The following is a 59,633-nucleotide window of genomic DNA, read 5'->3' on the forward strand; positions in this document are numbered from 1 at the left end:
AAAGAACCCAGAGAGGCTAGATGGTTCCAATGCATTAGCTACAGGAACAGAAAGTCTCTTGTGTGTATCCCACAGATGAAATTCTGGGAGAGCATTTTTGATGATCTAGACTAGAGAATATAAATAACAGGATAAGACAGATCTGAGACAGCAAGAAATTCTGTTTGGTCCCTTGGGATGGAGGTTGGGGCCCTTTCAGAGCAGAGCTTGGGTGTTGTTAATTTCCTGAGTGTAATGCTGTGACATGAATCAAGCCTACTTTTGTTGGAAGAAAAAAGTATAAAAATAATAATGTAGGAGAGAGCTGAATGGGGATTCCAGGACGGTACAGGTGGTCCTTGACTTACAACCATTCATTCAGTGAAAAACGTGAGCCATGACCACTTTTCACACTTAACAACCGTTGCAGCATCCCCATGGTCACGTGATTAAAATTCAGATGCTTAGCCACTGGCTCGTATTTATGACGGTTGCAGTGTTCCAGGGTCATGTGACCACTTTTTCTGACCTTGGGAGAAGCAAATTCATTGAGGAAGCCGGATTCACTTAATCATCGTGTTACTAATTTAACCAATGCAGTGATCCACTAAACAACTGTGGCAAGAAAGGTCATAAACTGGGGCAAAAATTCACTTGGCTGTCTTGCTTAGCGATGGAAATTTGTGCTCAGCCGTGGCCATAAGTCGAGAACTACCTGTGCTGACAGAAGAGGATATTTGTAGCTCAGGATTAATATGTGGGATCCTTAGTGCTATCTGAGCTTGGGTTTTTTTTTTTGCAGACATTTCATTTTCAATATAGGTATTCTCTGTTATTTTGCATTGACCGCATCAGAAACAGTGGGAGGACGGGTTGCTGATTAGTAGGGCTCCCTCAGTGCATTCCTGAATTGTCGGCACCAATCTGCATTGGCCTCTCTGTGAGCTACCTGGGACGATTCATACGTCAAACAAGACAGCTAGGACAGGTATTGAGAAATAACTTATTCCCGTTAGCTACTGGGATCTTACTAGGTCGGTCTATCTTGGTTTGACCCACTTGTGAGGGCAGAGCCATGTCAGCTTGTGTAAGGGCAGGATTACACCAGTGCATGAAACATTCATTCATGGATATTCAAGATTTGGAAAACAGTCTTCTGAGCATCTGTAGGAATGATAGTCCTTCTCTGGCCTTTATAGTATATTTGGACGTGTCCAACAGAAGGCAGTAAGGGACACAGTGGCTCAGTGGGTTAGGACGCTGAGCTTGTCGATCAGAAGGTCAGCAGTTTGGCGGGTCGAATCCCGAGTGCCACGTAAAAGAGTCAGCGCCTGTTACGTGTCCCAGCTTCTGCCAACCTAGCAGTTCAAAAGCACGTAAAAATGCAAGTAGAAAAGTAGGGACCACTACGGGGGGAAGGTAACAGCGTTCCGTGCGCCTTTGGCGTCTAGTCATGCCGGCCACATGACCAGGAGACGTCCTCGGACAAGCGCTGGCTCTTTGGCTTTGAAACGGAGATGAGCACCGGCCCCTAGAGTTGGAAACGACTAGCATGACTAGCACGCAGGTGTGGGGGAACCTTTACCTTTACTTTTAAGAGAAGGCAGGAGAGGGGGTTGGGTTGAGATTGGCAGCTTGATCCCAGTCATCTTGTCTCCTGTTCCTTCAATAAGTTAGGAAGGAAAGTTTTTCAATCCAGCTTTCCTCCCCTTCCCTTCCTGAATTCCAGAGGTGTTGGACTTTGGTCCCCCTAATCCCTAACTAGCCCTGGCCACTAACTAGGCTTTTGGGAGTTAGTGTCCATCACACCTGGAGAGTAATCTTTGTGTGTGAGAGGGGTGAGGGCTTCTGTGTCTCTTCAGTATCTCTGAATTGTTTTGTCTTGTTCCTGGGTAATCTCATCCAGGCTTGGTTTGGTTGGTAGACCCACAAAAGTAAAGATTTTGGAGGCGTGGGTGGGTGTGGATAACGGGGGAGTGGGGGGGTGTCAAGCTACTCTGAACGGGGCCTGCCTCCACCCAGGTGCAACACAAGCGCTTTCAGCTCTTTCGTGATGCAGCCGCTACCAGCCCTAGAAAAGGGAGGTGGCTGATTTACACAAGGACTGGGGAACGTGTGAGAAAGAAGAAATAAATTTTATGTGCTAAAAAAGGAGGAGGAGGAGGAGGAGGAGGAGGAGGAAAGCGAATTCTCCCCAGACGCTTCGTTTCTACAGGGCAGCCCCAGCGCGAATGAACCGGAGGGAGGACCTGGCCAATATCGGTGCCTCCGGGAGGGGCGAGGGGGTGGGGTGGAGACCCGAGGCGCGATAGAGAAAGCATCTATATAATGCAGCGTTTCCCAACCTTAGGAACTTGAAGATGCGTGGACTTCAACTCCCAGAATTCCCCAGCCAGCATAGCTGGCTGGGGAATTCTGGGAGTTGAAGTCCACGCATCTTCAAGTTCCTAAGGTTGGGAAACGCTGATATAATGAACGCTTGGGGAGGGAAAGTGCTCTGAGAGCAGCGAGTGGAGGGGGGGGGGAGATACAGAATTGCCGGCTGCGCAGACAGAAGCCCCTTTGTGCAGCCCCTTCCAGCTGCTTCGCCGGGTGTCCCTTTTTGTTTTGATATACACCTAATCCATAGATTTAATTTTAATTTTAATTTATTGAGATTTCTATATTTCTATCAATATAATTTCTATATTGATACTTTGCAACACCCCCTCCCCCTTCACACACACACACACACACACACACACACACACCCCGCCGGAGAGCGATTGCGTTAAGAAAAATCTGATGTTGCGGGGTGGGGAAGGGAAGGAACGATCTGCTCCCCCCTCTCCCCGCCACCTTCCCGGCCGCGCCGCCTTCCTCGCGGCCTCGGCTGGCAGCCGCTTTTGTTGCAAGCGACCGATCGATTCCCCGCTACTCCGCCGCCGCCTCCTCCGCCGCTCTTTCTCCAAAGGCTGAGCCCGCCCCCGCCCGCCAGCCAGCCAGCCAGCGAGGAGCGAGGAGAGGAGCGAACCTCGGAGGGACGAGTGCGCCATCCCACGCCGCCTCGCCTCGCCCGGCTGCCTCGCTCGAGGGCCGACTGGAGACCGGGAAGGAGGAGGACGGACCAGCATCCGAGAGGCCGAGCCGGAGCGGCTCGGGCGGTTGTGTGGTGGGAGTCGGGCGGCTGGGCTGCGCCCTCCCCTATTGTCTCCGCTCGGCTCGGGACTGGCTCGGGCGGCCGTCGGTGCGGCACGGCGGGCTCCCGGCGCCATGGTGGTGAGTGGAGGCTCGGCTGGGCGGGAGAGGGCTCGCCTGTCCGTCCGTCCGACTGGCTGTCTGGGGTGGGGGGGTGGGATGGCGGGGGTGGGCAAGCCCCGCTCTGCGACTGCCGCGACCTGCACCTGTTACCATCGAAACCCAGAAGGGGCGCCCCGCGCCACCCAACCCCGCCGCCGCCGCCGCGTTCCCGCGACTCCCCTCTGGCGCGTGGTTGCATAAGCGGCCAGAGATGAAAGTCTCTGCGAACCTCAACCACAGACCCTCCTTCCTCCTCCTCCGCCCCCCCACCTCAGGTCAGGAGTCCGGGGAGGGGGGAAAGCACATTTCGAGGGGACCCCCCCCGTCCCCGAATCGCCCCTTTCCCCCAATGCTTTTCCTTTCCCCAGCTCCAGAGGACCGGGCATAAGGGAAGTCTTTGAAATCCTAAGATCTGGGCAGTGGACAGTTTGGATGTCCTCAATAGACCCCCCCACACACAAGGCCCAAATGGCTCTGCCCGGGAAACATTTTTTTTATTAAAAAAAATGTTCCTCCGGGGACATCTCTTTAAGCCCTCCCTTCCCTGGCTATCATCAATATTAGATTAGATCTGCATAAATATTAAGAGATCCCATCCACATTCCTCCCCCCCCCCTCTTCCCAACCTTTCTCCACTTTATATAACCTCAGTTCTTGGGAAGCCTTAAGTTCCCAGGCCTGGTCATCTGAATTTGCACCCTAAGAAGCAAGAAAGGCAGAAGGAGGCCATTGAGAGGGAAAAAATGGGAATTTCGCTGATGTAGAGTGGAATATTATCCTATTTTCTGGCAGGAGATTTCGTTTCAGTTGTCATCTTCAGTGCCACTAGACAAAGTTTCCTGACGTTTGGGAGTTGATAGGAATATCTAATATAAAAGGCAGTTCCTTCAGTCTACCTGAAGCTAATCAGGTTCAAAGGCCACGTTTTTGTTGTATCCCACTCTGCTGCATCACCTCCCATCATCCACAGCTGAGCGGTAATGGTTTATGAGAGCTGGAATCTAATACTTAAAGAAATCCGATATAATGCTGGCTCACGTATCATATTCAGTGCTATTTTACTTTAATTATGGTTGTTGAGTAAACCTCAGTATCTTCACACATGGGCTAAAGGCATAAGCCATGATTTGCAAACATCAGTAGCTGGATGTATGTAACCTACATTAAACCAGTCCTATAATGGTTTAGGGCCAGGGTAGGCAACCTTGGCTCTTTTATGACTTGTGGACTTCAATTCCCAGAATTGCTGGCTCAGGAATTCTGGGAGTTGAAGTCCAAGAGTCATAAAAGAGCCAAGGTTGCCTACCCCTGGTTTAGGGTAATAGATGAATCTATTCATATGTATACCTCAGCTGAGTGGACAGGAATAATGTGTTTTTTTTTTAAATCTGTCCAAAACGAAAGTAAAACATGGCTTAAGATGGGCTTGGTCTCACAAGCTGTCCTCCTGCTATTCAACTAATTGAACAGGTTTTGCAGGTTTTTTGAAACAGATCCAAAAATCTGTAAAGCTGCTTCCCCCCCCCCATCAGCGATGATTCGTGTATACCATAAGGAAGGGTCATTTTGTTGATTTTTTTTTCAGAATTGGCCACCTTTGTAACTACCTAGCTTTATTCTTTTGAGCAGAAGAATATTCTCAGCTATCCGTATGATTGTCCCTATGTTTTCCCAGTGCAGACCTCCCCTTGCCCTTCTCTCTTCCTATCACCTTAAAAACAATGTTCCCCCCATTGCATAAATGTGAACCCACATTAAAGAGTAAATCAGTCATGTTTCGTATTTACTCTAAAGCAGGAACAACATCCTCTATATACCTATGTATATGCACAGAGAAAATGCAAATGTTGTCAAATGAACAAACAAACATCCTAGCTTGATATCTAGGTCAATGTTTCTCAATCTTGGCAACTTGAAGATGGGTGGACTTCAACTCCCAGAATTCCATAGCTGGCTGGGGAATTCTGGATGTTTAAATGTACACATCTTCAAGGTGTTGAGTGTTTGTGTGGTGTTGAGAAACACTGATCTAGGCACAGAAGACCATGGCAATGAGGTTCAATGATAACTGGGATGAATCCTAGGACAGCCCTACCATTGGCTAGATCAGTGGTGGCGAACTTGAGCCTCGGTTTTTTTTTGCAGACGTTTCATTACCAAACTAGGTAACATCATCAGTGCAACCTTAGTAACTTTCTACTCTTCACTCCTTGTAGCTTATTGCTTTGGTTAGTTTATCATTGATCTGTACTGCATGTAGTGGGGTAGGTACTTATTTTCAGCATAATGGATGCTTTGGTTTGTGGTATTCTTTGGGTTGTGCCAAATAAGTCTAATAATTCTGCTATCTTTTGGACTGTGAGCTTTTTGTTAAGTGTTGTGAATGTTAATGACAGCACAAGTGGGATCTGCAATAAAATGTTGGTGGTCAGTATACTAGCCACGTAGCCAATTAACTATGCCCTTTTCGTTGTGTCATTATTTCCTATTCATTGGTTTTCTATCCCATTGTAGGAAACATTATTCTTTGGTTACCAAGCATGAAGCTTCAACTGGATTGAATTGATCTCTCTCTCTCTCTCTCTCTCTCTCTCTCTCTCTCTCTCTCTCTCTCTCTCTCTTTCTCCCCCCTCTCCCTCTTCTCTCTCTATAATTGTTACCATTCTCCAACTTGATGTTAAGCTCTAATATACTGGAGTATTTTTATTTTGCTTTCATAAAGGTTGGTCCTTTGGGAATTAACTAGAAACGGGCAACGGTACAGATTTCCAGATATGAGGACTGCTTAGCCACTCATTTTACTGATTGACTTAGATGGAGAACTGGAGAACTTTAGTTTACCTGCCAAAATAGGTTGTAAATAAATGCAGAGTTTGGAAAAGAATGGAGCCCTAAGTCGTTTAAATTTCAAAGACATTTTGAGCGTAAAGTGAGTTTTTGCAAAGACTTTATGAAATGCTTTTTAAAAAAAAAATACTTCTGTTATGGAGAATATTCAGAACGTGATGTATTTTGACAATCCCATGTGGTTCTTCTACATACAATAAATACTTACAGTGTCAGCTATATGTTTCACATGTCACATGTCAACACTGACAGTCCTCTACAACTTTCCAGATAATAATTTTATAGCCAGCTCCAGCTAAGAGTTGACTTACCTCAATCTGCTTTCTGGTTGATGGAAGAAACCGGGTGTTGAAGTTAGGTAGAAAACAGTTTTTAGCTTGTCACAGTCTATAATGAAAAGCTCCATATGGGTTTGAGATATTGCTTTAGAAAACTGATGATGGAGCAAGATTAGATATTAAATGCAGAACAAGTCAGAGAGCTACTTTCTGTGAAAATGCACAGAGTAGGGGGAAAAACAATTTTAGGTGGAAGAGATTGTTTCCTTTTTTTGAACATTGATAGTGGCCTTGCTTATTTTTTTTATATTTTTTTTATTATTTTAATCCCATTTATATCCCGCCCTTCTCCGAAGACTCAGGGCGGCTTACAATCTAAAGCACAAATCAATGTGCTTAGCAATAGCCTTCATTCTATGTATATGCCTGCTTATTAGGGCTTTTGCCCCCCCCCCCAAGCGTTATTATTACAAAGTCAGCTTATTGCCCCCAACAATCTGGGTCCTTATCAGGTTGGGACATAATCTTATGGGTAGCAGCAAATAAAGGGAAGTCACCACATGGTACGCAACAGTGGCATTTAAGAGGCAGTTCCTTTTTCGGTATCAGCACCAGATTTCCAAATAGTAGACAACATTTGTTGTAATGCCTGAGGAAATTAGCTTATTGTTAGGGTTTTCTTGTAGTAACATGGCTTGCAAAGAATTGTCAAAGAAACTCAAAGAGTTTTGATTAATGGTATTTATTAGCACAAAGGCTGAGAATATAACTCAAGAATTCCAGCAAGAATTCTATTTTCAGCTGAGAAATCTATATACTGATAGTCATTGACTTACAACACTTCATTTCGTGACCGTTCAAACTTACAACGGCACTGGAAAAAAGCGACTTATGACCATTTTTAACACGATCTTTGAAGCGTTCCCATAATCATGTGATCGAAATTCAGATGCTTGGCAACTGGTTCATACTTGCTGTGTCCCAAGGTCATGTGATCACCTTTTGCAACCTTTTGACAAGCAAAATCAATGGGGAAGCCTGATTCACTTAACAACTGTGGCAATTAAGGTCATAAAACAGGGAAAAGTCACTTAAATGTCTCACTTAATGACAGAAAATTTGGGCTCAGTTGAGGTCGTAAGATTGTGGTTCTTATTCTCCATTTTGTGATGTATAAGGGTTGAGTCTTTAGGAAAAATGGTGAAAGGCACCGTGCTGCTTTTCTACATTTACTAGACATTTTAACAATTCGCAAACAAACCTTTATTCGTATGATCCAATGTAGACTTTTAAGTGCAAATCAGGATTTTGTAAATGATTCATTTACAATCTCGGTGATTCATTTAAAATCCTTAGAATTGAATTGGCTTAATATATTGACCTCAGTGGGTTAGGGCGCTGAGCTTGTCGATCAGAAGGTCGGCAGTTTGGTGGGTCGAATCCCGAGTGCCGCGTAGCAGAGTGAGCGCCTGTTACTCGTCCCAGCTTCTGCCAACCTAGCAGTTCGAAAGCACGTAAAAAATGCAAGTAGAAAAATAGGGACCACTACGGTGGGAAGGTAACAGCGTTCCGTGCGCCTTTGGCATCTAGTCATGCCGGCCACATGACCACGGAGTCATCCTTGGACAAGCGCTGGCTCTTCGGCTTTGAAACGGAGATGAGCACCGGCCCCTAGAGTTGGAAACGACTAGCACGCATGTGCGGGGGAACCTTTACCTTTACCTTAATATATTGATTTGACTAACCTTACAGAGATTTGGGCTCAACTGCTCATTATTTGTAGCACTTACTGGGTGATCTTGGCCAGACAGCATATCTCAGCATATTTCCATCCTCTCTATATTTGTTTATTTTCTGTTTATTATCTTCTAAACATGTGTGACCAAGATAGTAACATTCTTCCCTTCTGTTTTCAGCAGCTCCTATGGAAACGTGGTTACTATTTAAAAATCTCAAATTTTATAGCTCACTCTTCAGTCCCAGTAGATTCTTAGCATGGTTTACGAGGCAATTAAATTAGTGTAAACAATTTTTAAAAATTATCATGAAGAAGTAATTTATCTAACGGAGCAATCCAATTTTTACCTGTTGCTCCAAAGATGTCAAACAGCATCAGGTGGATTTGAGGATAGAATTTCAGACCTGGGGTGCCATCTGGCTATTTCCTTCAAACAACCTTAAACACAATAGAATCATGCATCATATTAAATTATAATGTGAATTTTGTGGTTCTAACTTAAGGTATATACTTAACATGTAGTGTGACTTATAAACAATGTGGTCTGTAAACCAATTGCAGTTGTTCAATAAACCATGTATAGCAGGGGTCTTCAAACTTGGCCCTTTTCTGACTTGTGGACTTCAACTCCCAGAATTCCTGAGCCAGCATGCCTGGCTGAGGAATTCTGGGAGTTGAAGTCCACAAGTCAGAAAAGGGCCAAGTTTGAAGAGCCCTGATGTATAGCAACAGCCTTCCCTCTTTTTTTCTCTGGGGTGGGGGGCAGAGGGACTTTTGCCTGCTTGATTGGAAACTGGGATGACCTGGAGAAGTTTGACGCTTCTTTTCTCATCAGGTTCCATTCTCTTCGTCAACCAACATGGCACGGTAGATGCCTCTGCCTAGACCAGGGGTAGGCAACCTCGGCTCTTTTATGACTCATGGACCTCTGGCTCAGGAATTCTGGGAGTTGAAGTCCATGAGTCATAAAAGAGCCGAGGTTGCCTACCCCTGGCCTAAACATTGAAGGCCAAATTGGAGGATGGTTTTTGTTCTCTGACCACGCTCCCAGGAAAGGAAATTTAGAGGGTGAAGGAGAAAAATCATTTGATCACATTGCAGGTTGTTTTCATAGCAATAACCTTGAACAGCTTAATTAACACTGACCCACTGAAAATTTCAAAACCACTTTGAATCAGAAACACTACATCATCCAATAGGTCTCCTGGATCATAACCATGGCCTCCAGGTTGGCGGATATTTTGTCCCACTTTTAGAGAAGGTGCCCACCAAAAAACAATTCCTTTGCTCCCTCTTCATTCAGGTTGTTCTCTCTAATAGAAGTAAATGTGCAGTTCCATAGGATAGATAGTAAGTCTTCCTCTCTTCTAATCCTGGCCTTTTAGAGCTGTCTACTTCAACTTGATCCCATCAGGTGTTTTGAGCCATAATTTGTATGTATCACCTGCCCAAATTTGGCATGATGTGAGCTGTAACTCAACATGTCTTCGGGATGCTCAATAACAAAAGACAGGTTTAGGGTTTGAAGATCAAAACCAGCTCCTGGGGCATTAGTCTGTTGACTGTACAGACTTGAAGATCACATAAATTTTGAGTCTCTGCTTAAAAAACTAAAAGGTTTAGGAGCCAGATGGCGGCCTCAAAAAGCATATTCTTTTTCTTCAGAAATGCATAGTAAATACAACACAGGAGATGACGTCAGCACACCTCAACTAACAGCCTGGAAGGAGGAGCTGGGGAATGGCAATACCAATACACATATGTGGTTTTGCAACATACGATTTTGAGAGAAAAAAGAAGTGTTGGTTTGAAGTTTGCGCCGTGATCTGTCGATTTCCGGCTATATTGTGGTTTACATTAACAACAGTATAGTTTTTCTATCGTAAAAGGAATTGCTGTCCTCTGCTTTGATCACACTTTAAACGGAGGGCTTTCTTCAGTTGTTAGCGTTTCAGCTGTTCATCAAATTCCGCAAAGTGGGATGAGAAACTTGGAGACAAGCTCTATAACAGGGCTGTCAAACTCGCAAAATCACTTGACGTGTCGTGACATATCACGACTTTTCCCCCATCGCCGGAGCTGGGGTGGGCGCAGTTTCGGCATGACACCCCTGCTCTATAAGGAAGAATTGAAGGGACTGGATAGAGTTAAGCATCAATTTGATAGATTATTTTCAGCCGTATGTAGAGTTATCATAATTTGTTATTTTTGGTTCTACTCCCAAGATGCGCCTGGTTTCAAGAAAAGGGTGTTTTGATTTAAGATGTAGAACACTTTATTGATTATACAGTGTATTTGATTGAAGAGCAAAATATTTTACAGCAGTGTTTCTCAACCTTAGCAACTTTAAGTTATGTGGATTTCAAATCCCAGAATTCCCCCAGCCAGCATGGAATTCTGGGAGTTGAAGTCTACATATCTTAATGGTTGCCAAGGTTGAGAAACACTGTTTTACAATGTAGTAGACTAAGAGAATAACAGAATAACATTTGGAAGGAACTTTGGAGGTCTTCTAGTCCAACCCCTGCTTAAGCAGGAATCCCTAGAATATTTCAGACAAATGGCTGTCCAATCTCTTCTTAAAAATCTCCAGTGTTGGAGTACCCACAACCTCTAGAAGCAAGACTCACCACAAGAATCTCAAAACAGGAACTGGAGAAGTTGGATTTTAAAGGACTAGATCTCCTATAGAACTAGATCGCCTTTCAACTCTTATGGCTCTCTTCAAGGCAAATTGTGAGCTCACCCATAGCACATTGGAATCCAAATGATACTATTGTACTACTCTTGCTGGTTTCACTTCAATTTATACTTTATTGAAGGAAACCTACAGTATACAGTATATCTTCTCTTATGTTATGTAGAAGTAAGCAAGCAAATCAGCTACTATAATTATTAAATTATTGAACCTTTCCTGGGAAGTCCCAGCATTAGAAATCACCCTTGGGTTGCAAAGCTCAGTGGAATATTTTGAGCCACCCTCTTTCCTTCAAATGTGGGATACCCACATTTTTGTACCATTGAGCTCCTTGGAGGATGGCTGAGATGACAGTGAGGATAACAATTTTAGGACTTAGCTTGCAAGGAATGTATATCCCATTAGTTAAAGATACATTCTTTTCTATCGGAACCACTTGAACGCTGTACTATACAGCGTAAACATTTTTGCTGTGATGCATTTACTTTTTAAGGTATTAAAAATAACTTTTTCTTGTTTGGAGCAGTTTATGACCAGAAATATCTAGAATTATTAATACCTTTTCCTTCGTCTTCCCTGAAGCAGTTTTTTAACATTAAAAAAATCCCAGCAAGACTTTGTCTGCTTGCTTTTAATGCAAGACGAGATTGGATTATTACATTTTTGGAGGCTGTTGGGAAGAGAGACATGTCAGATAAATGTATTTCTTCCTGTGCAGCCACTCAAGACTTTCTGGAACATATTTGAGGAGTGGAGAGGGTGAAAAGGGGGGAAGGGAAGAAAGGGAAATTCTGTTGCATAAGCGGAAGTCTACTCACACCACATCTGATAACAATCCCTGGGATTATCTTCTTGAGCCCCCATGAAATTTCTCTGACAGCTATTTCTTCCCTTGTGTGGAAACAGAGCACAAGAGTTAAGCAAAGGCAGTGACCCCCGGAAAACGTTTATGAACCACGCAGCATGTGATAAGTTAAATTTGTGCATACTTTGCTTGTTTTAACCATGCAGGCTCGGAGCACAGACAGCATTGATGCAACAGGCGAGGGACAAGTGCGCACTTTGGGCAACGCCACCAGTAACCTCAAGGGAAAACCAATCAAGAGGTAACTTTTAGAGAGAGGAAGTGCAAACACTCTCACTCCAAAGATAATCTGCAGTTATTTTCTCATTCTGTTCTTAATGGATTTGCTGCAGTAGGAAGAAAAATAGAAGCAGTAGTGAAATATAGAAGGGCCCTAAATGAAAGGTGCAAGGTCGCTGATACTTGGTGCAAGACACCAGTACGTCAAGGTGGCTGCATAATAAACTCAGGTCTGAAAGCATCTGGATGATGAAGAATGCTTCTGAAGGCATTCGGCATTCCCCAACTTGGGGTCTTCTAGATAGGACTTCTTTTGGAATTCCTAGCCAGCGTGCTAGGACCTCTGGGTCTTGAAGCCTCCATCTTTAGGGTCCAGGTTGCAGAAGACTGTTCCACATCAAGCCATGGAATTTCAATGGAGATAAATGCAAAGCAATTAAGGAGGGAGAGGCTCAAGAGTTCACAGTAAGGTTGGGCTTCGAGGGATTGCTTTTCATGTTCTCCATAAGATAGAGATGGAGAAGTTATGTTTTCCAAAAGTCCTAACCGGCATGGCCAATTTCACAGTTTCCTCACCTTGGACACAGATCATATAATGCTTCGGCTTCCTGGTGAGACTGAAGTTTGGAATTTTCAATTGGCTTGATTCATTTCTAATATCTTTTGCTTACTCCACAGGCTTTCTATCACACGAGGCCATTTCCCCAAGCTGACTGAATGTGCCCATTTCCACTATGAGGCCGTGGACTTTGGACACATCCAGGTGTGTCAATGCATTTCCCCCCCCTTCCTTTTCCAAGGGTAAGGAACATGAACATTCCTTAGAGCAGGGCTTTTCAACCTTTTCACCCATTGTACCATTTTTAGGATATGGCAGCATCCGAGTACCACCAGTCGCCTAGCAAGGTGTCAAAAAAGCAAAAAAATGATGAAGTACAGGTAGTCCTCAACTTACAACAGTTCGCTTAGTGACTGTTCGAAGTTACAATGGCACTGAAAAAAGTGCCTCCCAAGCCACAGCTGAGCAAGACACCTGCCTGCCCGCCCGGCAGCGCCCTTCCTCCTGTCCGAGGTTTTCATTGTTGTGAGCATTTCGGTTGAGGATTGGCAGCGAGGCTGGGGTGGGGGATATTTGTTTTTTATTCCCCCTGTCTGCTGGGTGGTTGCAGCAGGTTTTGGTCACTTCACATGACCCTGGGACACTGTAACCGTCATAAATATAAATCAGTTGCCAAGCATCTGAATGTAAATCACAAGATCCTGGAGATGCTGCAACATTCCAGCTGATCGGTGCTTCTTCTTGGCTCAGAAGCTCCAAGCTCCAGCTGGAGCCTGGCGCTGATCCTGGCACTTCCACTGAGCCCTGACAGCCCTGCAGCTCCAGCCGTCTCTCTCTCAGGCTTGTGCGGTGCTGCCACCGGTTCAGCTCATTCCCCTCCCCCGCTACCACTTTTCTAGGATGGTCGTGTACCACCTGCCAGATGCCAATGTATCACAGGTGGTACCTGTACCACTGGTTGAAAAGCCCTGCCTTAGAGCAGGGGTAGGCAACCTTGGCTCTTTTATGACTCATGGACTTTAACTCCCAGAATTCCTAGGCCAGCATGGCTCAGCTTGGAAACCTCCCCCTTCCCTTCCCCCCCCCCCAGCATGGCTGGCTCAGGAATTCTGGGAGTTGAAGTCCACGAGTCATAAAAGAGCCAAGGTTGCTTACCCCTGCCTTAGAACCTGGATGTTTTTGAAAAGCCGGGCATTTTGCAGGTAGGTGTAATGATGTTAAAACTGAAATATCCTGTAACTGCTTCTTCTTTCAGCTTCAGTTTGCCCCTGATCAAAATGAAAACCTCAACAATTTGGAGGAAGGAAGCCTTTTATTCCCTGTTCAGGTTACCTGTCAGGTGAGAGACGACAACAGTTGGCAAAACCTGTTGAGTTGGTTTCTTTGAATTGCACTTTCTTCTCATTTGGAGCAAGGTTTTCGGCTGATTAGTTGCTGCTAATCCAAGAAGGAATGATTACAGACATAATTAGCTATTGTGCGTTTTACCGAAACTCTGCTATAGATATAAGGCCTGGTCCAGTGTAAGGCTATTTTATAGATTTGTGAAATTACCATGCCACTGTTTCTGTAGAAGATCAAAGCTGTGTACACACTGATCCTCCCTCTTATTTTCTTTAACCATTTTTTAAAATCCCATTTATATCCCGCCCTTCTCCGAAGACTCAGGGCGGCTTACAATCTAAAGCACAAATCAATGTGCTTAGCAAGCCTTCATTCTATGTATATGCCTGCTTATTAGGGCTTTCGCCCCCCCCCCCCCCAAGCGGCATTATTACAAAGCTTATTGCCCCCAACTATCTGGGTCCTCATTTTACCTACCTCGGAAGGATGGAAGGCTGAGTCAACCTTGAGCCTGGTGGGACTCGAACCTGCACTAATTGCAGGCAGCTGGTGTTACTTAAGGAGGCATTAGCCCACTGCTCCACCAAGGCTCATTTGTTCATCATAACCTATCTACGAGATATGTTGGGCTGAGAGGAGAATAACTAACTCAAAAGGCAACTGGGCTTTGTGTTTCCTTGAAGACGCTTCGCTTCTCATCCAAGAAGCTTCTTCAGTTCTGCTGACAGTCAGAACGGCTTGGATGAGAAGGGAACATCTTCAAGGAAAAGCAGAATCCAGTTGTCTTTTGAAAAAGCACCTTTGGGACAACCATGATTTGGATGACTGAGAATCTCCATAGACAATTGATTAACTCAAAGTTTCCACAGCTGGAGGTAGACTCAAACCTGGGTCTCACAATCTGTAATCACCTACCACACACAGTTCTCATAAGAGCTAAATACATTTATACATGCTGAGTTTGACATACAAATAGGCATAGTGTTGACAGGCTTCAGCCTCACTGATGAAGCCACTTACAATATTTCCTTACTTTGGTCCAGGGGAAAAGCTGGCAGGTACATCGCAGCTATGAGGAATTCCGCACTTTGGATGCTCACCTGCATTGCTGTATCTTTGACCGGCGTTTCTCTCAGCTTCCTGAATTGCCACCCCTCAGCCATGTGCAAGCTCATCCTGAGGTGACTGTCTGGGAGCCATTTTGCAGTTTGTGTGTATAAGAGAACACTTTCTGTGGCCAGCTAATACTTCCCAATCATTGGGTTGACCTTTAAGTTCAGCAAAGATGAAGATTGCTCAAGATCTTCAGGTCTGTTGCTTGTATAATGAACAATGGAAGAATAATCAGTATGGTCTCCTATTACACTAAAGCCTCAACCTGTTGTGTCAAAATTTTGGAGGGAAGAACCTCACCTGGAATACTGGAATGGGTTGTAGCTTAGAAGTTGCATGAATTGCAGCTAGAAGATTCTTAATATTGTCATTTGAAAGCCATCTACAAGATTCTAGAACATTGTTTCTCAACTTCAGGAATATTAAGATGTATGGATTTCAATTCCGAGAATCCCTTGCACTGCATGCTGTCTAAGGAATTCTGGGAACTGAAGTCCTCACTTCCTAAAGTTGCTGACCTTGAGAAAGACTGCTCTGGAAAATAATTGCTATTCAGAGTAGACATTACTGGATAAGATGAACTGCTGTGACGAATTTTTCCAAATGGGGAAATTTCCCAAACTCACTCTCAAGCTGTTGTTGGTTCTTCTTGGGACGTGAATTTGGAAAAGACTACAGCTATTTATTCATATTGTTTATTTCACTCCCTACAGCTGCTGGTGCCCATGCTTTCACAGTATCTTGAGAAGCTTTCTGCTATTGTGGATAGCAATATCAATTGCAGCCCAGTTCTCACCTGGATGGAGGTGAGAATCCAGGGGATGTTTTGTTGAGTGGAGGCCAACAAATTAAAGATGGGGTGGGTGGGGAGGAAGAGATAGAAAACATGGCAACTTATTTATTTTATTAAATTTAAAGGGCTACCCAATTCTCTAGCAACTTTGGTAGTAACATCATCTAAGTCGGATTCTCAGACTTGGCCCTTTTATGACTTGTGGACTTCAACTCCCAGAATTCCTCAGCGTGCCTGGCTGAGGAATTCCCGGAATTGAAGTCCACAAGTCATAAAAGGGCCAAGTTTGAAGACTCCTGATCTAAGTAACTGATGCCAGAGTTCCCCGAAGAGATTGTGCTTGTGGGTAGATAGAAATGCCAAGAATAAAAAACTTATTTTTTTCCTGCTTTATCATAACTCTCATTTCCACTTCTCAGCGGTAGGCTGCCAATATTTGACAGAATAATTTTGAGTAATCACAACCTCCCCTCCCCAAAGATGCTGAAGCCCTTCTGTGATTTGCAACTTTTTCACCCTTAAAGCATATCTAATGGCTGATCATCATCTTTGTTCAATTCATGAAGAAATTTGTCTAAACTATGTCTATTCTTCTCTCTGCTGTAAATCGCTGTCATGTAAAGGCGGGACACCGCAATTGCTGTAAATGCCAGTCAGTTGCCCAATGCCCAAAATGTGATTAAGTGACCATGAAGGGGACCTGGCTATTGTCACTTCTAATTTGGGATATAAGTGTCTTCATTGAGATCCATCATAATTTTGAACAGTCAGCTAAGCAACCGCTAGTTAAACGAGGCCTACCAGATGGCACAGTCTTCACTTATACCAGGGGTGTCAAACTGCCGGCCCACGGGCCAGATGCATCACAAAGAAACCGCGCCCACCCCATTGCCGGCAATGGGGAAAAAGTTCCGATACATCGCGCAACGTCACATAACATCGTGAGTTTGACATGTCTGACTTATACTGTGGGAATAATGTAAGAAGTTTTTCAATGCATCTGTTGAGCACTAGATTGTAGAAAATGTGTATGAAAAGCATTGTGGGAAAACTAAATGAGGGCATCATTGCCACCCTGTAGGTGGGCAATAGTTTCAGGAGTCGCATAGATCCCCCCCACCCAGTTGAGCTGAACTCTTGTCTTAAAAAGCAAAATTGTCCAACTAGAAAATGGATGACAACCTGTACTTACTGTACAACCCAATTTTAGACTACTGAAATCCAAAGGATGTTACAAAGCTGAATCCCATTAAGTTGCTTTCTTCCGGTTGTTTCATTTCAGATTGATAATCACGGCAACCGACTCTTGGTAAACGAAGAAGCTTCTATCAATGTCCCTGCCATTGCAGCTGCTCACGTGGTTAAACGTTACACTGCACAGGCCTCTGATGAGCTCTCTTTTGAGGTGAGGTCTGCCACCAGCACACATTACTCCCAACAGCCGATCTTTGTAGGCTCATGGCTCTCTAAGCTTGTTAGGCAAACTACAGTTCCTTCTCTATTCCTAGATCAAAAGGTATTTGGAAATCCATTTTCTGTTCTTTAGTAAAAAGAAAGCAATGCTCCAGTGCAGCGTTTCACAACCTTAGCAATTTTAAGATACGTGGACTTCAACTCCCAGGAATTCACAGCTAGCTTAGCTTAACTTAGATGGCTGGGGAATTCTGGGAGTTGAAGTCCACATATCTTAAAATTGCTAAGGCTGAGAAACACTGCTTTAGTGCATTGCTTTTCAAAAGATATACAGGTAATCCTCAATTTAAGATTGTAATTAAGCCCGGAATTATGGTCATAAGTTGTTGCAGTCATTAAGCGGATCACCACATAACCAAATCTGATTTTATGACATTTTTTGTGGTGATTGTTAATTGAATGCCATGGTTGTTAAGTGAATCTATCTTAGTCGATGGGTCTTTTTGCCAGAAACTAGAAATAAATACCAGAAATGGGCAAAAAATGCCAAGAAAGTGACTGCGGAAACAGCAAGTAGCCATAAAGGCGAGGCAGTTGCCAAGTGCCTGAAATGCAATCACATGACCACAGTTAGCGTGTGGTTGTCGTAACTTCAAAATCAAGCCTGTGAGTAGTTTTTGCCAGGCCCTTTGTAACTTCACATGGTCTCTAAGTGACCAGTTGTAAATCAAGGTTTACTTTTAGACGATTTTCCTTATTTGATGTGTTGGCAATAAACTAGAATCCATAGACACAGTGTTGAATCTTTCTGCATGAATATAATCCTTTTAAAAAAAATCTCTTTCTTCTAGGTTGGAGACATCATTTCTGTGATTGATATGCCCCCCAAAGAGGACAGGAGCTGGTGGCGTGGGAAGCACGGTTTCCAGGTTGGATTTGATATTACAAAGCGGCTGTGTAAATGAAGCTGGGATGTTTAACCAACATCGTGCATTTGACATACACTTGGGTTGAATGAATGAACCTTTATTGTCAAAGTACAACCATGTATACATTGAGATTGGCTGAGTCTCCCTTCGTGCCCCCACCCCTAACTCACAGTGACAACAAACCCTCCATCTTATTACACCATGTGAACTAATTGCATAACACACCAGCCTCGCAAGTCAATTATGCATAAAGTTTATAAAAATTATTTCCCGTTCAAAAGCCTAACAGCCCACGGATAAAAGCTGTTTTTCAGCCTGTTGGTACGGCTGGCTATACTCCTATATCTCCTACCGGATGGTAGGAGAGTAAAGAGATACCGACTAGGGTGTGAGTCATCCCTGAGAATCTTCCTCACTCTTCCAAGGCAGCGGACTCTGGCGAGGTCATCCAGTGGTGTCAGGGAACAGCCCACAATGTCTTGTGCTGTGCTCACTACCCTCTGTAATACTTTCCTATCCGCAGTTTAAATGGTGGTTCCCAACGTGGCTAACCTCCAGGTGTATGGATTCCTGAATTCTGCAGCCAGCATTGGTTGGATTGGAAAACAGTGGACAAGAACTGTCAAGATTCACATTTTATCTGAAAAATGGTCCAGGACAAGGGAAATGACAGATAATCAGCAGGATTCTGAACCCTTTCTCCTACCCATCATTTTCCCTTGGACTTTCCTCCTGCTTGCTGTTATAAGAATTTCTTTGGAAGGATGGAATTAGTGGGATCATTTGATCACTGCTGTCTAAAATATTTCAGCAGAAATGAAACTGATTTTTTTAAAAGCACAAAAAGCTTCCTTTCCAGTTTTAGCACTTGTGCTATTTTCCCTGTCTTTTAATTAATGCTAAACCTGTTTTAGTCTCCAGTCTCTTAGTTAATGCGGAACATGTTTTAGTCTCCTTTAAAAAGAGTTATTAAATTAATTGTGCAGTGGTATTGAAAAAAGTGTGGGCCAGTGCGTAATCAATACACGTTTAAAATAGGATCTGGCTGGATTTGTTGCTGTGGAAATTCTCTGTTTTCCGTATTCACAAAAAACGAGTATAAATAGGGACAGGGTGAGTTATTCCCAAATAGGTAATCCTCAACTTATGACCACAGTTGGGACTGGAACTTCCATTGCTAAGGGATGCTGTTATTAAGGGAGTCATGCCCAATTTTACAACCTTTTTTGCCCTGGTTGATAAGTGAATCACTGTGTGATTTGTTAAGCAAATCCAGTTTCTCCCATTGACTTTGTTTGTCAAAAACCTCGTGGGAAGGTCATAAATGGCAATCATGTGACCTTTGACACTGCGACCACTATAAATACACGCCAGTTGCCAAGCACCTGAGTTGTGATTGTGTGGTCATAAGTGTCAGACCTGATTGTAAGCCACACTTTTCAGTCAAATCAAATAGCTTTGTTGCGGTCGTAATTTTCTAGTGCTATTGTAACTTTGAGCAGTCATTAAATGGATGGTTGTAAGCTGAGAACTTCCTGTAATGGTGGGACTTCGTACCTAGAGGGATTTTGTATTTTTTTCCCCAGGTGGGTTTCTTCCCCAGCGAATGTGTGGAGCTCTTCTCAGAACGTCCTAGCCCTGGAGTCAAATCAGGTTGGTGTCTCCTGTGGTCTGCAGATTCCGCCTCAAGCGAAGGGAATGAACTAATTGACCTACAATCCCTTATCATCCTCCTGCCTATTAAACTGTAGTTGGCCCTTGATAAAACAAATAACCACATGGAGAACACTGCATAAACAGGAGCCTTTGTGGAAAAGTTCCCTCTTCTGGGTTTTCAGTGATCTAGTCTGAGGTGGTGGAAAGATCTGGAGAACATAGGACCCTGGAATTCAAAAGTCAGTTAAGTGGTCATTTAGGTCATGGAGGCCTTACCCTCTGATTAGTGCAAATATACAACTAAAGCATCACTGATAAATGTCTACCCTGCTGCTGCTTGAAATTGTCCAGCAAATGGAAGGCTCTTCCCTTCAGAGGTCATGAATTTCATGATCAAGCTTCGTATAGCACAGGAAGTTTTTCATTATATCCAGTCAGAGTGTTATGAACGTGAGGATATCTGTCCATCCTACTAGGTTAGATGGGTTGGTCGTACTCCAGGTTCCCTCCCTTAAATGTTGTCACCTGAGGAGGTCTCAGAGGCTCATCTTCTTGGGGGTCACCCCAGCCCTTTGGACCAGCTTCTCACCAAGAGATTCCTTTGAGTCTTCTGGAATGGTCACAAAGACCTGGCTCTTGCCCCCAAGTGTTGGGCTATAATGGGGTTTGACCTGGGAGGTTGTTGGGTCTGGTATATGGGGAAAGGGTGGTTTCATTTTTTAAAAACATATTTTATTGATTTTTTAACATAAACACTTAGTATTCGGGCTTATATTTACAAAGTAATCACTAACAATCAATTTTTATACTCCAAAGTCCACATAATAGCTTTGTTTGATTTCCTCTTCTTCCAATAATATTCTCTTCGTCAACCTTGAATTAATACAATTCTTATTAATTCAATAGGTAACAATTTAAATATATTTTTTTTCTAAAATTTCTAGGATGGTTTCGTTTTTTTAATCTTCATTTTTATTGGTTGCTGTGAGCTGCCTACAATCATTATATGAGGTAGATCATATAAAATCTGCCAATCAATCAATTAATCAATTTCTCCTAATAAAAGTCCATTTTTTTCTGTTTTTTTGCACTCTGGGATAAGAGCAAACCAAATATGGCCTTCTTTTGGTATGCTACGTGATGACCTTTATCTTATCCCCTTCTTAAGGCTAAAGGTAAAGGTAAAGGTTCCCCCGCACATGCGTGCTAGTCGTTTCCGACTCTAGGGGCCGGTGCTCATCTCCGTTTCAAAGCCGAAGAGCCAGCGCTTGTCTGAGGATGTCTCCACGGTCAAGTGGCCGGCATGACTAGATGCCAAAGGCGCACGGAACGCTGTTACCTTCCCACCGTAGTGGTCCCTATTTTTCTACTTGCATTTTTATGTGCTTTCAAACTGCTAGGTTGGCAGAAGCTGGGATGATTAACAGGCGCTCACTCTGTTATGTGGCACTCGGGATTCGACCCGCCAAACTGCCAACCTTCTGATCGACAGGCTCAGTGTCCTAACCCACTGAGCCACCATGTCCCTTCTTAAGGCTAAATATATTTAATTCCCTTGGCTTGCTTTTGTAGCATTTGTAATATTTCATCTCCATTTCCCTGATGATCTTCCTTACTCTTCTCAACCTTTTCCATTTGGTTTGACTTGAAATGGTCTGGGAGGCGTGTTTCTCAAATTGAAAATGTGTGGACGTCAACTCCCAGAATTCCCCAGACAGCATCTTCATGTCACCAAGGCTGAGAAACACACTAGTCTGGAGACCTATTCAAAAAAAATTATTTACGTATTATTTCCTTGGGCCTGAATATTTCTGGGAGCTTCCGGCCCAGAGTGGGACTCAATAATATTAGGTGAGGCACTACTTGTGTGCGAAGAAAATTGACCTTAGCATTGTGCATCTTTCTTATCCTCTTCCCCACCATCCTGGTGAAATAATAATAATAATAATAATAATAATAATAATAATAATAATAATAATAATAATAATAATAATTATTATTATTATTATTATTATTATTATTATTATTATTATTATTATTATTATTATTTGGAAGGGATCTTGGAGGTCATCTGGTCCAACCCCCTGCTCAGGCAGGAAACCCTATACCATTTCAGACAAATGGCTGTCCAGTCTCTTCTTAAAAACTTCCAGTGTTGGAGCATTCACCACTTCTAGAGGCAGGTTGTTCCACTGGTTAATTGTTCTAACAGTCAGGAAGTTTCTCCTTAGTTCTAGGTTGCTTCTCTCCTTGATTGGTTTCCATCCATTGCTTCTTGTCCTGCCTTTGGGTGCTTCGGAGAATAGCTTGACTCCCTCTTCTTTTGGGCAGCCCCTGAGATATTGGAAGACTGCTATCATGTCCCCCCTCGTCCTTCTCTTCATTAAACTAAAATGTGGATTTCTTCCTTTCTTTGAGTTTTTGCAACTTTCTTTGTGTCTCCCTGTGTAGATGCAGAGGGGACAAGCTGCGTCCTCCCCAGAACTCATGGCCTCCTGTCTCCAACCTCAGGTGAATTACAACCTAAATGAAATAGGAGGAGATGGAAGCTAATTGTCAGCTGGGAGGAAAGCTGACTGAAAAGTTTGTCTCCCTGCTTCTAAGCTCAATACCACCGTCTTCTCTGTTTTTTGTCCTCTTCCAGTGTCTAAGAAACATGGCAAGCTCATTGGGTTTCTTCGTACATTCATGAAGTCCAGGCCCAGCAAACAGCGCCTGAAGCAGCGGGGAATCCTCAGGGAGAGGGTGTTTGGCTGTGATTTAGGAGAACACCTCAAAAACTCAGGCAGTGATGGTAAGTTAGCTCTTCTGTAGTACAGGAAGAGTGACTGGTCTGCTATGAAATGTTATTTTTCATTGCCTTCTTCCAAGGAGCTTTGGCTTCCCGGCCTCACCCCACCCCACCCTCATTCATAATGACAAAATTATGGCAGTGTTCACCCTACATGCTTAACTAGGATGATTACAAATCTAGAGGCTGTATTCACACCCCATGCTTGGTTAGTTTTAACCTTGGTTAATATTATTTTGTGGCTTAGCATGCTGCATGAATCCAGTCTGTTGGAGTTAATTAATGGCTTACATGTTGTGAAAATCCAGGGACTCAATCATTAAGACAGGGTATGTATGTGTGTATCTTCCTCTTCCTCCTCCTCCTCTCCTCCTCTTCTTCCTCCTCCTCTTATCAAAAGCATCACCATCATCCTGAGTTAATCCACTGCCGGATGAAACCCTCTTCATGGAGTTAGAAGTATGTGGGAGTATGATTAAACATTTTGAAAGGTACACATATGTTCATGCGCATACACCTTCTCTCCCTCTCAACCCCCTGCCATATTCCTGAATGATGTAATGTCAGCAGGAAATAGTAGTTCTCTGTTGTCTGTTTTTCCCCCCCAAAGAATTATGAAGACAACGTATATGATTTTTTTTTGTAATGTCAGTCCCCCAGGTATTACGCTCTTGTTCTGATTTCATTGAAAAGCATGGCATCGTGGATGGTATATATCGTGTCTCCGGTGTCTCCTCTAACATCCAGCGTTTGCGGTGAGTGTAGACCATGCTAGGGGCAATAGAGAGAGCAAGGAACAACTAACAATACCTAGGCCAGGGGTAGGCAACCTTGGCTCTTTTATGACTCGTGGACTTCAACTCCCAGAATTCCTCAGCCAGCATGGCTGAGTTTGGAAACCTCTCCCTTTCCCCTCAGCATGGCTGGCTCAGGAATTCTGGGAGCTGAAGTCCACGAGTCATAAAAGAGCCAAGGTTGCCTACCCCTGACCTAGGTGGTGGGCAGATTTGTCTATGTGTATGCCTCATACCTGTCTCCTTTTCTATGTAGTAAAGTCCCACCCATGTTTTGTGGCGTAGAGAAATTAAATGTGAATGGGTGTCTCACCACATACAGTACATCAGAGTTGAACAGCCTGAGGTCTTCTTTGTGGCTCCTTTCCAACCAGAATGTCTGAAACTTGCTCTTTTGAGGCAGAGTCCAAGAAAAACGGAGCATGCATTCTCAGATAAGAGTCACTGTCCTTTTCTTCCAAAACTCAAAAAAAAACTATTTTTTTTTTTAGTCTTGTGGTAAAGGTATTGACCTAGGAACCTGGAGACTGTGACTTCTAGTTCCACGTTAGCCTTGAAAGCTGGCAGGGTGATTTGAGCCAATCACCAGGAGACTGTGATATTTAGTCCTGCCTTAGACATGAAATCTGGCTGGGTGACTCTGGGCCAGTCACTTTCTTTCTCAGCCGAAATCATCTCACAGGGTTGTTGATATGGGGCAAATAGGAGGAGGAAGGAATATTAAATATATTCGCCGCCTTGAGTTATTTATACAGAATAATAAAAGCAAGATAAAAATCAGGTTAAATAAAACCTAGAAAAAACCTAATAGCATAGACCAGGATCCCACCTGCTTTACATCATAGATCTGCCTACTGTTGTCTTTCTATCAAAATAGTTTCTCCATTGGAGCCCTCAATGAATGTGACAATGGACCCAGGCAACCTGTTCTGCTCCCTGACAAATCCTCTCTGTGTCCCTAGGCATGAATTTGATAGCGAGCGGGTCCCTGAGCTCTCCAAAGACGTGTACTTGCAAGACATCCATTCGGTTAGCTCTCTCTGCAAGCTGTATTTCCGGGAGTTGCCGAACCCTCTGCTCACCTATCAGCTCTACAACAAATTTGCGGTAGGTTTTTAAAAAGCAACGTTAAGAGAAGATTCCCTTTCTTGTAGCTCCCACTTCCAGGGAGCTGTACCTTAGTAGCTCACTCTTCTGTATGTCCAGTTGAGAGGAAGCTGCTTCCTCGTTGCACAGATTTACGAGCCTTTCACTGAGGGTTTAGAACGGGGGTCTTCAAGCTTGGCCCTTTTATGACTTGTGGACTTCAACTCCCAGAATTCCTCAGCCAGGCACGCTGGCTGGTGAATTCTGGGAGTTGAAGTCCACAAGTCATAAAAGGGCCAAGTTTGAAGACCCCTGGTTTAGAACATCTCCTTATTTATTCTATTTCCTTCCTTCCTTCCTTCCTTCCTTCCTTCCTTCCTTCCTTCCTTCCTTCCTTCCTTCCTCCCTCCCTCCCTCCCTCCCTCCCTCCCTCCCTCCCTCCTATATTTTTCTGAAAGAGTTGGTAACGATAGACGCCTTTCCTAAAAACTGCCCAAGTGATAAGAAGAAATGCAAGATGGGTACAGGTGAACTCTCCTTAGGAGTTGTAATATCATCTCGGTGCCACAAACGGAAAAGATACATTCATTTATCCATAAGGGAACTCGGCATCAGGATGCAAATTGAATTGGTCAACAGTGTCTTAATATTAATCCACATTTAACGTTAATAATAAGTCTCCCCTACTCATGTGACTTTGGTTACCTATCTTAGGGAGCCAGTCATTTCTGCACCTCTTCTAGTGACTCCGGTGTACACCTGCTGGAGATGCAAATGATGAAGATAGCGTTGGCACCACACACTCACTTCTGAGCTGCACACCCTCTTAGGCAGAAGAGTGGGATTGGTAGAACAAAGAGAGGGAGGGAGGAGGTGGAAAAGCAGGAGTACAATTACATTGCTGTCCCACGGCTGTGCTGCCCACGTAATAAGCGGCAATTTCTCCTGCTTTATTATTCTTTTGTATTACCTGCTCTTTGTGTGGTGCTATTTTAAGCTGAGTTAACTCCAACTGCCCTCCCCCTTTCTTTTCCTCCTTCCCCCCATTCCTTTCCATTCTCTTCATACTGTTTTTCTTTTACTTTGGCGGTATTTCTTATTCGTTAACAGGCCATCCTGCAAAACCCAGAAGCTCAATTTGTTGCTCAGGGATAGTCCTTTGACCAGCTGCCTCTTCTCTTGATGTTTCAGACCCTTTTCTGAACTTCCACTTGAATTGAAACAAAGCAAAAGTTGTTCCCTTTCGTGGCTCCATGAAACATAGCAGCCAGAATTTATAGGCGGGAAGAACCTTAGTCGGACTCCTTGTGAGTCAGGCTCAATTCCTTCTGAGTCCATGGACATATTCATATTACAGACAGGAATACAGAATAAGAGACCTTGGAGGTCTTCTAGTCCAGGGGCTCCCAATCCCAATTACTGGGCCACGGCCTGCTCAAAACCGGGTCGTGAGAGAGATGGGCAAGCACGTACGGACATAAAGCTCCACTCACACGAGCAGAGGGCGCTTTTGCTCCTGTGTGAAACTCCATTCGTGTGAATGGAGCTTCGCGCACAAGCACACCCTCCAATCAACCCCCCTTCCCACTGCATCAGGCCAGGCCGCCAAGCTACTATGGTTGGGGACCACCATTCTAGTCCAAACCCCTGCACAGGCAGGAGACCCTATACCAGGTGTCTTCAAACTTGGCCCTTTTATGACTTCTTGACTTCAACTCCCAGAATTCCTCAGCCAGGCACGCTGGCTGAGGAATTCTGGGAGTTGAAGTCCACAAGTCGTAAAAGGGCCAAGTTTGAAGACACCTGGTCTAGGGACTAAGGCACCAGGCTAGGAAACCGGGAGACTGTGAGTTCTAGTCCCACTTTAGGCATGAAAGCTGACTGGGTGACTTTGGGCCAGTCACTCTCTCTCAACCCAATTCACCTCACAGGGTTGTTGTTGTGGGGTAAATAGGAGGAGGAAGAAGTATTATGTGTATTCACCGCTTTTGAGTTATTCATAAAAGTAGTAAAGGTAGAATAAAAATGAATAGACACTACTGCTGTGGGACTCTTCTGATGTTATTTCCAGCCATTTATCTGCACTCTGGTCACTCTATTAAAAGAAATAGATTATATTATATTCTATAATATCAGTACTGTACTAACCATTGCCTCTTGACTCAGTCCCCTGGGTTGCACTTCAGTAGGAGATTCGGGGTAAAGATGAACATGTCAGAACTTCAGATGAACTGTGCTGCCCCATGGGGTCTTGATACAAAAGTCAGAAGAATGCACAACATGGCAGATGTGCCCAATCCTCCTGCTCTTCTTTCGTTAGCCTTAAATGTGCTGCTCATTTCTGAGGCGGCTTGTATCCTCCCTAGAGAACCTGAATTCGACGAAAGACAGTATAAAAAGGGCAGAAATAAAAAGAACCTGTGAGTGACAGTATGAAAATGCCAGAAATAAAAAGACTCCATAAATACGCTGACAGTGACATGTTTTCCTTCCGTTCTCTTTTTGTTTCTCCTCCCCTCCCATCATAGGAGGCTGTCTCGGTTGCTGGGAACGAAGAGCGCTTAGTGAGGGTACATGATGTGATCCAGCAATTACCCCCACCGCACTACCGGTAGGCATAGTTGGGGACATGGATAAATGCCAAGAGAAGGATGTGCAATGATGGGGGGGGGGAGATTGGATGGGGAGAAGCCTCTGGAGGGGTAGAATGCTCAGTGGGTCGAAGCAGACTCTCCCTGTGTTGTGATTCCTAGCCAGTCCGTGGATCCGCCAGCTGAGTCCGAGGTCTCAGAGGAGGAGGAGGGGCCTGGAAGTGACATCAGAGTCAGAGGGAGGCTCTGAGGAGCTCCAAGACGTACAGTCTGATGAGGAGTCTGGCCCCTCTACTCATGCTCAGGCTGAGACACAGCTGTGCTGGGAGTCTGAGGGGGGATAGTGATGACTCACAGCTGGGTGATATCCAGGATGCTCATAAACGCCCCGCAAGCAGAGAGAGCAGGACAGAGGAATGCAATGGGGCGGCTCTGGAGGCAAAGGAGCAGGCATTAGGAAAGCCACGCCTTGGCTGCATAATAAAAGGGGAGGCGTGGGAGGTGCTGGTTGCTAAAGGCAACCGTTCGGGTTAAGAATCAAGTTGCGATGAACTGTGTTTGTTTTCCTCACGTCTGTGAGTAATAAAAAGGGGTTTGCGTTTGTCCTGTGGTTTCTGCCTGCTTGATTTGAAGAGGGGTTTCCTCCTTGTGAACTTAACAAGGAGCTCAAGTAGGCTGGGAGAGAACACCCTGTAGCAGTTTCTGCTCTATCCCAACAGGACTCTGGAATTCCTGCTACGGCATCTGGCAAGCATGGCTATGCACAGTCAAAACACCAGCATGCACATCCGCAACTTAGCCATCGTTTGGGCACCCAACCTGCTGCGGTGAGAGGCCCACATCAATGGCCCTGCCCTGGCGCTCCCTCTGCGACTCTTCCTTTTGCACCATCTGCCTCTGCACCGCTCTCCAAATATTTTTTGAGTTGCCAGCCAATCTTCTCTCGGCTAGCCTTTACCATCAGTGCTAATAGGGGAACATGTAGCTCAACCTTTCTGTTGGGAGAGAAGGAGCCACCAGTCTCGAAGGTCCCTTGGGTGTCTCTGCTTTGTTCCCACCACCTGGTGGCACCTTGGCCTGAAGGGATGGCGGTGGGGCTTGATCCCCATTGCGATTTTGCCAGCAGCCATTTTGGAAAAGACCTTTTAGCAGGCTTCAAAGCAACTTCTACCCTGTCCTGCATCAGGACAGCTGAAAATTAGCTGGGGTGGGGGGTGGGTTCCTGCCATTTTTAGAATGTAATTTGATTTAGAATAGGGTGGCTTAAAAAAAACACAAACCCAGCATTTCCCCCTCCCCCCCAAACATTTCTGAAAAAATGTTTCAGGAAACCTTGGTTCTGCTAATTTCTGTAACGTGGTCCTAGCCACATTATTATCGTTGCTGCTTCTCCTGTAACAACTACCACCCTCCCCAAAAGTGGTCTGTTCTAACAAATCTGAAATGCTGCTTTTTAACTCATCTGCCTGCCTTATTCTGCCCTACTTTTTTTCCCCATAATGCCCCTTCATCCTCATTTTCTCATAATCCCTCATGGTGCACTGCTCTGCCTGCACCCATGAAGGACTTCAATCATGATGCTTTTTGGATTTGGGCTGCCCTTCCTGCTATGTTGTGTCCCCTTTATGCCATAAAGCTGGCTTCCTGGGCCTTGACCATCATGCTCTTCCTATCTGGGTCTTTCTGTTGTCAGATGGGGCTAATCATTCCTTCCCCTTTTCATGCCAGGTCAATGGCTCTGGAATCAGTTGCACAGTGTGGCGCCGGTGCCTTTCAAGAAGTCCGAGTTCAGTCCCTGGTGGTTGAATTTCTCCTCACCAATGTTCAGGTTCTCTTCAGTGACACCTTCACCTCCATTGGCAAAGACAGCACAGGTACCTCAACAAATGGCTAATGCTTTCAGGGTGGCTTAGAACTTAGCAACCCCATAGCGCAGGGCTCTTCAAACTTGCCAACTTTAAGACTTGTGGACTTTAGCTCCCAGAATTCCCCAGCCAGCATGCTCCTTAGCCAGGGCTGGCTGAGGAATTCTGGGAGTTGAAGTCCACAAGTCTTAAAGTTGCCAAGTTTGAAGACCCCTGCCATAGTGCAATGTTTCTCAATCTTGGCAACTGTGGACTTCAATTTCCAGAGTTCCCCAGCCAGCATGCTCAATATTGCTAAGGCTGAGAAACACTCTTCCAGAGCTTTGTGAATGGCTTTCAAATGTTCCTCAGCTTAAACCTTTCAAATGACAATACTAAGGATGTTCTGGTTGCAATTCATGCAACTTCTAAGCTGCAGCCTAAGATTAAATAAGTGCATCTGATCCAGTGTTGAGTTATGTGCTAGTCTTGATCCTTCTCTTAGGAACCCAGGAAGATTGTAATTTAAATCAGCAAATGCATACTTATTTCTGTGGGTTTCACTTTTGTGCTTTTAAATTCACCAAACATTTAAAAGTGCTTGCCAAATTGTTCAGATTTTGAGGGATTCCTTGGTGCTCTCTGAGCTTGCTTGTTTTCTTGCAGACATTTCATTACCCTATCTAGGTAACATCATCAGTGCTAGAAGAGAGTGTGGGTTATTGAGAGGAGGAGGAGGAGGAGGAGGAGGAGGAGGAGGAGGAGGAGGAGGAGGAGGAGGAGGAGGAGGAGGAGGAGGAGGAGAGGACTGTGGGATCCTTGTTGCTCTCTGAGCTTGCTTGTTTTCTTGCAGACGTTTCATTACCCAACTAGGTAACATCCACAATGCTAGTCCTGACTAGTCCAGACTAGCCCCGATGATGTTACCTAGTTTGGGTAATGAAACATCTGCAAGAAAACAACCAAACTCTACAAAGAGCACCAAAGACCCCTCCTGTCAACCCTGAGTTACAAATATTCTCCTTTATTAGTGTTCAGATTTTTTCAAAAGGCAGGGAAGGATGTGTTAGCGATGGCACTTGAACCAACCAATCATTTTCAGATGGTTTTTCCATTATCCCAATTAAAACATGGTACAGGCAGGCTCCTAAGTATAACCATAGTAGACCCCCAAATTCCTGTTGTTCAGCGAGACATTTGTAAAGTGAGTTTGGCCCCATTTTGCAATCTTTCTTGCCACAGTTGTTAACGGAATCACTGCAGTTGTTAAGTTAGTAGGTTTAGGTTTTAGGTTTTATTAAATTTTTATACCGCCCTTCTCCCGAGGGACTCAGGGCGGTGAACAGGGCATATCATAAAACTACAAAAGTACAAAAGTTAAAAAAAGAATTAAATTATTGCCCAAAGTAAAAACAATAAAAATATATATAAAAATATTAAAACCCTAAGTAACTCCCCATCAGGCCAGGCCAGCCTGTTCAAACAAATGGGTCTTTAACCCGCGCCGGAAGGAGCAGAGATCCGGTGCCATCCGGAGCTCAACCGGCAGTTGATTCCACAGAGCCGGGGCGCCCACAGAGAAGGCCCTGCCCCTGGGGGCCACCAGTCGACATTCTCTGACTGGAGGCACCCTGAGGAGGCCCTCTCTGTGGGAACACACAGGGCGGAGGGGAGTCGACGCCGGCAGCAGGTGGTCCCCGAGGTATTCCGGACCCATGCCATGTAGCACGTTTGTTAAGTGAATCTGGCTTCTCCATTGAAGATCTCAAAAGTGGATCACATGACCCTGGGTCACTGCGACCATCATAAATAGGAACCAGTTGCCAAGCATCTGAATTTGGATCACATGATCATCGGGATGCCACAAAGGCTGTAACTCTGAAAAATGGTCCTAAGTCACTTTTTTCAGGGCCGTGGTAACTTTGATCACTAAATGAAACTGTTGTAAGTTGAGGACTTCCTATACCAAATTGCAGAGCTGAGGAATTCCTGCCTCTGAAATAAAATAAATAAGCATCGCTTGAGGGCTCTTGTGGGGCTTCCGCCCAGCTTGACGTTGCACCATGATTTTTGTATCACTATACTATTCCCTGTTTCCTCTAACAGGTCGTTGCTTCCTTTCTCGACCCAAATCCCAGTTGGTCAGCTGCCCTTCCACCCGCTTGTTATCTCTTGAAGAAGCCCAAGCACGCACCCAGGCCCTCTGCAAGATCACCAAGCTGGAAGCCAGACGTGGATCTCTAGATCCACAGGAGGATGGGAAGCTGTCTGCTGTTTTGGGATCACCTAATACTAGGTAAGTGTTTCATCCATGGACTGAGGGACTGAGCTCTAGATCAACGGTGGGGGAACTAGGACCCCTTTATGACTTGTGGACTTCAACTCCCACAATTCCTGAGCCAGCTGTGCTGGCTCAGGAATTGTGGGAGTTGAAGTCCACAAGTCATAAAGGGGCCCTAGTTCCCCACCCCTGCTCTAGATACTAGGAGCTGAAGAAGATTTTAAAGTTTAATATACAATTGAAACCAGAGATGTTTCTTTGGGGACTAATGAATAGGCAGCTAGAAGAAAAATGGAACTTTGTTCTTATATATATGACAACTGTACTGAGTTGATTGTATCCTCAAAAGTGGAGAAGTTTGACTCAATCGAGGAACGGTTGGTGAAGATGATGGAGCTTGCAGAGTTGGTTCAATTGACTTCTTTGATTAGAGAAAGAACAATATCTACATTTATGGCTGACTGGAAACCCTTTATAGACTTTTTTGCATGAAACAGAAAAAAATGCACTTATGATTTGTGGTTTTGATTATTAGGAAAAAAATGGATAGCAAAATGAGTTAAGAATAAAAAATAATTTTATAATCAGAATTTACTGTGTATTTGCTACAAAGAAAATGGGAAGCTTCTTTTTTCTATTTTTTAATCTTTTCTTTCTCTTTTACTTTCTTTATTTTCCTCAGGTCTGTATTATTGTTAGTTTTTAACATTTGTTTGCAACTTTTAATAAAATTTGTAGTAAAAATAGAAATTAGCTGCTGGGAACTAATTACAGTTAATTGTTTATGAATACTTGCTGCTGAAAGAATATGGTGGTTTAAGGAAACAGTTCTCATGTTTTCATGAAAGTCCGTTATCAGATTGTTATATGCAATGAATTTGTAATATAGATAGTCCTCGATTTACAACAGTAATAATAATAATAATAATAATAATAATAATAACAATAATAATAATAACAATAATAATAGTAGTAGTAGTAATACTAATACTAATAGTAATAGTAATAATAAAAGTTGGAAGGGACCTTGGAGGTCATCTAGTCCAACCCCCTGCTCAGGCAGGAAACCCTATACCATTTCAGACAAAAGACTCTTCTTAAAAACTTCTGGAGCATTCACAGCTTCTGGAGGCAGGTTGTTCCACTGGTTAATTGTTCTCACTGTCAGGAAATTCCTCCTTAGTTCTAGGTTGCTTCTCTCCTTGGTTAGTTTCCATCCGTTGCTTCTTGTTCTGCCTTCGGGTGCTTTGGAGAAGAGCTTGACTCCCTCTTCTTTGTGGCAGGCCCTGAGATACTGGAACGCTGCTATCATGTCCCCCCTTGTCCTTCTCTTCATTAATCTAGACATACCCAATTCCAACAACCGTGGTCTATACATAAAACTCACTTCACAAATATCTCACTTAGCAACAGAAATGTGTAGCTCAGTTGTGGCCGTAGGTCGAGGACTTTACCTAAACTTGTTAGGTGGGGATCCCTTTCTTCCTCCCTCACTGAGAACCAAGGTGAAAAATTCCGGCCCCTTCTGAGAATTAACAGTCAACTTCAGTTGTCTGATCTGGAGCAGGACTCAGCTGCTTCGTTGTTGGTGCTCTCACTTTGTAGGCAAAAGGCAGAAAACAATGGGAAGCTGCGGAAAATATCAGGGCCTAGTTGGAAGGCTTTCTTCGCCATCGGCAAGGCCCCCGTCCCCTTCCGCAAAAAATCACATCGATTGGGAGAGATTTTTGGTCTTGGAGAATCTTTACCAGGTAAGGAAGCTGGTTTACACACCATTTTTTAAATTACTCCTAACATCACAAGCACAGACATATTTTCAAGAGTCTCATGAGCCGGAGCACATATGGGAAATTGTGGCCTACTAAGTGTGACTGAACTACGACTTCCAGCATCCCTGTCAATGGCTAATGGTAAGGAATGCTGGGAGTTGTATTTAAGCAACAGGGGGAAGACTATGGCTTTTTGCCCTTTGGTTAAACATTTGCAAGTAGTCCTCAACTTACAACCATTTGCTTGGTGACTGTTCGAAGTTACAGCGGCACTAAAAAAGGGACTTATGACCGTTTTTCACACTTAGGACCGTTGTAGCATCCCGACGGTCACGTGATCAAAATTCAGACACTTGGCCACTGACTCATATTTGTGATGATTACAGGGTCCTGGGATTGTGTGATCCCCTTTTGCTACCTTCTGACAAGCAAAGTCAATGGAGAAGCCAGATTCATTTAGTTTATAGTTAGTTTATAGTTTATTTGATTTATATACCGCCCTTCTCCTTGGTAGGGACTCAGGGCGGTTCACAGGGCATATATCAAAAAGAGAATACAAAAATTAAAAAAGGAATTAAACCCATGCCCAATAAAACAGTGGTACAAATTAAAAACAATTAAAAACCCATAATCCCCCATCAGGCCAGACCAGCTAATTCGAACAGGTGGGTCTTCAGGCCCCGACGGAAAGTTCGGAGGTCTGGTGCCATCCGGAGCTCCACCGGCAGTTGATTCCATAATGCCGGAGCCCCCACAGAGAAGGCCCTCCCCCTGGGGGCCACCAGTCGACATTCCCTGACTGGCGGCACCCTGAGGAGGCCCTCTCTGTGGGAACGCACAGGGCGGAGGGGAGTCGATGCCGGCAGCAGGTGGTCCCCGAGGTATCCCGGACCCATGCCATGAAGGGCCTTAAAGGTCGTAACCAACACCTTGAACCTCACCCGAAAGACAACTGGTAACCAATGCAGCTCGCGGAGCAAAGGTGTAACATGGGAGTACCGGGAAACTCCCAAGACAACTCTCGCGGCCGCATTCTGTACCAGCTGGAGCCTCCGAGTGGTCTTCAAGGGAAGCCCCATGTAGAGAGCATTACAGTAGTCAAGGCGAGAGGTCACGAGCGCATGAGTGACCGTACACAGGGCATCCCGGTTCAGATAGGGCCGCAACTGGCGCACCAGGCGAACCTGGGCGAAAGCCCCCCTAGTCACGGCCACTATATGCTCTTCCAAAGTAAGCCGTGAATCTAGGAGGACTCCCAAGTTGCGAGCCCTATCCACGGGGGGTAAGAGCTCACCCCCCATAGAAAGAGGTGGAACATTTAACAACCGTGCTACTAATTTAACTGCTGTGATCCACTTAACAAATCTGGCAAGAAAGGTCGTAAAATGGGGCAAAACTCACTTAACAACTGTCTCGCTTAGCAGTAGAAATTTTGGGCTCAATTGTGGTCGTAAGTTGAGGATTACCTGTACTTTACTTTTTTGGGGGTGTAAGGACCCAGAACTACTCATACTCAGTGCTAGGATTTCACAATAAGATAGACTAATCGAGGCTAAAATGGGATTGGCTTGTTTGTGGCTCAGTGTGCTGTGAAAATGTGTTCACTTTTTTTTAATCTCGGAGTGTGGAATTGACCACCACACTCAGCTCTAAGAAGATTTATCTGTTTGGATATGGCATATTGTAGGAAAACAGCATTTCTGGTTTTTTAACCTGTGGGCTTCACGCGTTGTGTCAATTTGCTCATTATGACGGAGTTATGATATGAGCAGAATGTGATGGAACCAATCAATCAATCAGAATAGATCTGGAAGGGACCTTGGAGGTCTTCTAGTCCCAGCCTCCTGCTCAAGCAGGAGTTATCATTTCAGACAAGTGGTTGTCCAGTTTCTTCTTAAAACCAGTTAAGCAGTATATACCGTTATCTTTTTTTTTTTGAAATATCAATTGGGCAATATTTTTGTTCCATGGATTCAAAGTCAAGGAGAGATTTATGACCTTTTTTTAGAGGGATAATGATAGTTTGTCCCTCTCTTTCTGTAGGGAGCCGTGGTGAGACGGTCACTTTGCGATCTGCCAAAAGTGAGGAATCTCTAACGTCTCAGGCTAGTCTAACAGGTAAATGACCCCTTTGTCTGGTGAAGCCCCATGATTCTGCTCTATTAAAATGGATTGGATGAACTCAAGGTGACCCTCCAAAGCCATTTCTTCAAAGCACTGCCTCCCAAGTGCAGCGATTTCCAGACCAGCAGGGCTTCAGTTCCTAGCAAGGTCATTGCTGGCAATTCCAGGAGTTGATGTCCAGTTAGCCGAAACTTGCCAAGGTTGAGGAAGCCGCTTTAGGACGACTGCAGCTTTTCTGAATCATGAGCTGGTTTCATCCCTTAATATCGACCCGTTTGACATTTTCTCATTGCTCTTAATTCCTGGATTTGGCATTAAACCAGATGTGTAAGAAGCCAGTGTCGTGGAAAGACTCAATAATAATAATAATAATAAAAAAAAACAACCAAGAGGCAGCCACACAAAGCAATAATTCTTACTTTAAGATTCAGAGGTTTATATCGGCAATAATTTGGAACACACTCATAAACATCACTTACGTTAAAAACCCATTGCAATGAGCTCCAATGACATAGAAGTTCCAATAAGGACAGCTATAGGCCAGTGGCAAATCTTATCAGGTCCAGTCTCAATCTTTTATACCCTTTCTCATTCTAAGACCGTAGGCAGATGGTCAGCAATCTTACACTTTCTGCTGACTTTCTGCTGACCTTTTGCTGAACATAACTTTCCACGTACTCGTGTACATTGGAACCTGCACCCATCAGCTACTTTCAGTTCCCCATTTCTTACTCTTCCAGTCCTTATGTTCTAAATATATTTGAAACAAGCCATCTTAGGAAAATCATATTAAGTAAAGTACAGTTGTAAATTGCAAAGTTAAACATAGCACAGACTTTGCTTCAATACGTTTTCCATGAAGCCTGATTTAATTCACCTGGGCCTAAACCTTGCATAGAAGAACAATAGTCAATATTTTCGTCTTCCACACCAGCCATTAGGAGCATTCTGCCTACGAGTGTCCCAGAATGACCTTCACCTGCTGTCAAAAATCAGGGGCTGATCATTTTCAGATTTGAATGGCAGCTGCTTTCCAGGTTTTGGGGAAGGCTTTTTCATCCCAGGGGTAGGCAACCTTGGCTCTTTTATGACTCATGGACTTCAACTCCCAGAATTCCTGAGCCAGCCATGCTGAGGGGAAAGGGAGAGGTTTCCAAACAGCCATGCTGGCTCAGGAACTCTGGGAGTTGAAGTCCACGAGTCATAAAAGAGCCAAGGTTGCCTACCCCTGTACTAGACATTAAACTTAAGATCCCCTGAATGTGAAGGGTGTTCTTTATCACTGAGTTATAACTCATGCAGTGGGGATACAGGTAGCACCATCTTTTTCTGAAACTCCCGTAGGATGCATGCAGTTAGACAAGAATCTGCTAAGCACTGACTGCCTTCCACCAAGATCTGGGTCCACGCAAGCAACCTGTTCTTCAGAGACAGACATACTCTTCACAGTGTTGATTCTTGGACATGTAGCTTGTTGAATAAATGGACTGGAGAGCTTTGATCCATGTCGCTTCTTTCTTTTTGGGTCTTGGCCCTAGGTCTCCCCAAATTGCCTTCCCTGAGACGTCCACATTCCAGCAGCGATGCTTTCCCTACCCTCAAACAATGCCACTCGTGTTCTTCTCTGGGTTCTTCCATATCTGGCCATGGTGAAGTCTTGGCCACTGGGGCAGATGATGTGGCCTCCCGTCGGCGTTCCTCTTGGCTGGAAGGTGATTCGGAGCTGGATTCAGAGTTGGAATTAAGTCCTCCTGGACTTCGTGGCCTGGACTTTGACCCACTAACTTACCAGTGTAGCCCTCCTGTGCAACAACCATCCTTCTCAGATGACTCCAGCTCAGCCAGTCCTGTTGCAGCTCTCTCGCCCTGCTCACATCCCAGCGTCAGCAAAGATGCATCAGAAACATCTGTCTCTTTGCCTGACAATGTGCTGGAAATGTTTGCTAGTGGGGAGTCCAGAGACCTGAGCTCCCCTCCTCATATGATCTCCATGCTCCTGAGTACGGCAGGTGGACAACTCAGCAACACTTGTGAACGTGAAGTCCGTGGCAAGATTACGCAAGCCCAAGATCGCTTGTCTCCACCCAGTAAGTACCGGTACTTTTTTGTCACTCTTCATGATTATTACCACCATTGTTACACACACCGAGTGGATAAATTAAAACATAGCTTCCGCCTATAGGCAGACTGCAGTTCCCCAAATGTTTGTTTCTTGAACCCAGAGTTCCAGGAATGACACTGCTAAAATGTCCTACAAATTTTCTATGAAAAAATAAACAACTTTTGGAATGAACACACTTTTCCCCCGTCATCAATACTTTCCCAAATTCTAGACCTGCTATTTTTGGGATGCCTTGTAGGGCTAGGGCAGGGGTAGGCAACCTCGGCTCTTTTTTGACTCATGGACTTCAACTCCCAGAATTCCTGAGTCAGCAGAGCCGAGATTGCCTACCCCTGGGCCAGGGGGTGGGTGGGCGAGTAGCTATGTGGCCTGAAGAGTTTGCTGAATTGCGATACCCAGCAATCTGTGCTGAGGGATTCTGGGGATGTAACATCTGGAGGGTCATAATTTTCCTAACTCTGATGACGGTCCCAGCATTCCAGCCTAGATTTAATGATACTTTATTAAGTAATACAAAAACTTTATTATTACTTTATTAAGTAATAAAAAACTGTATTATTACTTTATTAAGTAATAAAAAAGTGGGACATCTGGAGAGCCATCGTTTCCCTAACTCTGATAAAGCTCTCAGCATTCCAGTCTAGATTAACGATATTTATTAAGTAATAAAAATTTAAGCTTGCACTGAGTTCTCCTTCCTGCAAAGTTGGTGTTCACGCTTCCTAACACAAGGGGGCGTGGTGGCTCAGCAGTTAGAGATGCTGAGCTCGTCAGCTAGAAAGCTGGCAGCCTGGTTCGAGACCTGAGCCCCACGTGAGGGGGTGAGTTCTCCTCCTTGCCTCAGCTCCTGCCCGCCTGGCGGTTGGAAAGCGAGTAGATCAATAGGGTACCACTTTGGGGGGAAAGTAACAGCGTTCCATGTGCCTTGGCATATAGTCCTGCTGGCCACATGACCACGGAAGGGTCTTCGGACAATGCTGGATCTCTCGGCTAGGAAACAGAGATGAGCACTGCCCCAAGAGTAGGAGAAAACTGGATAGGGAAAACCTTTATTTTTTCCCCTAATGCAATCCTTATGCTGCCCTCTTTCTTTTCCTAATTCAGGTCCGAAGTCTGAAGCCGCTCCTGTGTCTCCCGGTGCATTGTCCCTGCTGCGGCATATCCCGCCAGCTCCTCCGCCCAAGAACCCGGCTCGCCTGATGGCGCTGGCGCTCGCTGAGAGCGCGCACCAGGTGGCCTTGCAGCAAAAGCGACAGGCCAGCCTTAAGCAGAGGGAATCCCGGACGCATTTCCGACGCTCTCTGTCGCTGGAGTGCAAGGCAGGGGAGCTGACCAGTGGCGCACAAGCCCTCTACTCCATGGTGCGCCCGAGCCCCAAGGCACCCGGCCTCTCCCCGCTCCAGGCGCAGCAGGCCAGGGGCAGGAGCATCGGCAGCCAAAGCCGCAACCTAAAGGGAGGCAGCCAGGTGAGGGATCGGCTCAGGAAGGGCTGGCACAGAGCTGGGATAATTTTGCCATTAAGGCAGGGTGCAGATTTTGTAGTATTTCTAGAAGGGCTTCCCCCCCCCATTATACTTCGCTGCCTTTTCCCCACTGCGTTGCGATCTGGGCCAAAAGATAAAAAGAGTATGATGTGGCCCCAACTTGTCCTGAGCTTCCTCGCTCTTGAGAGGAAGTCCGTGCTGGGTTTTCTGGCAAATCCGACGGAGATTTTAGCTACAGAAAACAAGGTGGTCGGGTGGGACGGAGCAGGCAGTAGAGCAGGAAGGAGGTGAAGGAAGGGATGAGGATGGGAGGTGTTTGCCTGCTTAAAATGCCTTCCTGCTGCTTAACTCAGTTTGCCTTGTTTCTCTGCAGGTGCCTCTCAGCCCGTCTTCTCCCTTGGGTAGCTCGAATTCCTTTTCCCCTTACAGGAGGGTCCTGGCTGAGCTAGACCAGAGAGACCCCCAGGCACTTTCCTTCTCAGATCCCTACCACCTGTCCTCCCTGTCTCCTGCCTATGGTTTGCATCCCCCTCCGCCTCCCCTGTCAGTCCCCTATCCAGCCTTCCGCCAGCCTCCAGAGGCCTTTCCTTCGTCCAGCCCCTCGGCTGCCCCGCCCAAGCCTCCACCCCCTCCCCATTTTCCCATCATGACCAGTCACCTGCCCCTCAAAACGAGGTCCTCCACTTTTCAGCCCTGCCTCACGGACCATCCTCTGCGGCATCACAGCCACTTCCCAGCCTCCCCTCAAGCGGGGGTCAGCGGGAGCGCCTCTGCGCAGCTGGAGCATGAAAACCTCTATTACGAGATCGTGGGGGAGCCTCCTGCATATCCTGGCCTGGCCCGCCCATGGCCCTCTTGTCCGCCCCCGGAGTATCTGGCCACTTTCAACGCCTCCTACGGGATCTTTGAGCGGCCCTGGCGCCAGGGCCGTCTCCCTCCGGCTGCCTCCTCTCTGCAACCCATCCACAAGAATTCCCAGCTGCAAATCCAGTCCATGCCTCCAGCGGCCACCCGCCAGGAGCCCATCTACGTCAACGTGCCCTTCCCCGAACGCTCTTCGGTCAGCCCCGTGCCGTCCCCTCCCCTCGAAGCAGCACATCCCCGAAGTCATTCCGACCCGGGAGCTCCTCAGGCTTTGTCCCAGCCCAGCAGACCCCCCCTGCCTCAGAAGCAGAAGCTGGCTTGGGGCTATGCGCCCACAGGGCAACACCGCCAACTGATGGACGTCTTGCCTTGCAGTCGTGCTGTGTGGCAGTTCTACCGCCCGCCCTCCGCCTGTTGGGGTCATCCCTCTTACAGTCCAGAGCCCATTATCACTTACGACGCGCCCACCCCCCGCTTCGGGAGCCAGGCCTCGGCACCCTTGCAGAAGCTGGATGAATCTTCCCCGCAGTACGGCAATGTGGAAAGGAGAGAGGGATCCCCCTCCGGGTGTTACCTGGGACCCAGCTGGACAGTGTACGCTGAGGGCCAGACGCACAGCTACTGCTGAGAGACAAGAGGTGACCAGATGCACAGTTTGGATCCTCGGGGCTGGGCTCCGGGTATCCGCTCCCCTCTTCCTTGCCAGTATTCGTGGAATTACACGTTACGGATTGCTGTGGAAAAAAAAAAAAGATTTTGGAAGGATCTACTACCCGGTTAGGTTATACTCAGAGGTCCCGTCTTTGGCTCCCTTGCTGGGCATTGTGCCTGCCTCATTTGGAGGACCTCTTTATGGTTTGGAGAGCACACGGATCTTTCCAGGCAGTTCCTATCCTTGCAGGAGGTTTCTCTCCCCCTCCAAAAAATCAGCATGACATCACAGAGGAACAATTGAGGGCATCATTTCAGCCTTTGGGGTACCATAACACCTCTGCCAGTTCCATTGTGTGTCCATCTTCCTGTTTTGGTTATGTCCCATGTTGCTTTGTTCCACCTTACCCTCTTTCCAACCGTGGACATCTATCCTCGGAGGAGAGCCTTTGCTTCCAATGGGATGACTGCAGCTGATTCCTTCTGGATTACATCATCTCGACCGCTTTGGCAATGGGAATCACAATAGGGTGCCTGGAATCCACTAGGGCTGCCTACAGTGCTCATGCCATGCGCTGAACTGACACAGAGAGGCGCTGTTGGTCAGGATTTGTTCACCACTGCAGAAGATGGCAGGCTTCGGAGAGGAGAGAGTGGGCGTTAACAGCTACCCCCCCCAGCCCGTGCTCCTCTTCCAGTATTCAAACCAAAATAGTTCTGACTTGTAACAAGCAACCTTTTAACCCAATTAAAATATTAACCACCTTCCCCTGCTGGTTTTCCCAGAGATTAAGCCAATTCCTGGAAGAAAGCCATCCCCTGGTCTGTGACAGATGTCAAAGGAAATGTAAGATGCCACCACGCAAGGCAGACGGGCACGCTTGCTACCTCTTTTTCCAAGAGCGCACGCTTTGTGTGTTTGCAACTAGGCAGAGGGGCATGTGGAGAAAAACTAAGGGGAGCATGTTTGGTCTTGTGCATTTCTGTATTTATTTAGGATTTTGGAACGTGTGTGTGTGTGTGCGTGTTTTACAAAAGGACGGGGGAGGGGGGATGCATACAGTACGTGCCTAGCATGGGAGGGCTTGGCGTGATTTAAGCTGCAGGCTCAATGTGTGCTTGAGAGCAGGATTCATGTCTGTTCGATATGTACATTCATGTCTGGAGTTGGTGCGTGTATGAATGTGTGTGTCTGTGAAAATGGTTGTGCATGCTCCACAGACAGTATTTTAGATATATGGGGTAGGAAGAAGGGACAGGCATTTATGCCTTCTTCCTCTTGAGCAGCCATTGGGGACCAGATTGAGATTTAAGGCAGGGTTTCTCAACCTTAAGAGACTTTAAGACCCATGGACTTAAACTGCCAGAATTCCCCAGCCAGAATATACTGGCTGGGGAATTCTGGGAGTTGAAGTCCACACATCTTAAAGTCTCCAAGACTGAGAAGCATTGGTCTGGGGAAAGAAGAAAGTCTTCCCCCCCCTCCCTCTGTACCCCAAGCATCCCCTCACCAAAGCACTTTTCAAGTGCCCTCTATGCTCCTTTTCAAATGATTATATTGTCAGAATATAAGAGAGGGGGGAGGGGGGGAGAAGAAAACAAAATAAGAAACGACGCTAATGCCTCGCCTGCATCACGGAGAAGAATATATATTTTTCCTGAATGCAGTCCAAACTTGAATTTAAGCACTTTGGGATCCTATTGCTTTCAGAGAGAGCCAAGCACAAATTTGAAGCCTCTTTCCCCTGAAATCCACAGCCTGCTCCTGGGCACGCTTGCTTGGAAGTCAGCCCCCACAAAGGAATGCAAGACTGATGCCTGGATTTGTGCACAACTGGACTACAGCCTTAATTGCATTATTTTGAAGCCTCCCGTGGAATCTTTTTTGGGTGGGTGGGGGCTGAATTCCTCAAGAGTTTGGGATCTGGGATCTTGGCCACCCCAGCTGGCTGGCACTCTTGTGTGGCAAGATCTAGAGGTTCTCACTACAGACTTTGCCCACTTAACAGGAACTTTATTCATCTCTACATCCTCAGAAGGATATCTTAATTCAGTCTGAAATCTTCAACTCCTCTGATAAACAGGCGTAGGATGTCTTGACCTGAGCTAAAAGAGTTTTAGATCTGGGATTCATTCCCTCGTAATATTGATTAGTTCCACATCTGGGTTTAACAGAAAAATTGCACTAACCTCACCATTTTTTGTAACAACAACAACAACAACAACAGCAACAAAATAATACCACCATGGTAAAAACTTCCAAGTTGTCCCACATTCTTCACAACCTATCTTCCTTGTTTTTCCAGGAACCGAAAACATTGGAAGCTTTTGTCTCTTGCGGTTTTGCAAAGACACACTGGGGGCAAAAGGGGCCTAATCATCCATGAAAGAACATAATGTTGGAACTTAATCCATGTTCTTGGTTATATCAGGCTGGGGAGACAGGGCAGCCTTGGGGATAGTTAACTATTGTATTCGTTAGTTATATGTAAGGTTGAGTGTCCAAGATCTGGAGATAACTCAGATTCACAGGTCAATGCTGGCTATGCTAAACAAACCCTGAAATTACCTGAAAATAGAAGTAGGTTTCTACAAGCTTCTACTACAGGGTAATAATTATGGGTGTACTAAAGTGATCGCCAAGCACTTTTTTTAAAAAAAAATTCATCAATTTCTAGCGCTTGGCTGGGTGGCGACTATTTCCACCTGAATATCACCAAATTTTGCATATTTACAAGATCGTTCAATCAATACTTATTTTACCAGAGATTAAGGTTACATATTACAGTTCCGACATTATGCGCAACTGGATTTGAGGCGTGAAGGCAGCTTGAGGGAGAATCTTTAATGCTTTTGACTATACAGGTAGTCCTCAACTTAATGACTACAGTTGGAACCAGAATTTTGGTTGCTATTGATGCAGTCATTAAGTGAGTCTGGATCCAAATTTGCAACTATTTTTACCACGGCTGTTAAGCAAATTGCAAAGTCATTTCAGTGAATCACGTGATCATTAAGTAGGCCCAGCTTCCCCCATTAATTTTGGTTGTCAAGAGCTAGCTGGCGAAGGCTACGAGTTGCAATGAGATGACTACAGGATGCTGTAACCATTGTAAACGTGAGCTGGTTGCCAAGCACCAAATCAGGGACGATGTAATGGTCATAACTTTGAAAATGGGTTATTAGTCACTTTCTTCAGGTCCATTTTAACTCCAGGCCATCGTTAAAGGAGCGCCTGTTAAGGACTCTGACCTGGGAATTCAGAACAGAATTGGTTTCACGTTAATCATTATTTCCCTGTCAGTTTAGCTCTGTCTCTACCCATCCCGCAAAACTGGATGGTAGATTTCTGAGATGGAAGAGTGGGTCATCGCTGCAGCCTGATCACACTTTTGAGTCCTCCTTGATTTGACAGGTTGCGATGCTTTGTACTTCACCACGCTTGTTTCCCATCTGCAATTTGTGCAGGAGCATCAAAGCATAATATTCGCAGCTGTAGTTACGTGGCCACAGTTGCCCCTCACACACCTTGGCTTTCTGCCACTTTATTCTGCTGCCTGTGGGCCAGCCACGGAAAGACACACCAAGGAAATGGCTTCCTACTGTTTGCTTTGTACAATACCTCCATGAGAGGCAGAACTTCGAAAGGGAAGAAGATGAGTGACAGTCCCGTGTTCCCCAATACTGTGAAGCGATCACTGCCGTACTGGCCTGTCTATATGTGCCTGTGTTTTTAACAGCCCCCGTTTCCTTGTTGCCTCTGATGTGCTGCAGTTCTTTTTTGGATATAAGTTGACTTCCCTTTTTTCTGGGATTCTTGTACTAAATGGCTTAATTCAAACCAATTAACAAATAAAGGCAAACTGGCAGCTTGGGTCTGTGGTGGGTCTCCCTGTTTGCAGAGATGAAATGGAATAAAATGTATGTATTTATATGTCATACAAGGGACGCGGTGGCTCAGTGGGTTAGGACGCTGAGCTTGTTGATCAGAAGGTCGGTAGTTTGGCGGGTCGAATCCAGAGTGCCGCGTAACAGAGTGAGTGCCTGTTACTCATCCTAGCTTCTGCCAACCTAGCAGTTCGAAAGCACGTAAAAATGCAAGTAGAAAAATAGGGACCACTACGCTGGGAAGGTAACAGCGTTCCGTGCGCCTTTGGCGTCTAGTCATGCCAGCCACATGACCACGGAGACGTCCTCGGACAAGCGCTGGCTCTTCGGCTTTGAAACGGAGATGAGCACCAGCCCCTAGAGTTGGAAATGACTAGCACACATGTGCGGGGGAACCTTTACCTTTACCTTTTATTTATATATCATATTTAAAAATGGACAACAGGCCACTTGGTTCCTCATTTAGTATTCGCAGCGAGAAATTCTTGGATCACACATCTGATTAGGATTTGAGTCATTTGATCTGAATGGCTTTTACAGCAAAGATTAGGTGTTGTCCTGTGATACAAACACCAGCCAGGAAGCTAAACTGCGTTGTCATTCTAGCAAGTGCTAAGAAACAACTGTATTGGTTATAAATGTCCTTGTGTATCCAATCATGCTTGGCCAATAAAGAATTCTATTCTATTCTATTCTATTCTATTCTATTCTATTCTATTCTATTCTATTCTATTCTATTCTATTCTATTCTATTCTATTCTACTCTACTCTACTCTACTCTACTCTACTCTACTCTACTCTACTCTACTCTACTCTACTCCACTCCACTCCACTCCACTCCACTCCACTCCACTCCACTCCACTCCACTCCACTCCACTCCACTCCACTCCTATTTTCTATGCAAGTCATGGGTCTTCTAGAGATTAAATGCTTTTTTGAGACTTCTCTACACACTTGGCTACACAATCAGTAACACCAATGAGTTTTAGTCACAGCTAAAAGGACAGAAAGACAGATGGACAAATGGAAAGTCAGACTGATGCATGGATGGATGAACAAACAGGACAGAAATATGAACAGACAGATGGACAGGACAGAAAGATAGAGGGACAGATAGGTGGACAGGACAGAAAGATGGATGAATGGACAGACAGATCCACCCTGAGCACCAGCCTGATGCTTCTTTGCCAATCTGTTCCAATCTGTTTTGACTGGAACTGGGACTGGACTATTCCCAGTACAGTATTGGGAGTTATGTAACATATTAAAAAATGGTCCATGTCTTGAGTAATTTTCTAGGTCAACGCAGGCTGGGTTTTCATGCCATTTAAACCTTTGTAAATCCCACTGGCTTGGTTTTATATATATAGAGAGAGGGGGTGGTGGAGAAGGAGAGATAGATTATAGGATTTGGCTTTTTATCACTCCGATCCTATTTTTAGATACCCAAATTGAATTGTCAGATTGAATTGATTTGGATTCCTGAGGCATTCTCAGTGAATACACACAGCTCAGTCACAGATCAAGTTCCTTACAGAATTTCACAAAGAATTTTTTAAAAAAATCTCACACATACCAAATGACATTTACTATACTCTTTTTTTTTTTAAAAAAAGGATTTACTAAAGTAGTTGGGATGATTTTTCTATAGGAGATATGCAATAGGTTTATATGTAGAGATGCCCAATAAGCTCTACACCCAAAGAAATCTTAGGAAGTAGTCATGCCTTGGAGAAAGTGTTATAGTACAGGGGGAATTCATGGAGATTTTTTTCCTCAAGGAAGGGCTTCATCACTTTGTTCATCTTCTTCCTCTTCTTAGGAAAAAATCCACTTCCTTGGCTGAAATTGTTCACATTGTGGTGTAATGGTATATAGCCAGAAGAACGACAGGATACTGGAAAAACAACAATAAATCTCTTACTGCAAGCTCCTATTTAACTTTTTGTAACGGTGATGCCTTTTCCCACCCTGGGTATCTTAAGCTGAATGGTATGATCCATCCCACCACAACCTCTTCTTCAATTTTATCCTCACATGCAATATGAAGACTGGAAGGATCCTTTGAGATCAACTGATCCAATATCCTCCCAAGCGTAGTGGAAATGGAAAACACACCAATTATGGGAAAGACTTCTAAAGGCATTGCTTATTTGATGGCCCACAGGTGAATTGAGATTATATTCTGTGAATTTGTAGGCATGGTGAAGAATTGTAGGCCAAACACATCTAAGCAACACTAGGTTGAGAAAGCCTGGCTTCAAGGCATGTCAACTAGATGTTGTCTAACAAGCAAGAAATATACTCTGCATATCAGTTCTTGAAGATATGCAACATCAGACATAGATGATGCTACCTAGTTGGATAATGAAATGTCTGCAAGCAAACAACCAAGCTTGGAAAGCACCAAGGAATCCATAGTTCAACCCTGAACTACATATATTGTCTTCCAGTGACGTTCTTGAAGAGTAGCACCAAAAGGAGACTAATGTCCTCTGGTCCTGCTGGTGAGTTTCCCATGAACACTCAGCTGTTCCTTGTGGAAACTGGGATACTGAAGAAGTTTTTGAGGACAGCTAGAGTGGAGTACATGCAGGATATGTTTCACGGATAAGCAGAGCTTCAAAACAATTCTCAAGTGTTAGCTATTCTCAAGCTACAACATTCCCCAATCTCTGATTTCTTAAGGCACAGCTCTTATAGTTTCCACCACAAAATTTTGGAATTGCAGCCCCAACACATCCAAACAATCCTTTCTGCAATTACTTACTGTGAACATAAGAATGGCAAAACCAAACCAGGAGACACCCCAGGCATAGCTTTGTACTGCATGCTTAATGTGCTCAAAGCAGCCCTGAGAAGGGAAGAACAAATCAGTAAGATTGCCTTGAAGAGGAGTTGCTGATGGTACCAATACCCCCAAGAATGCAAAAATGGTAGGTAACATCAGAATAAAGATGGAAGAAATTGGTACCTTAGTGTTGATGTAATCAATGTGCCCCAATCTACAGCCCTCCTCGTTGATCATGATAAAGTTTGGATCACGTTTGCAGCAGTAAAATGGCCAGGGTGCCACTGCTTCAGAGTATCTACTTCGGAAGACGGAGGTATAATTTACCCAGTCCAAGGGATCATTGGCACCACAACACTGTTGCTAAAAGTGAACCGGGGAAAAGAAAGATCATATATTTATTGCAAAAAAGGGACGTGGTAGCTCAGTGGGTTAGGACGCTGAGCTTGTCGATCAGAAGGTCGGCAGTTTGGCGGGTCAAATCCCGAGTGCCGCATAACAGAGTGAGCACCTGTTACTCGTCCCAGCTTCTGCCAACCTAGCAGTTCGAAAGCATGTAAAAATGCAAGTAGAAAAATAGGGACCACCACGGTGGGAAGGTAACAGCATTCCGAGCGCCTTTGGCGTCTAGTCATGCCGGCCACATGGCCACGGAGACGTCCTCGGACAAGCGCTGGCTCTTCAGCTTTGAAACGGAGATGAGCACCGGCCCCTAGAGTCGGAAACGACTAGCACGCATGTGCGGAGGAACCTTTACCTTTACCTTTATATTTATTGCAAACAGGATATTCTGCTGCCTTTTCTTAGTTTTCGGGTACAGATAGTCCTTGACTTACAACAGTTCATTTAGTGACCTTTCAAAGTTACAACGGCACTGAAAAAAGTGACTTAATGACCGTTTTTCACACTTACAAACATTGCAGCATCCCGATATTCACGTGATCAAAATTGACAGGCTTGGCAACTGCTTCCTATTTATGACGGTTGCAGTGTCCTGGGGGGGTCATGCGGTCACCTTTTGCGACCTTCTGAGGAGCAAAGTCAACGGGGAAGCCAGATTCACTTAACAACCGTGTTACGAACATCCACTGCAGTGATTCACTTAACAACCGTGGCAAGAAAGGTCGTAAAATGGGGCAAAACTCAGTTAACTGATGCCTCACTTCGCCACAGAAATTGTGGGCACCGTTGGGATCGTAAGCCGAGGACTTTTTACTTTCTATACTAACTTACTATACTTTCTCTGGACCAGACCTTCTGCCACCCAGGTCTTCCTTTAGAAAGTGTAGTTGAAACTGATTGGGGTTGTTTTGAATTTTGCTGCTTTTAAGCCTATCAATATTTGAAAGAACTGATAGTTGGTGAAGACTTGTTAGTTTTCTGATCAGTGGCTGAGCAGAGCTGTAGTCCCATACCTAGTGCTGTGTTCTGTGCTCTCAATTTCACTCCAATCCCTTCCCTAGCTTCAAAATTCCCAATTGCTAGCATTTTTTGCATTGATTTCACAGTCCCTACATGCATGCCTTTTGGAGCTACAACTGGATGAAGGACAAAAGGCCAGGGTGTTCTCATAGGCTGCATAATGATATATACCTCCATCATGAAACGGTCCCACATCCGAGTGAGTTCTCGGCCTTGGTCTGTATCTGCTGAGTAGAAGCTCAGCATCTGCTTGGTTACCAGATTGGAATTTGATACTACCTGGGGTGGGGAAGAGGAGAGAATGTTGGTCAGCTACATTCCCCAAGCCCAGATACACAAACATTTCACTTGTAAAGTTTCAGCGTACATAAAGACATGCAAACAGATTTCTACATTTCCAAATACATCTCTTTCTGCACAGCATTTCTGGTTTTTCTTTTTTAAGTATGCAATCTGTGGGGGGGGGGAAAGTACCGTTCAAAAATGAGAAGACCCAAATGTTTCTAGATTGTCTTGCTCTTCTAGAATGAGACAAAATGACTTTTTCCTCCTCCAGGAATCATTTAGTACTATCGTATAACTAATTATGCCTCCAACAGAAGCCAAAGCTGTATGAATTGATGTGAACTGTAGGATCAAAGGATCCATAATCTTATAATAAGCAACTATGGCCTTTCTTATCTATTTTGGACAAGCTTTGGGTGTCATGAAAGTTTATGAACAGCCAATGGATCAAAGAAATTTGTCAACATTCCCATATTATATGCAGGCCTACCGTGAAAATGATTTGAGTAATAAGGCTGACAAAGGACAAAATTGAAGCTTCATTAAGATTCCCAGACTGAATTATGTTTTGGATGGATCATTCACCATGATAAAAGCAGACACTGGGAAAGACTGTACTCCTGTCCGTGTGGAATGAACCAAAATTTTGCTTTTAGATCAAGTTGGGAAGAATTTGCACCCTGTACTTACAAAATCACGATGAGTGTAGGAGGTGATACAAGAGGCACATTCAAACAAGTAGACAACCAGGATCAGTACCAGGTACTGAAAAATAAGAAAATAGAGAATAAGATTCAAGGTCCAGAAGAAAAAAATAATCACACCTGGAGACATTTTTCCCCAGGATATTCACTATGTATTAGAGATAATTCTTGTATCCCTTGATTTGTAGATACACAGACATTTGTTGCTGTTGTTGCTTCTGTCCCATGCTTGAGTCTAGTGGATCGGGTACAAACAGTGAGAGTCGGGTCTGCTTTGTCCACCCCCCTGAAGCTTTGCACTGGCACGCCACAGGGCTGTGTGCTTAGCCCCTACCTGTACTCTTTATACACTTATGATTGTGTATCATCTGACCCATCCACTGCGATAATCAAGTTCGCAGATGATACTACCGTGGTGGGTCTTATTACAGGTGGGGATGAGACAGCATACAGGGCAGAGGTACAAAAACTATCCATATGGTGTTGTAACAACAACTTGCACCTAAACATCGGCAAGACGAAAGAGATGGTGTTAGACTTCCGGAGAAAAAGGAGGAACCTGCCCCACTTTACATCGGGGAGGACTGTGTAGAGAGTTTCCTCCTTTAAATTTCTGGGAGTCTACCTCTGTGAAGATCTGACCTGGAAAGTTAACACAATCCAGGTGGCTAGAAAGGCCCAACAGAGGCATCACTTTCTTAGGATCTTGCGGAAGAACAGGGTAGAACAACAGCTAATGACCCTCTTTTACCGGTCTACCATAGAGAGCGTCCTCTCGTATGGTATTGTGGTTTGGTATGCTGGTCTGACAGCCGCGAATAGGAAAGTATTACAGAGGGTAGTGAGCACAGCACAAGACATTGTGGGCTGTTCCCTGACACCACTGGATGACCTCGCCAGGGCTCGTTGCCTTGGAAGAGTGAGGAAGATTCTCAGGGATGACTCACACCCTGGACGGTATCTCTTTACTCTCCTACCATCCGGTAGGAGATATAGGAATATAGCCAGCCGTACCAACAGGCTGAAAAATAGCTTTTATCCGTGGGCTGTTAGGCTTTTAAATGGGACATAATCTTATGCAGAATTGACTTGGGAGGCCGGTGTGTGGTGTAGTTGGTTCACATAGTGTGGTGGGATGGAGGGTTTGTTGCCACTGTGTGTTGGGTGGAGAGAACACGGGGGGGCTCAGCTAATCTCAATGTACACATGTTGTACTTTGACAATAAAGGTTTATTATTATTATATTATAATGGCCTAACTTTCAAAGAGGGATAAGCAGATCCATATAGAAGAGATATTGATGAACGTTCATTATTTATACCATTTTTGAACTGATCTGGAGACAGTACGTACATTCCATTTTCTGGGGAGGAACATTCGAGAGTGAGATGCATTGCCTTTAACACTGGATTCTAAGCATGGCTGTTATAGAGACAGAATGTGATACTAGAACATTAATGTTGAAATGAAGATACAGATTGTCCTCAACTTATGACGATTCATTTAACAAGAGTTCAAAGTAATGATGGCCTTGGAAAAGTTACTTACAAACTGCACTTGCACTTGCCACTGTTGTACACCCTCACAGTCAGGGAGTCACAATTTAGTTGCTTGGCATTCGGTTGCAGCATCACACAGTCATGATTTGCAACGTAACCAGAGTTACGTTGAGAAAATGTAGCATTTAGAGAAGTCCATTTCTTCTGTTACTCACCAACAACACCATGAGGCGGTTGCCGTTCACAAGGCTGATAATGCCAAAGACGCAAACGCAGAAGAAGCAAAACCCAGTGAAAATGGAGATCCAGGCGCCGGCATAGACATCATCTTTGCCGGTGACCCCCAGGATGGGGTAGACTTTATAGGGATCAGCTGTTACCCAAATAGACTCAGCACAAAGTGCCAGCCCTGAAAGCTGCAGAAACAGAGGAAGGTTGATAGACACCAAACTACCATATATCAGACCAGGTTCTTTGTTATCTGGCATGACCAAGGGGTGTGATGCAGTGGGTTGTTGTTTAGTTTAGCTTCCTTTGTAATCTCTCGGCGCTGCACCCTTACCTTTTCAGGGTCCTGTGTAATTTGGGGGCCTCAAATTGTGCATTTCTCATTTCATGTACAGTATTATATGAAACCCATCATGGTGGTTTTTTGGAATCTGGCCAATGATGAGTCATTCAACATGGTACAGTCAATCATGGTTTAACTTAATATTCTAAAGAAGTTTTTTTATCAGAACCATGAGTTATGTCATTCTATTCCCATCTTGTTTTTTTCAGTTATCAAAATCAAACCCAGGAATTTTCCTATTGCTGAGTCATATTGTTGTATTGCTCTCTTACCATAATAATAACATTGCCCACCACCAGTAGCCCCACAACAAGGGGGGATCTCTTTTCTGCCATGTTTTCCAGGAATGGCTTCTTGGATACCGGCTCTCAAATTCTGCAGAAGGGAGGCTAAACAAACAAACAAACAAAAATAAAACAATTTGCTAAGTGAAGGAGAAATTCAGTTTATTGCTTTTCTCAATTCTTTCTCCTTCTTTGGAATACTGTAAAGGGCATTTGTGTAAACTAGCTTAAATACCTTCAACATCTGCACTTAGTAAAATGCAAATTTGTTCTGGTTTGCCAATTAGCTAACAAGCTAGTTTGTGATCCAGGTGTTCCATGGCATGTACATTTGTTTCAACATATTTTTTGTGTGTTTGTGTTCTCTGTGGTACACACCAGATAGTACTGCTGACAGGCTTAGCTACTTTTCGGAAAACATGTATTTTAAGCCAGCGACTTCCTGAATACCTTCGGGTCTTGTTATTCAATTGCTTTAAATGGGTCAAAGTTTACACAAGTGAGAAGTATAAAGAGGAGGCAACATTGAAAATGCATTTGCTTCCCAGGCCAACAGGTGCATTGATGTAGCTACTCTTATGCTTTTAACCTCTCCAAAAGAGTCCTGAAAGATAGAAGGAATTAATACTGAATGCTTGGGAAAAATAGAGGTGCAACAATATATTGTTTACCACGTATCTTAGATGACCTGCAGAATGAACCTGCAAGCAATTTAGGGAACCCCATTCCCTCTTTTCCAATTGCCAGATTTTCAAGGGGACTTCTGCTTGCCATTTCTGAAGCCTAGAGGAATACCTTCCATGTGATCCAAAAAGTAGACAAAGCTGGTGTTGAAATTCTGGAGTGCCAGAGGTATTCATGGTCCAAATCATTCATGATAAAGAGCAATTAACATATTTAGTGCTAAGTGAGTTGATAGGAGGAGAAGGAACAGTAAAAGCAGAAGGGAGAAGAGAAGGAGAACGAAAAGGGAGAAGGAGGAGAAAGAGAAGAAGGAAACTTCAGAAAAGATAGAATTCAGAAGAGAAAGAGAGTCTGCACCAGTGGTGGGATTCAGCAAGTTTGCCCCAGTTTGGCAGAACCGGTAGCTAATTTTTTGTTGCCCAGGCCCAGAATGGACTTCCGGAAGTAGCATCCACACAGAGAACCAGTTGTTGACATATTTGAATCCCACCACTGGTCTGTGCCATGGGTGTCCAACCTTTTGGCTTGCCTGGGATACCCCGAGTGAAGAGGAATTGTCTTGGGCCACATATAAAATGTATAATAGAGTTAATATATGTATATCACATAATGTTAAAATTTTACCATCCTGTGAGGCCACATTACTAGCTACCTAGGGCCTCAGGCTGCCCATGGACATGCTTGGTTTACCCTGTGGCTGACAGACATCTTCAGCCATTTGATTCGGCCACAGCCCCTTTGCTTTCCAAACTGGGCATGGAATTATGAATTAAAATATTTTGCAATATCTTTGTGCATCTGAATCAAGCAAGGGGCAGATGGAGAGAATCAAACAACTGAAACTCCACCGGGAAAGTATCTCTGATCAGACTGTCTGCAATTCCTGATTCTTGCCCACTTTAATCTGCAAAGGGCAGGTTTAACTTGTCAGGTTGGACATAAGGCTGAGGACACAGCATAGCAGAGATTCCTGGATGTCCACATTGCACCATCCAGGATAACTCTGCTGGGAGAAGGAAAGGAAAATAAGAGCTACGTTTTCTACAACTTAAACCAGTCCTGCCTGGTGTGCTTTGCCCCACCTTTCTGAGAAAATACAAGGTTTTCTCTCAGGAAGTGATCACCTGCCTATCTGCAGATCAGGATCTGAGAGGAATGAATGTGGATTTAGAAATTCACTCTCTTTCTCACCAGTGTCTCTCAAACAGGAGTTGGTCTTCTAAGCCAACTAGCAAAGAATACTGTGAAAAGCTGCAGTTGCTTTAAAGCAGGGGTCTCCAAATGTGTCTGCTTTAAGACTCGTGGACTTCAACTCCTAGAATTCATGGCTGGCTGAGGAATTCTGGGAATTGAAGTCCACGAGTCTTAAAGCGGCCAAGTTTGAAGACCCCTGCTTTAAAGGGTACATATTGTATCAGTTCCGATGTGTACATTTTCAGTCTGTGTTACTATTATTATTTATTTCACTAAATTAATGGGCTACTCTGGTTGCAAACGACTCTTGAGTGGTATAAACCTCACCTCTGTAAACTGAATTAAATAGAATAAAAACAAAAACACAGGTAGTAGTCGACTTAGGATGGACCACCACTGAGTCCAAAATTTCTGTTGCTGAGAGAGACATTTGTTAAGTGAATTTTGCCCCATTTTACAATCTTTCCTGCCACGGTTGTTAAGCGAATCACTGCAGGTGTTAAGTTAGCAACATGGTTGTTAATTGAATCTGGCTTCCGTGTGGACTTTGCTTGTCAGAAGGCGACAAAAAGGGATCACACGATCCCCAGGGACACTGCAACCGTCATAAATATGAGACAGTTGCCAAGCATCTGAATTTTAATCACATGACCACGGGGAATGCTGAAATGGTACTGTCGTAACTTTGAATGGTCACTGAACGAACTGTTGTAAGTCAGGGACTATCTGTATAATAAAAGATGTATCTATAGCACTGGGCACATTATTCAGTTCAATTAAAACTAAACAGAAACCTTCCATTGCTAAGAAGGTATGAATTTTATTGGGTAAACACACCAGCCATACCAGTCAAAGGATTTCTACCTTGCCCTTTTAGTAGATGTGTTTTGTTCAAGCCAGATTACATTTAAAATTATTATTAAAAAGAAAAGTCTCATTTGAGTTAAATGATCCTTGTTTTAAGATCGGATCCATCCTCTATGCCTTTTTGGGGGGGCGGGGTTTGTGGCAATGGTACAAAAATGGCTTTCTTCTGTCTTCTTCCAGGATATTTTGATTTCCTGGGTTGGTTTATATACGCGGTGGCTCAGTAGGTTAGGACGCTGAGCTTGTCGATCAGAAGGCCAGCAGTTTGGCGGGTCGAATCTCGAGTGCCGCGTAACAGAGTGAGCGCCTGTTACTCATCCCAGCTTCTGCCAACCTAGCAGTTTGAAAGCACATAAAAATGCAAGTAGAAAAATAGGGACCACTACGGTGGGAAGGTAACAGCGTTCCGTGCGCCTTTGGCGTCTAGTCATGCCACTGGCTCAAAATCAAGAGGGAGTGCATCAACTTGGCCTTCTGAATTAAAATTTAGATGAAGTTACTGAGAAGGCCCTATCACTACCAGTCATCTTGGATATTATATGTTGGAAAGGTAAGAGGATAAGACTGGGGAACAAGCTAACAATGCATATCTTGACAAAACCAACCCAAGATATTTTGTGGTTTGAAGCAAAGGACACCACCCTGTCCTGATTTGGATTTGAAAGCGGCAAGGGTGCTTAAACATCAACTTCTTTCTCTGGGGCACCACCTTATTCCAATGGGAGGGCCATCCCACCAGAGACCTGGGTGATGGAGGAGTGGTAACAGTCCACAAATCTGGCACCGCCTCCTGACTTGAACTGCTGCCAGACTAACTAATGAGCCTTATCTGTGCTGATGTTCTTGTCTCAGGAATTAACAAGTTCTGGTAAAAACAGGGAAATCAGACTTTGACTCCTGGTCCAAGGTGTGCAAGTGTCATTGTCTGAAGGACCTCTATCCTCAAACCGCTGCCAATTCTTTTTAGCATTGGAATCAGTTTTAATAGAAATGTATGGAATCCAATCAATCTGGCTGAGCTAAACATCGTTTTCCTCTTAAGTTAGGTATTTCCAAAAAATAAAACAAAAACAAACCAGTTGGACCCAAAATAAGGCTGAAGGACATCCTTCTCTGAGGAATTGAAACATTCTGGTTTAGGATTTTTGTACATCCTTCCACTGATTTGGATTGTAAATTTAAAAAAAAATATTAACAATGAGAGCAGTCCCTAAAAAATACAGAAAAACATCCCAGCAAAGTCAAGGTGCAAAACACACAAAACAAAACAAAACAAAACAAAACAACAAAACAACACAACACAACACAACACAACACAACACAACACAACAAAACAAAACAAAACAAAACAAAAACAAAACAAAAACACAAAACAACAAAAAAAACCTAACTCCACAAACACAAAGGGTAAATCCATGCTTTGTCAACACCCACAGATGAAATGAATCTTTTAAGGTATCTTCTGGATGCTGTTTTTGGAGAATATCCTTCATCCCATTTTGTTGGCTTAACTGCTAAATCCAAACAAGCCAGGGATTTTTCAGAGAAAATGAAAAACGCCAGGAGAACTTAGCTGGGGCAGCCCCCCCCCCCAACTCCCAAAAAAGCACACTCCAGCATCTTCCTTTTTTGAGTTTTGCCAAATGGTAAGGCAAGATTTGACATCACACCCAGTAAGACTCCCACCCAGTTTAGTGTTGCTTTAGCACACACTTTAAAGTGGGGAGGAAGGAATAAAAAGATTCTCTAAAAACTTTAGGAATACCAAATCATTGACAGAAGAAAGCTCAAGCCGTTTCCTTTGCTGAGAGTTTCTGCAGTGCATGACCAAGAAACCATCCTTGAGAGAAATACAAGAAAAATTGTAAACAACCCACGGATACTTTTCACAAGCCTTCCTCATAACAGCCATAGAATTCAGCGTAGCTGTTAAACGCCCCTCATTACAGATCTTCTCTTTAAGATTCTAACCTGACCCGTGTCTCCTTTTAAATAAAAGCTTGGAAAACACACCTCTTCCCCCGTTTTTAATACTATAAGCCTTCTAAACTGTGACAGACACGGTATAGGAGACAATCTGCTCTTCCACTAGATTACAAGGTTTAATGGATCATAGTACCCAGCAGGGCTTTTTTTGTCATAGAACTCTCAGAACGGAGTTCTGGCACCTTTTTTGGATGGAACCTTGTAGGGTAGGCAAGGCAGGTTGTATGACATGTGTGAGTTCCGGCACCTTTTTCTTTTACAAAAAAAGCACCGGTACCCAGCCACCATATATAAATTCATGCATATCTGCACTTGGAGATCCAGGTTGCTACAAGGCATGGCTCATTCATTCGTTTTTAGTATTGCATTTCCAATAATGTATTCTGGATGCTCAAAGGTCTTTTAATTTAATAAACAGAACACATTTTTTAACATACATTTTGCTAAGAGAGTGAACGAGTAGGGATTTGAACCTGTATTGGTTCCTAGTCCCAATATTTTAATCATTGTAACATATTGGTTTGCATATTGTTTCACAGGAAGCAGTGGATAATTGATTCTGCAGCTCAGTTAAACTTAGTCTACTTGGGAGACTTCAAGGATTTTAATACCCATCCTCCACTCAGGTTTTCGGAAACCTAAAATCTTCCTTTATCTACGTTGTGGTTCTTCACAAATATCCATGATTCAATCCATCCAGCAACGTGTTTGGACATACTGAACTATATGGGTTAGATCTGTATAATGTGCTAGGCTTGTTGAGCATCTGACAATTCAACAAAAGTTGTATTTTCCAGCTATCCATGCTGTTAATACATTATTAATCAGCATAGATTGTAAACATCCCCTGTGGGAACTGGTAGAACATCCAAGGCATAAGACATCACCATAATAAATCAGGGATTTATAAATGCACTAAAAGATGAAGATGAGACCAATTTTACCAAAAGCATCTAAGTCCCCAAAGCTTTCACTGCAATGAACTCATTAGACTTTGAGATGGCATTAAGATTGGAGTTGGCTTTTGCTACAGCTGATTATTCTGGTTATGTTTCAGGAAGAACATCACAATTAAGAACTTCGATGAAGTACAGCTCTAATTGTACTATTTAAATTCTAGCATTTATTTGACTAAAATTTGGAGAATGGGTCTGAAGGACAACAATTGCTCCCTCAACCATCTTGAAGGGGGTCCCACCTTACAAGCCCCGCTTACCTGTTAGATGTACACCAGCCAACTCTAACCTGTTCTGCAAGATACAATAAACTCAGCATTGGCCTTTATACATTTATGAAAGAGGTGGGAGCAAAAGGGTCAGAGAACGGGACTGGATTTTCTGGCTTAGAAGCTGGATGGACCAGCAACCAAGATTGGTGTCCTGTTTTTTGCCTATTCAGTTATTCCTGCCCCACCCAGGAATAGTTGTCTGATTGACTCTCCACTATCATTTCTGGCATAGGGAGATTCAATAGAAAAGATAGAATGATCTCCTAAAGATTTTTTTTGAGGTCTGCAAGGCAGATAGATAAGAAAAAGGGCGCTCATTTCATACATTGTGTTAAGAATTTGCATGATTTGCTGAGTTGCAAACTAGTTAACTGCTGATTAATCTAGTGTATTATGCAAACCCATTGGGTGCATTTGATTTATGATTTGGTTTGCTGGGGAACTTTCCAAACTGGTTAATTAAAACATAGTTCAGTTAACCAAGAATAAATGATTGATACTAAAATAAGTAGTTTTTTTATTTAAAGGCAAATTTTGAGTCAGGGTATTGTGGTTTATGAAGCAATGTTATTATTTATGGTTTAGCAATATGTGTAAGCCTAGTTTCTAAGTTTTGCTTGAAAATGGGATTAAACAATAGCTTAGCATAATGTGTGAACTCAGCAAATTCCAAAGGGTTGAGAGTCAAATCAAAAGCCTGTATTTGTACAGCTGCTGGTTTCCTTTCTCAAAAAGTGAGGCAGTTAGTTATTTTTAATCAATATATAACTGTATTTGTCCATTTCAGGTTTTGAATGCGTGACAGTGAGAGATAACATGATATTTTTCCCCATATTTGTTATAAGTAATCTCAAGTTATTTTTTTTTATGTGGAAAGACAGCTAAACATATGCTGTTAAAAATCCAAATGCATAGTTTTATTATGTACTGTATTAGAAGTATTTTCATACTTGTGAAAGGAAAAAAACATATCTTAATAATTCTTTCTGTATAAATCAAACATATTTCTTTGATAGTCAATTAAAATAAAGACCGGTTTTCTGCTGGGACATTCTTAGTAAAAGGAAGAACTGTGACCTTTGCAGTAGATGGTGAAAGATTGCGGCTGGCACATATTTCTCCGCAGGAACAGAGTGCGGAACCAGATAGCATAGGAATTGAGGAACTGAGCCTTGTTCACGGGTACAATGACACGAGTGGAAATGGTAGTGAGGTCAGAGCAAGGGCAAGGAAGAACAGGAAACTGGCTCGGTAACTAGGAAAACGGAATAAGAATAAGGAACTAACACAGTTGTCAATTCCAGGAATAGGGAACTGACACGGTCAGCCCCGAGAAAGAGAAATGGGATGGCTATTGGGTGTCACCAAAACGCTAGAGGTGGGCACTATGTTAAGCTATAAAGCAGAGGTGGCGAACCTATGGTACGCGTGCCAGAGGCAGCACTCAGAGCCCTCTTTGTAGGCATGCGTGCCGTCACTCCAGCCCCCCTCCCCCTGTGGCCCTCTCACCAGCAACCCCCCCCTGAGAGTCACCCCTGAGTGCAGCCCGCACGGAGCAGCACAGCCAAGGACATGGCAGCTGGGCAGCAGGGACAAGACTCCGCCCTTGTGCCCCGTCGCGCGCAGTTGATGCTGTGGGGTGCGGGCGGAGGACATGGCCGCCATGGCACTGCTGGGCTGCCTGGGTGATCTGTGGCAGGCTATGGAGGTGGTGAGTGGCCCTGTGGGCAGGGCAGGGGATAGAGTGTGGGCAGGTAGGGGCGAGGCTGGTTTTTGGGTTGTTGTTGTTAGCTGCGAAGTCATGTCCGACCCATCACGACCCCATGGACAATGTTCCTCCAGGCCTTCCTTTCCTCTACCATTTTCTGGAGTCCATTTAAGCTCACCCCTACTGTTTCAGTGACTCCATCCAGCCACCTCATTCTTTGTCGTCCTCTTCTTCTATTGCCCTCAATCTTTCCCAGCATTAGGCTCTTCTCCAGTGAGTCCTTCCTTCTCATTAGGTGGCCAAAGTATTTGAGCTCAAATTTTTCCTTAAAATCATGACAGCCACATACTGTTTAGGTAGAATGAGACCCCAAATGTTTTCCGGAAGTGAACTGGTCTGAAGTTCTCCTC

General features: G+C 44.3%; 2 protein-coding genes across 2 annotated transcripts; one reads left to right on the forward strand and one right to left on the reverse strand.

The window, feature by feature from the left end:
- The first annotated feature begins 3,027 nt into the window (after positions 1-3,027).
- On the forward strand, positions 3,028-41,610 carry ARHGAP33 (Rho GTPase activating protein 33). The gene is made up of 22 exons (XM_083369106.1): positions 3,028-3,237; positions 11,831-11,925; positions 12,582-12,666; positions 13,718-13,801; positions 14,850-14,987; positions 15,633-15,725; positions 16,995-17,117; positions 17,977-18,054; positions 19,641-19,707; positions 22,162-22,221; positions 22,355-22,504; positions 23,154-23,256; positions 24,258-24,402; positions 26,910-26,992; positions 27,692-27,799; positions 28,701-28,846; positions 30,923-31,112; positions 32,703-32,848; positions 34,910-34,984; positions 36,529-37,077; positions 38,217-38,578; positions 38,970-41,610. Exons 1-22 carry the CDS (start codon positions 3,232-3,234, stop codon positions 40,086-40,088), a joined length of 4,005 nt encoding a protein of 1,334 aa, XP_083225232.1. The 5' UTR covers positions 3,028-3,231; the 3' UTR covers positions 40,089-41,610.
- Positions 41,611-45,623: 4,013 nt separating this feature from the next.
- On the reverse strand, positions 45,624-51,607 carry UPK1A (uroplakin 1A; the record flags this gene model as incomplete). The annotated part of the gene is made up of 7 exons (XM_083370160.1): positions 45,624-45,897; positions 46,771-46,854; positions 46,975-47,154; positions 48,385-48,492; positions 49,189-49,263; positions 50,917-51,117; positions 51,545-51,607. The coding sequence occupies 7 exons, from the start codon at positions 51,605-51,607 to the stop codon at positions 45,853-45,855; spliced, it is 756 nt and encodes a 251-aa protein (XP_083226286.1). The 3' UTR covers positions 45,624-45,852.
- Between the last annotated feature and the right edge of the window lie 8,026 nt (positions 51,608-59,633).

Source organism: Vipera ursinii, assembly GCF_947247035.1.
Source record: "Vipera ursinii genome assembly, chromosome: 9".
Classification (NCBI taxonomy): Eukaryota; Metazoa; Chordata; class Lepidosauria; order Squamata; family Viperidae; genus Vipera; species Vipera ursinii.

Coding starts and splice junctions, on each gene's coding strand:
- ARHGAP33 (XM_083369106.1), top strand. Junction 19,708..22,161: donor TAGCCCTGGAGTCAAATCAG/GTTGGTGTCTCC, acceptor CTCCCTGTGTAG/ATGCAGAGGGGACAAGCTGC. Junction 26,993..27,691: donor TTACCCCCACCGCACTACCG/GTAGGCATAGTT, acceptor CTATCCCAACAG/GACTCTGGAATTCCTGCTAC.